Genomic DNA, 64,543 nt, shown 5'->3' on the forward strand with positions numbered 1-64,543 from the left:
CAAAATGCCTCACCGGTGAGGCCGAACTATACACACACACATTTTTGTCTATATTTCTTTTCTGTTTCTTCTTGTATAATACACTCTGGGTTGGCATTTATTCTTTGTATTTGTGGTTATTTGTTATAACCTCAGTCAAACAGTTTTAGGAGGGAAAAGAACAAACTTTATTTGTGTAGCCTGCCTTATTTAGGCAGAGTGTTACAATCTTCACTGCATGTATATTTATAACCAAACAAACTATAAAACAACAGTTCTTCCTATATTTGTTTACATTTTAAAAATATTAAACATATGTGGTTCAGGCAATATATGCATATAGTCTGCAAATATAAAACAACCCTAACTCTTTTTGTTAGATATCAGTATTAATTACCAAATAGCTATTACAAAAGTATAAGCAAAAAGTATAAGAAGATAAAATAAAAAATAAAGCAAATGATTCAGTCAAACATACAAAGTCAGCGCTCTGGTAGGCTACAACAGTGAACTATAACTCCTAAGTATATAAAGTTATGATATTTCACTTTTAGTTCAACAAATTATAGATTTATGAGACCAAAGATCACCCGTTAGATATACAAAAGATTAATTATATTATGTTCAACCACTACAGAGACATCAGAGTCAACGGCAAACATCAGAAGGAGTAGCCAAGGTAAGGATGCTCTCAGCGGGGTACGTGAGCGCTGAGCACCAGGTGATCATCTGGATCTCACAACTCCAAATAGGCTCTACTTTTATCAATAAACCACAAATATGTAAAAAACAGTACACTCTTGCCTGAAAACTCTTAAAACTACATATCATGACATAATAACAGTAGTATGTTTGAATTACTTGGGTTTTTCTCCTCTGCTACTAACACTTGCTGGTTAGTACGCAATGCATTCTGGGATACCTGGCTGTCTCAAGTCCGCACAAGTCACCTCTCTATGTATTCGTGATAAAAAGGGTGTATCAAGAACACAACCAGAGATTTGAACTGTACTTGGCTAGATGTGAATTTTGAACTGGAACAGTACTTGGACGGCGACTGATGACATTTCACAAGAACACAGACAAGAGCACATATTGAGAAATGGATAACTATGAATAAATGAATGAATGAGGCATTTATATAGCACTTTACTATGTACTACTGTACACCCTAAATGCTTCGCAATCACATCAGGGGTCTCTCCTTATCCACAACCTGGATAATTCAACAGCAGACAGTGCAACAGCGCCAACTATAGGTGGAGAGGAGAGATTTGGTGTGTGTCTTAGAAGAGACGTTGTTTCTCAGCACAAAGATGAACTACTTATGATTTCAGACTGTGGTGATGTGGTTTCTCCACTGCATGGATCTTCATGTGTATCTTCAGGTGGTTTTTAATAGTGAAACTCTTTTTACACTGATCACACGTGTGTGGCTTCTCTCCAGAGTGGATCCTCTCATGTGTTTTTAGAGATGAAGACTGACTGAATCTCTTGTCACAGTGTGAACACTTGTAAGGTTTTTCTCCAGTGTGAATTCTCATGTGTATCTTCAGGTGATTTTTAATAGTGAAACGTTTTCCACACTGATCACACGTGTGCAGCTTCTCTCCAGTGTAGATCTTCTTGTGTTGTTTCAGATTTGCTAACTGATTGAATCTCTTGTCACAGTGTGAACACTTGTAAGGTTTTTCTCCAGTGTGGATCTTCTCATGTGTTTTTAGAGATGATGACTGACTGAATCTGTTGTCACAGTGTGAACACTTGTAAGGTTTTTCTCCAGTGTGGATCTTCTCATGTGTTTTCAGAGATGATGACTGACTGAATCTGTTGTCACAGTGTGAACACTTGTAAGGTTTTTCTCCAGTGTGGATCCTCTCATGTGTTTTCAGAGATGATGACTGACTGAATCTGTTGTCACAGTGTGAACACTTGTAAGGTTTTTCTCCAGTGTGAATTCTCACGTGTATCTTCAGGTGTCTTTTAATAGTGAAACTCTTTCCACACTGATCACACGTGTGCAGCTTCTCTCCAGTGTGGACCCTCTCATGTGATTTCAGAGATGATGAACGACTGAATCTCTTGTCACAGTATGAACACTTGTAAGATGTTTCTCCAGTGTGGATCCTCTCATGTGTTTTCAGATTTGATGACTGACTGAATCTGTTGTCACAGTGTGAACACTTGTAAGGTTTCTCTCCAGTGTGAATTCTCATGTGTATCTTCAGGTTACTTTTAATAGTGAAACTCTTTCCACACTGATCACACGTGTACGGCTTCTCTCTGCTGTGGATCCTCTCGTGTTTTTTCAGAGATGATGAATCACTGAATCTCTTGTCACAGTGTGAACACTTGTATGGTTTTTCTCCAGTGTGAATTCTCTGGTGCAGTTTTAATTGGTTTGCTGTAATAAAAGTCTTCTCACACTCAAAGCACATGTACTCTCTCACACCAGTGTGTATTTTCTCATGTTCTTTTAAATATTGCAGCTGTGAAAAACTCTTTCCACACAGAGAACATGAATGTGGCTTCTCCTTTGTATGAACTGTCAGGTGTCTCTTCAGGGTTGATGACTCTAGAAATGTTTTGTCACATTGATCACATGTGTGTAGCTTCTCTCCAGTGTGGATCCTTGTGTGTTTTTTAAGGTTTGTTGATTGAATGAAACTCTCCCCACATTGATCACATGTGAACGGCTTCTCTCCAGTGTGAACTTTAATATGACTCTTAAGATGTCCTTTTTGTGTGTAACTCTTCCCACATTGATCACATGTGAACGATCTCTCTCCGGTGTGAATTTTCATGTGTTCTTTAAGGCTTGATGATCGTGAGAAACTCTTCCCACACTGATCACATGTGAACGGCTTCTCTCCTGTATGAACTCTCATGTGAACCTTAAGATGTTGTTTGGTTGAGAAACTCTTTCCACACTGATCACATGTGTGTGGTTTCTCTCCAGTGTGAACTTTCATGTGTTCTTTAAGGCTTGATGATTGACTGAAACTCTTCCTGCACTGTTCACATGTGAATGGCTTCTCTCCTGTATGAACTCTCATGTGAATCTTAAGATGTTGTTTGGTTGAGAAACTCTTTCCACACTGAGTGCAGGTGAAAGATTTCTTGGCTCTTTTCTTTAGAGATGTCTTTAGTTCTTCACTCTCATAGCTTTCTTCTATCAGGTCTGAAATGAGAGAAAAAAAAGTCATTTAACTCTCTGAGGTCTGAAAACGCGCCGGCGCGTTTTGCAGGTTTTTTTCACATTGCAGCAAAACAGACTTAAAATACTTTTTGTTTCTTTAGCGCCCTCCGGCTGCAGTATGAATTAAAAACTCCATTCATGGAATAGCCTCTTCTTCTTTTAGATGAATCTGTGGACTAAAAATGCACAGAGAGCGCCCTCCGGCTGCAGTATGAATTGCAAACACCAGCGCTCATAGTGATGACAATGAATATTAAATAAATATAACTCCTCTGTATAGAAAATTGACATAAACATATGAGAATCCAATATTTCTCCAAATGTGCATGCTTTTAAACTAAAAGCCTATATTCAGACTCGCACAGATAAACAAGGAAAAAAGTTTGGTCAAGGTGTGTCCTGTGCTCTTTCTCTTTCTATCCAAGTGGTGCTTTCTTGTTTTATTGCAAAGTGTTTGATCTCAGCTTTTGTTTTAGCAGGAAAATCAAGTCTTAGATATTTTTTATATTTAAAACATTAGAGCATTTTTGTTATTTATATTTTAAAAAATATCACGTCATCAAGTTCTACAGACTTGTCTGTAGAAAGTTCTCATGCTCAAAGTCTAGACTGACTGCATCTTTAAATGTGTTATTATCAGTGTCCTACACGATTCACTCCAACCCTGTTACTTCTGACATGATTTTCCTCCTTTCAAAACAGGGATTTCTTAAAACTATGAGACCCAGGAAGTGACATCATCTGGGCTCTTTCTAGAAAGTCTCAGTTTTTATAAAAATTAATGACAGCATTCATCAACTCTGTTACCAAAGTTACTGTAAGAAAAGATTTTGCTCAAGTTACACTCACAACCCTGTCAGGCATTCTGGAAAGTTCATTTACTTCATAAATTTTGGTGTTTACAGTTTATTCCTAAAATAACAGTGTTTAAAACTACATTGAAAATGGCTAAATTCTGGAAACACTCCTGCAAATTGAGAACCAGATATGAAACAAATGTAAAATATTTAGTTTGATCTGATGTTGACAATCAATATGAAGGTTTCTCAAACTGAGTATTAAAAGGTGCACAGCTAATGGGCACCATTACAATTTTAAATACCAATAACATTGATTAATTACCATTACAATAATCTCACTTAAAGGTGCCATAGAACTGAAAATCGAATTTACCTTGACAGTTGAATAATAGTTTAGTACATGGAAATGACATACAGTGAGTCTCAAACTCCATTGTTTCCTCCTTCTTATGTAAATCTCATTTGTTTAAAAGACCTCAGAAGAACAGGCGAATCTCAACAGCTGAATCATCAGACTAGGTAAGCAAGCAAGAACAATAGCGGAAAATGGCAGATGGAGCAATAATAACTGACATGATCCATGATATATTTTTAGTGATATTTGTGAATTGTCTTTCTAAATGTTTTGTTAGCATAGGTATTTTGAACTGAAACTTCACAGACACATTCAGGGGACACCTTAGACTTATATTACATCTTGTAAAAAAACGTTCAATGGTACCTTTAAAAATTAACATTATGTATCATTTCATAGTTTAACTGTTTCTCTAAATGTGAAGAAGAATTTTGTTTTAAATTACTTTTTGGAAAACAAAAAGTTTTAATGTAACATCAACATTTAGTGTAACAGATTCTTTTTCAATTAATTATTTTTTTATGCTATATTATCCACTTTTTGTATTTCACCCATAAACTAAGCACATTAAGAATTAAATTGGTCTATCGTAAATTAACTGATGCTAATTCAGAACTTCATTCTGTTTCTCCATTACTACGTTTCTGGATATCTGTCAACATTTTAAAGAACTGTAAGAAAACAGTTGAAAGTACAAAAACAAAAATAATTGTTTATGTTAGAGGTCCACAAATCCCCTCAGTCTGTTGAAAATGAAATGAGCTTTAAGTGTCAATTTACAGCAGATCTGAAGACATCAGCATAATAAATGAGGTGAAAACAGGAACTATTGACATGAAATAAAGAGTGTTTTCAGCAGTTTCTCTGTTAATATTGATGATCCTCAGACTATCAACACTCATTCAACAAGACATTCAGACCATTAGCAGATCATCTCACTTTATTCTGAGTGTTTGATGATAGAAACACATTGACAGTGTACAAATTGTGAATAAAAAAGGAATGCAATAATTTACAAATCTCAAACTTATATTTTATTCACAATAGAATATAGATAACATATCAAATGTTGAAGGTGAGACATTTTGAAATGACATGCCAAATATTGGCTCATTTTGGATTTATTTAAAGCTACACATTCCAAAAAATTTGGGACAGGTAGCAGTAAGAGGCCGGAAAAGTTAAATGTATACATATAAGGAACATCTGGAGGACCAATTTGCAACTTATTAGGTCAATTGGCAACATGATTGGGTATAAAAAGAGCCTCTCAGAGTGGCAGTGTCTCTCAGAAGTCAAAATGGGCAGAGGATCACCAATCAGAGAAAAATAGCAGAGTTTGAAGTTATAATAGGGCATAATATCATCCAAAGATTCAGGAACAATCTCTGTGCGTAAGGGTCAAGGCCAGAAAACCATATCCCGTGATCTTCGGGCCCTTAGACGGCACTGCATCACATACAGGAATGCTACTGTAATGGAAATCACAACATGGGCTCAGTAATACTTCCAGAAAACATTGTCGTGAACACAATCCACCGTACCATTCGCCTGTGCCGGCTAAAACTCTATAGGTCAAAAAAGAAGCCATATCTAAACATGATCCAGAAGCGCAGGCGTTTTTTTCTGGGCCAAGGCTCATTTAAAATGGACTGTGGCAAAGTGGAAAACTGTTCTGTGGTCAGACGAATCAAAATTTGAAGTTCTTTTTTGGAAAACTGGGACGCCATGTCATCCGGACTAAAGAGGACAAGGACAACCCAAGTTGTTATCAGCGCTCAGTTCAGAAGCCTGCATCTCTGATGGTATGGGGTTGCATGAGTGCGTGTGGCATGGGCAGCTTACACATCTGGAAAGGCACCATCAATGCTGAAAGGTATATCCAAGTTCTAGAACAACATATGCTCCCATCTAGATGTAGTCTCTTTCAGGGAAGACCTTGCATTTTCCAACATGACAATGCCAGACCACATACTGCATCAATTACAACATCATGGCTGCGTAGGAGGAGGATCCGGGTACTGAAATGGCCAGCCTGCTGTCCAGATCTTTCACCCATAGAAAACATTTGGTGCATCATAAAGAGGAAGATGCGACAAATAAGACCTAAGACAGTTGAGCAACTAGAAGCCTGTATTAGACAAGAATGGGACAACATTCCTATTCCTAAACTTGAGTAACTTGTCTCCTCAGTCCTCAGACGTTTGCAGACTGTTATAAAAAGAAGAGGGGATGCCACACAGTGGTAAATATGGCCTTGTCCCAACTTTTTTGAGATGTGATGCCGCCATGAAATTTAAAATCAACTAATTTTTCCCTTAAAATGATACATTTTCTCAGTTTAAACATTTGATGTCATCTATGTTGTATTCTGAATAAAATGTTGAAATTTGAAACTTCCACATCATTGCATTCTGTTTTTATTCACAATTTGTTCAGTGTCCCAGCTTTTTTGGAATTGGGTTTGTATATTTTATAGTTTTAAAATATTTCGAAGGACAAAAAAATTATCTTTATTGGCTTTATTTCAAGTCAACTGTTACTTTGCACAAGCCCCTATGCGCTCACACACTTGGCACAGCCCTTGTCATTAATTAATATGAATTAATATGATTAGCCTTTTGCTTGACTACCTTATCAAACGCTAATAATGTGATGCTAGTGTTACACATACCATTCCTGTTCTTCAACTCAGACAGAATCAGACAGCTGCCTTCTAACAATCAGTATCCAAACGCTCACCCTTATGAAACTCAACCATGATTTTTGTAGTAACCATGATTTTATAGTAAAACTATGGTTTTACTACAATAACCATAGTTTAAATATAGTTCCCTTTCAAGGGCACTTGTGCTGCATAAATTGCTATAGGAACGCCTCTGGGTGATGTCGTCATGAAGCACATATGCAATCTGTCCAATCAGGAGACAGAACGTCATAGGCACGTGACGTCACTGACCAGGAACCATAAAGCCAGCCCGAAAACACTGTCATTCAGCTTCTGTGTCTTCAGCAAGCACTCCGTCTGATCTGTCTGTCTTATTTACCTTTGTCTGTCTACTTTGAAAAGTATTACCATGGCGAGCGAGCAGCTATACAGGAAGTGCGTGCACCCTTGTCCGCGTTTTATCCCGGATGGGGACTCGCTTGAAATGTGTGTTGTTTGCATGGGAGTGCACCATGCCCACGCAGCTCTCAAAGGGGGCTGCTTGTGTGCATTGTGATCAGCTGCCGCTGAGAATGCTGCGCTCCCGCCAAGCTCTCTTCAAGGAGAGTGGCTCGGTTCGTGTTCCCCAGGGCTCGGGTCCTGCTTCTGTCGAGGCAGGGCGGCGCCTTATGTCTTGGGGTTCGCAGATGGATGTATCAGAGGGGTTAGAGATGGGCCATGCCTTATCTCTGCCTTCAACTGGTGCATCTGGCAGTGTATCCATCCGGAGGCCGGAAGCACGCTTTGCGGTTTCTTCCGCTCCGGGGGATATGGTCACGTTAATGGCGTCTAGTTCTGAGGAGCTGGATGTTGTTAGCATGGCCACGGGAGAGTCTGAGGATTCGTCACTTCAGTCTCCCGCGAGCGAGGAGCTCATGGAGGTGCTTTCTCGTGCTGTGGCCAAGTTGAGCATCGATTGGCCGGCCGAAAAGCAAGAGCAGACGGTGAGAAGCAAGCTTGACGAACGCTTCTTGCCATCCAGGTCTGCTCAGCCTCCACGTCGGGCGCTACCATTTTTCCCGACCTCCACACTGAGGTGTCGAGGTCGTGGAAGAAGCCGGTATCTACCCGTGTCTACACACCTCAGACCTCCATTTACAGCAATGTGGCTGGAATGAGGAGACACAGGTATGGGGCGATGCCAAGAGCGGAAGAGACACTTGCGGGCCATCTCTCTCCGCACGCGGCCAAATCCCTTTGGCTGCCGGGCAAAGCTGCAGAAGCCGAGTACGAGCTCCCCGCAATACAGACAACACCTGAAGCAGAGTGTTGCTACCCGTGCTCCCCCTCCGAGGAGTTGGGATCTGAGGGCCGTCATTGCTGCCAAGAGGGCTTCGTCTAAGAGATCCTGACGTCAGAGGGGCGGTCAGGATCCTGAGGGTGGTCCCCTCCGGAGACAAACAGTGTTCACCTCATCATACGGTGCCCTTAGTAGATTTTTTGTCAGAGTGGAAAAATCTGTCAAAAGTATCTCAGTGGGTCCTGCGAACTATAGAAAAGGGGTATGCGATTCAGTTCAGAACATGCCCACCCCGATTCAACGGGGTTCTAGCCACAGTGGTAGACCCCGAGCAGGCTCTGGTGCTGGCACAAGAGGTTCAGACGCTCTTGCGAAAGGAGGCTATAGAGAGGGTCCCTCCTCCCAGCAGGGAGTCAGGCTTTTACAGCCGTTACTTCATTGTGCCAAAGAAAGATGGAGGATTACATCCGATTTTAGATCTACGACAATTGAATCGAACAGTAGCAAGTAGGGCTGGACGATTAATCGAAAAGTAATCGAAACCGAAATTCAGAACCTCTAACCGACGTAATTTTCCTGTGACGGTTATTTCGTTTTTTTAATCCTGTTAATACTTCCCCCTTAAAAACATAACTGCGTGTGTAGCCACGTGACTCCGCCCAGTCCAGTCAGTGGCATAAAAGCAAAACACGGAGGTGAACGCCGGTTCAACACATAGTGATGGCGCGCAAGCGGTGAGCCTTGCGTCTTGACTAAACTTTGTCAGATGTATTTGTTTTATGGTTTGGACATTCAAGCGATTAGACGATCGGATGTGTATTATTATATCGAGCTACCGCGCTTGCATAGATATATACATATATCTATGCCGCGCTCGCGCAGCTGCATGTGGCACGAACACTCACACAAACAGCTGCGCAAAAAGTGAAGATCGCGCACACACAGAGGAACGCAAAAACTTGTCAGCGCTGTCCTGTGATTTATCACTAAAATAGCTTAGAAACTCAAAAGTTATAGCATCTATTTTTTTCTACTTTTGAAGGAACGATTTACAACCCACAGCTTCACAATTAATAGAGAGACGGTATGACTAATTCACACACGCAATCACTACTGGTACTGTGGTAATTTATCTTTATCTGATTTACAATGAGCAGAAACCTGTAAGAAATGTTACAAACCATAGATAAAATAACTGCTGATAGTGAGCTATGATGTCAGATCACTCTTTCAACAGGAAAAAAAAAATCCCACCTTAATAGTCAATCATAGGCTATTTACAGTACAAACCTTGTCAGTGAACTATGAGGGAAAAAAAAAATAAAAAAAAATCGTTCATTAATCGTAATCGAGGTAAAATGTTCTCCCCCGGTTCTCCCCTTCGGCCTAGCCTTGTCACCCCAAACTTTTACCAAGTGTGTAGATGCGGCGCTGACGCCCTTGCGCATTCAGGGCATCCACATTCTCAACTACATAGACGATTGGTTGATTCTCGCTCAATCAGAGCAGATGGCGGTTCAACATCGAGGTGTTGTTCTAACTCATATGGAAAAGTTGGGGTTGAGACTAAACGCAAAGTAAAGTGTGCTTTCTCCTGCACAGAGAACCACTTATCTTGGCGTGGTATGGGATTCGGTTTATTCGGTGAAAGTCAGTTTATCTCCGGCTCGAATATCATCAATCCTCAATACTGTCTCGGACATAAGGCAAGGCCAGTCACTCAGTGTAAAACAGTTCCAGAGACTGTTAGGTCTGATGTCAGCAGCGTCCAACGTTATACCTTGCGGCCTGCTGTACATGAGACCACTGCAGTGGTGGCTCAAAACCAAGGGGTTCTCACCGAGGGGGAATCCGTTTAGTACGATCAGAGTCACGCGGCGATGCTTACGTGCACTAGACATATGGAAGCAACCTTGGTTTCTATCCCAGGGACCTGTGCTGGGGGCTGTCAGTCGCCGCGTCACGCTAACGACAGATGCATCCCTCATGGGTTGGGGGGTGATCATGAGTGGTCGCTCGACACGGGGTCTGTGGCAGGACCATCATCTCACTTGGCACATAAATTGTCTAGAAATGATGGTGGTATTTCTAACTTTGTCTCTGAGGTCTGGGAGGAAGTATCTCAAACATGTGTTAGTCAGAACAGACAACACATCAGTAGTCTCGTATATAAATCACCAGGAGGGTCTGAGATCACGCCCGCTTTACAAACTGGCGAATCAGATTCTTCTGTGGTCCCAAGGGAAACTGCTATCCCTCACAGCAGTTTACATCCCGGGGTACCTGAATGTGGGAGCAGACATCCTGAATAGGGAACGAGACACTGTGTAACCTTGCCATACTCCCTGCATGCCCAAGAGCGACTTGCTTCAGACTTGAGAAGCTGAATGACAGTGTTTTTGGGCTGGCTTTATGGTTCCTGGTCAGTGACGTCACCCGCCTATGACGTTCCGTCTCCTGATTGGACAGATTGCATACGTGCTTCACGACGACATCACGCAGAGGCGTTCCCATAGCGATTTACGCAGCGTCTCGTTCCCTATTTAGGGAACTAAGGTTATATACATAACTGAGATGTTTTTGTAGTAAAACCATAGTAACTACAAAATAACCATTGTTTTACTATGGTTTTTGAAGTAAAACCAGAGTAACTACATAATGAAAGTACTAGGTTACTAATGTAACCTCGGTTCCCTTAGATATGGAATGAGAACTGCATTATTTGTCTTTCTAAAACAAGATGCTACAGGGGGAAACTTCTTTTTCTCTGATTACTGAAGCCTTTTTCAAACTGCATGGCCATCAGGGCCTGATTTTAATATCTGAGGTCGAGGATGGGTTTGAGAGGTCTCCTGGGAGGATGAAAAATGTGAGGGCGTGAGGGACAGAGTCGCATTCTGAAAAGAACGCTGTCCGCGAGCACAAGGAGGCTACACTCATGCTCTTGCAATAAGAGCAGGTCATTTCAATGAGCGTGGCTTCTGTGTGGGACTTGCCCAGACATTGAATGCACTCACTGTGTCCGTCGTCCATGTGCAAAGGGACGTTGATACAACGGCGCGAGAGATCTGCTCGAGTTTCCGGTTACTGGTTGTAGCCTGTCTGCCTGTCCTGTCAGCTTCCGGTTACTGGTTGTAGCAAGCGTGAGTAACTAGCGCGAGAGGAATGTTGGATTAAAAACTAGAATGCTGGATGACTACTGTGAAGACGCAGCAGAATCGGCTTGTTGAGTTATTGGAGGAGGTTAGCAGCTGCTCCTTCAAAACATTGAAAAGGATAAACGGATGGCGGAGCATGAACGGAGGGTGGACGATCTGGAGCAGTACTCCCGGGTGAATGATTTGCTCATCACCGATATTCCCATCAAACCACGCTCGTACGCACGCGCGGTATCTGCGGTCAACGTTAATGACCCAGGGGAGGAGGAGGTACGCTCAGTGGAGCAACAAGTGGCAGCCTTTCTGCAGAGCAAAGGAGTAGAGCTGGACCTGGATTGCATTGAAGCATGCCACCCTTTACCCAAAAGGATCAATAACGACAGATCAGCAGTTATTCTGAGATTTGTTAACAGGGAAAACAAGACGGCATTGCTAAAACAAGGCCGCAAACTCAAAGGGACGAATATATATATATATATAAATGAACATTTAATAAAAAAGAATGCTGAAATAGCAAGGAAAGCAAGATACCTCAAGAAACAACGAAAAATCCAACATACATGGGTAACAAATTGCAAAATCTTCATCAAGTTAAATGGGTCTCCTGAGGAGGCGAAAATTCTCACAGTAAGGAATATAGGAGTTGGACAAGTATCAGTAATCATAATGTACATCAGCCATCTGGAAACAAATAAGGTAACATCTGACTTATACTATTAGAATTAACACTGAGCTACATACAGTTAGCCAAAAGGAAAATTATACAGAGACAGATCTATTGCAGAGAATTGAAGAACTCCAACAACTGGACTTAGATGCAATTGAACACGAGTACAATATGCATGATGTAGAGACTGATATTGATCCCGACAACAATTTTCTTTCGTACATAAATAATAAGTGCAATTACTATACAAATGAACAGTATAGCAATAATTGCATTACCAAGGACAAATTGTCTATTACCCATTTTAACAGCAGAAGTATGTATAAGAATTTCAATGCAAAAAATTTCGTTTATCCTTTCAGTGTTATAGCTATATCTGAAACCTGGTTCAATCAAGAGAAAGGAATCGACTTTGAAATAGATGATTATGATCTCCATTACGTAAACAGACAAAATAAAATAGGAGGCAGGGTTGCGCTCTATGTGCACAAAACTATAAAACATTCTGTTCTGATCAATATGTCAACAGCATTTGATAATGTAATGGAATGCTTAACAATAGAGATCAATAATGGAAAGAAAAAAACATTATTATGAGTTGTGTTTATAGATCACCTGGATCAAGTGTTGATATTTTCAATGAAGAGTTGGAGAAACTGTTTTCAGCTGTTAACAATAAACCTATATTCATCTGTGGGGACTTTAATATTGACCTTTTAAATCCAAACAAACATAAATTGACTGATGAATTCATTGAAAGAATGTACTCTATATCTTTATTCCCAACAATTACAAAACCTAGTAGAATCACATCACACAGTGCAACCTTAATTAATAAAATTTTTACAAATAATTTGACAAATAACATAAACGGGCTGCTTCTTTGTGATATTACAGACCACTTACCTGTTTTTTCCATATATGACTGTAATGTTTCTAAAACTAGTGAAATCTGTAATGTGACTTGCAAAAGATTACAAACTCAAGAAGCAATTAATGCATTTAATGATGACCTGGGAGTGCAAAACTGGAGCTCCATTTATGGAGCAATCGATACAGACAGAGCTTACAATAACTTTTTAGAAATATTCACATCATTATATGATAAGCACTGCCCCATTTCAGTTTATAGCAAACAGAAGAAATATTCAAAATGTCCCTGGATGACTAAAGGTGTACAAAATTCATGTAAAAAGAAAAATAATCTTTATAAATCGTTCATTAAATTGAAAACTAAAGAAGCTGAGATTAGATATAAATTGTACATTAACAAATTAACTGATGTAATAAGATTAGCCAAAATATTATATTATAAGAAATTATTAACTGAGAATAAAACCAATATAAAAGGAACATGGGATTTATTAAATGGCATTCTCAAAAAAGGTTTAAAACAAAAAACATACCCAGAATATTTTGTTGATTCAAATGATGAGTATCAAAATATGGATAAAGTAGTTAATAGCTTCAATACATTTTTATAAATATTGGTCCTGATTTGGCAGAAAGAATCCCAGATGAACATATAGAGCATAATATTGGAAAAACTGAAAAAAAAATCCTAATTCTATCTTTCTTTCACCAGTTAGTGAGAAAGAAGTAATGGATATTGTTCAAAAGTCTGAAAATAAATATTCTATGGACTGTCACTCCATCAATATGGCACTATTAAAAAAAGTTATAAATAATATTAAAGCACCTCTAACGCACATCTGTAATCTGTCACTTCAAAATGGCTGTGTTACCAAGAAAATGAAAATTGCAAAAGTTATACCAATATTTAAAAATGGAAATAAACATAACTTTACTAATTACAGACCGATTTCACAGCTTCCTCAATTTTCAAAAATTCTTGAAAAAAATTTTAATGTTCGATTAGAAACATTTGTTGAAAATTATAAACTGATTAACGAAAGTCAATATGGATTCAGAAGCAAACGATCTTCATCAATGGCTATAATTGATGCAATAGAGGAAATATCAAATGCACTGGATAATAAAAAAAATTACTATTGGAATATTCATTGTTCTGAAAAACGCCTTTGACACTATTAATCACACTATACTACTCAAGAAGTTAGAAAGGTATGGGATACGTGGGGTGGCTGGAAAATGGGTAAAAAGCCATTTAAGTGACAGAATACAGTATGTGCAGATGGGTGAGTTCTCATCTAACTGTTGTGCAATTTCTTGTGGTGTTCCTCAGGGGTCGGTATTGGGCCCAAAATTATTCAACTTGTACATCAATGATATATTTAATGTTTCACAATTACTTAAGTGTGTTTTGTTTGCAGATGATACTAATATTTTCTATTGTGATGACTGTTATGATAAGCTTGTTAATGTTGTAAATACTGAACTAAGGAATATTAAAAAATTGTAATTATAAAATGGTAATGGTAATTATAAAAATAACTCGAAAAAGCCCATTGAGATAGATGGGATACAAATTGAACATGTCTGAAATAAAATTTTTAGGTGTCACAATAGAAAACTCACATCAGACACATAAAAAACAAAGTCTCCAAATGCCTTGCAATAATAAATAAAGCTAAATATGTTCTTGATTATACTGCACTCCATACCCTGTATTGTTCCCTGATCTTACCATACTTAAGCTACTGTGTTGAAATATGTGGGAACAATTATAATAATTCAATACAGTCACTCTTTATTTTACAAAAAAGGGCTATACGTACAGTGCACAAAGCTGAATATATTGAACACACAAATCCACTTTTTCTCAAAACAAAGTTATTAAAAATACAGGATCTTGGGAAATTTAACACCGCACAATTTTTATTTAAAGCATTTCATAATCTATTACCTGTTAACATACAAAAGTTATTCACGCATAGACAGCGGCTGTACAGTACGAGGGGCTATGGGAACTTTTTAATACCAATGGTCAGAACTACCAGGAGGAGTTTTTGTGTGTCTGTATGTGGGGTTAAATTATGGAATGGTCTGGGGCTCGAATACAAACAATGTCAAAGCATTCGTCAGTTTAAAACTCTATATAAACAGAAGGTTTTTTCACAGTACAAGGACGGCGGGGCTTAATTGTCTGTTAATGTATTTATTGGCTGTGTGTCTTACCTTGTTGGTATTGTGGTTACCATTGTTGGTATTACTATAATTGTTACCTGTGGTAATATATGAGTGTATTGAGATATGTTTTTTTTGTTTTTGTTTTTCTTCTCCATATGTGTATAAATACATGAGAGTAGGGCTGTGCGATATATCGAATGCTTTTGTCACGCGCATTTCGTCAGTAAAGCCGGTTCCCTGATTGCCGCTAAATCGCCATCACCTGCTTTCAAATGAAGTGCCATTTAATAGACAGAGCCGTAGTTCACTGATAAGTCACGCAATATCGCGTTCAATATCGACGGTGATTCATATCGATATTGAACGCGATATTGCGTGGCTTATCAGTGAACTACGGCTCTGTCTATTAAATGCCGCTTCATTTGAAAGCAGGTGATGGCGATTTAGCGGCAATCAGGGAACCGGCTTTACAGACGAAATGCGCGTGACAATCTCATGCGATATATCGCCCAGCCCTACATGAGAGATATGATAACATTAATAATTAAGGAAGCATCTACTTTTGTTTTTGTATTTCTATTAATTTGTAACAGACCGGGGTGGGTTTAAATAAGTTTGACTTCTTCCCACTCTGTTTCGAGCAATTGATTATGTTGTTTATGTAAGGTGAACTTACCTTGTATAATCAAATGCTTCTATTGCTTTGTTATGTTACTATTGCTCGAAATAAACAATAATCATCATCATAATCATCATGCTCATTAGAGATTATGCTCTTTTATTTTCCAACTGCAGCTGCAGAAGGAAAAGGCATGTAGAACAGAGCTGCTTGAGAGCAGCGAACTGATCCAGTTCTTCTGATTGGTCCACTGTTTTGGAACTGACATTGATGAGTGGCGCTGCATGTAAAAGTTGAAATTCTTTTAACTTGACACGCCATCTTAAAAACGCGGCACTCATGTAGGGCTGGACGATTTACCGTAAAAAGTAATCAAAACCAAAATTCTGAATGTAATTTTCCCATGTTGGTTATTTCATTTTTTAAATCCTGTTAATACTTTCCACAGGGAGGAACTTTTGAGCATGAACAGAAAAATGGTAAAAAATGATATAAATACTGTTCGGTTTCTCTCACAAACTGATCGTTTCGTGTCTTAGGACATTAATGTGTCGTCACGAGCCGCAGGGTTTAATTTGGATTTGTCTAAGCAAGTTTTATTTACTGTTACAGTAGAAGTTCCCATCCACTGCTATTATTTGACTGACAGACTGCAGCGGTTGCAGTTAAAAACCATAATTTGTGTTCGACTGAAGAAACAAATTCACATACATCTTGGATGCACTGGGGGTAAGCAGATAAACATCAAATTTTCATTTTTGGGTGAACTATCCCTTTAACGTCATGTGGGAGTTTTTGCCGCACTTTGCTACAGGACACATAATACACACAAGGCAGTGGTCAACCAGAGAGCAAGCTTCAAGCAAGAAGCCACAAATCAAATTCCTCTCACCTCATCTCTCATCTAGTACCTCAGAGTTTGTAAAGGTGGCATACAGCACAGGCATGAATGAAATGTTGCCAAATTAAAGTGCATAGGAGGCCTGTTCCTGGAGAATTTGTATCCACCATCGTCTATTTACAGAGCCCCACACATGAGAGGGAAAATAAATTGTAGGCTAAATCGTGCGAAAGATTCACTAATTCATTCCCTCCATTTACTAAATTGTGCTTATGGTTTACTAATTTGTTCCCTCGATTTATAAATCATGCACATGATCAAGTGAATGAATTAGTAAATTATGTGTACAATTTATTTATTTTTTCTTGCATTCATATGCGGGGCTCTGTATCCATTTTCGTAAAATTAAAAATGAAACACCCAAAACTGTATATGGTCCCATAGTGAAGATGAACCGTGCGGTGATATGTGAAATTCTGTAGAGAACATGTGATGTTAATCGATCTATGTTCTATAACATGTAAACCGGGAACATGAAAGGAATATTCTAAAAGCAACTCATGTAAACACCTTAATCATAATATTGTCTTATTCAGAATAAGGTCAATAATTGTATTCGTCTGAAAGAAGAATGTCATATACACCTAAGAAGGCTTGAGGATGAGTTAATCATGGGATAATTTTCATTTTTGGGTGAACTTTTACTTAATTGTTTAATTACTGCTATGTCAAAGTATGTTAAAATTATAGTACAGCACTTTTGAGCATGAACAGAAAAATGGTAAAAAATGATATAAATACTGTTCGGTTTCTCTCACAAATCGATCATTTCGTGTCTTAGGACATTAATGTGTCGTCACGAGCCGCAGGGTTTAATTTGGATTTGTCTAAGCAAGTTTTATTTACTGTTACAGTAGAAGTTCCCATCCACTGCTATTATTTGACTGACAGACTGCAGCGGTTGCAGTTAAAAATCATAATTTGCATTCGACTGAAGAAACAAATTCACATCTATCCCTTTAACGTCATGTGGGAGTTTTTGCCGCACTTTGCTACAGGACACATAATACACACACGGCAGTGGTCAACCAGAGAGCAAGCTTCAAGCAAGAAGCCACAAATCAAATTCCTCGTATTGTATTCGTCTGAAATAAGAATATCATACACCTAAGAAGGCTTGAGGGTGAGTTAATCATGGGATAATTTTCATTTTTGGGTGAACTTTTACTTTAATGTTCAATTACTGCTATGTTAAAGTATGTTAAAATGATAGTACAGCACTTTTGAGCATGAACAGAGAAACTTCTTTACTTTTCCATTGTTCTCTATTCAGAAGATATTGAGTTTAAAGTGCATATTGTAGGTTTAACATTTTTTTCGAGATGAATATATAACCTTGTACAAAACACCATATAAGGTACTGCAGGGTTTAAAAATGTTCGATGAAGACTTACGGTGCACATTTTAAGTTTTGTGTTTGATTATTACATTTGCTAACTACCAAATCAGTCGTGATGAGAAACGGCTATATCACGTAACGTTAGTGTGGACGGATATTAACGCGCGTGACATACGCTTGATCAAAGTTTATTCGTTTCTGTTATTAGTAATCAATTAGGCCTACTCCTAGATGACCAATAGCTTTGCTATTGCCTGATTCATGATAATAATCTGTACAATATTGTGATCTGAGCACATGTCGTTACCTAACGTTATATCGATAAGCTAACACCGGTCTCTGTCCTGTTCTCCACTGCTTCTCCTCACACAACAGCTCAATTTGTCTCTTTTGACCGTTATTCTGTCTAATTCTGGCCTGTCCCTGCTCTCTTGACCCCATAGCAGGCTAATTGTATGGCTGTGATTAGTTATACGAGTATAAATAAGCATTTACAATTTCCTCAGCGTCCGAACTGTTATTGCGATCCATTGTTTTCCTATAGTTTATATTAATCTTGTTCCCTTCAGTGACGTCACGTCTGATTGCGCATTTTTCAGATGCGGATAAAACCAACCTGTTTGTTCCTCAATATCTTCATGTTTCACACTGAATGTTTCTTCAATCTTCATGTCTTCGGTCTCATCTTTAATAAACTCCATCTTTATGTCTTCACTCTCTTCCTCTTTAATGAACGCCATCTTTAAGAAGAGAATTAACAGAGTTAATGGTTTAAACAAAAACACTGAAAGCTAACACTATGATAAACAACACTTTATATGTAGGCATGTATGATCTACACTTGGTATTTTAATGAATTATAGATAATATTTAAATGATTACTCTTTGAAGAAAACATGATTAGTTTGTTAGTGTTTGTTCTCGTTTATGTTCACTGTTTGAGTAGCACGCGTCGTGATTCACTGAATCATTTCTCAAAGTGTTTGATTCAATTGACTCGGAGTTGAAAAGTTCGGTTTCTCCATCATTACTCGCTAGAGACTGAACTCGTGTAGTGTTCAGGATAAACTGATTTATGATATATATAGAGAGAAATAAGACGCAAGGTTTAACTTACTGTTTCTCATCAGTGGATGAGTTTTACTCACACAAATATCCTCCATTACAGTTAGATAAATACATTAAATAGTAAATTAACTCATTTCACATCGCTTGTTAAAAAAACAAATATATAATTCATTGAACTGTTTCTATAGATTTAGACAGATCAAATTCTTAAAACAAACCTTTATTCAGCAGAATCACAGCAAATGTAGGAGTTCGGCGCAGTCTTATGACGTCATGTCGTCACTCCAAAATAAAAGTCCTGTTCCCACAGCAATGTCTAAAATCACAAAAGTGCATAGAAATCTAACTGTTTTACCAGATAATCTTTGTATTAAAATAAAAAGGTACAAATAAGATACAAACAAACATGTTAAAAAGGTTGTACAAGTTCATTCATGTGTCCATCTAAAATGAAACACAATTTTCTTTTTGAATTGTACATTAAGTATACATATAGAAAAAATGCAATAAAATAGGGGGCATACGGACATCACAAAAGAGTATAATAATTAAATCAGCACAGTATTACATTTCGTGAATGTAAATTAAATTATAAATTTAAAGGTTCTTTACAACAAATTCAAGGATGTTAAACATTTCCGACACCTTTGATTTTAAATGTTTTGACATTTTCTTAAATTAAGTAAAAACTAAAATTGGGTTTACAGTGGATAATTCTGGCTTTGTAAAGATGAAATTTACTCAGAAGACAAAGCAGTAAAACAGTGCAATCAAGTATAACATCATTAGAATCAAAATCAGACAAGAAAATGATAGATTCAGTCATTTGTACTAGTTTGTTACAGCAGAAAAAAATGGTAACACTTTACTTGAAGGGGTGTGCATAAGACTGACATGACACCTTCATAATCATGACATGACACGACACGTGTCATGAATATGAAGGAGGGTTTATGAATGTTTATGACAACTGTCATTAAATGTCATTCGCTCAATTATGTCATTTTTAATGCAAAGAGGACATTGTTTGAGATGTCCGAGTTATGACAACTTGACATAAATCAATACATAACCTGTCAGTGTCTTTGTCATGACAATTTGACATCATTTAGCTTTATGGGTTTACATTACATTAAACTGTCATGTGTTTGGTTTTGACATTGGCTGTCATGAGCTCAAGTACAGTGGTACAAATTGAACTTGTCATTAAAATGTCATTAAGTGACAATACTCTGACAAATAATTTTATAACAGCGTCATGGGTTGCTCTTTCCTGCTCGCCTTCTCGTGACTCACAACTCAACTAAACATGTTTTTGACTCAGCCGAGAAAGCTCAAGCCTTTGCTGACTCTATCACAGTCAAGGACAACTCTGCACAGTCTGCATAAATGTTTTTAGCAGTCAGACTGTTTGGCAAGTCTTTTGACTTTTATGTGTTTGGTCATATCGTCTGCGGGGCCTTCATGAGTACTATATCATAGCTGGTGCAGATCAGTTTGATCTGTATATTTTTCTTTCATCTAACGTTATGTTAAGAGCACAATACGTGACAGGGCATTCTTAGTGTTTATTGATTTGATGACTAACTTGTATTTTTCTTCATATGTAACAGGGATTTGAGGTGCAGTTCATTCTCAGGTATTTTCCTATTTTTTGCTTTGTTTTATTGGTTTTGTAATTTTGTAGTACTGCTACACTTTGTTACTTTTCAGCTCCACAGTATAATATGGGTTTTTTACGCCGCTTGGTTCGGGGAAGCGGCTTGGATGGGGTGGGAGGACGTAGTTTGTGTTTATTGTTTATTATTGTTCATCCTTCATTTTATCTGTGCGATTCTGCAGCTAAATTGATATAGTTTGTAAAATGGCACATACAATAACTTCACCACAAGGAGGCGATATTACTTTAGCTAGCTGGAATGCGCGCGGCTTGAATAGTCAGGTGAAGCGAGCTAAAGTGTTCTCGTATTTACTCTCCATTTCAGCTGACATAATTTTCCTACAGGAGACGCACATTAAGCATGGTGAACAGAAGCGCCTAAGGCTACGTCTACACTAATCCGGATATATTTGAAAACTGAGTTTTCGTCTAAAAACGCTCCGCGTCCACACTATCATTTTCAAACATTTTCCAAAAGTTGCTCATCCACACTGAAACATATGAAAACGCTTACATCCCCCTACTGCGCATGAGTAAAGCTTTGACCTGCGTCATTCCCGCTATGCGTTTATTTACTTTCCGGCTCTGTGAAACTTTGAGGCAATGTCGAGGAAAGGCACTAAGTTTTTTAAATGGACCGACAGTGTGGTGGAGTTGTTGCTGTGAGTAACACAGGAGTATAAAGAGGCCAAAGCAAGCGAGAATGTAGACTGGGAGACGTGTCTTGGCTGAATTGGTCATATGACTGCATCACATGACTAAAAATGCGTCACCGTATTCAAAAGCCTCCGTTTTCACAGTCCACACTACGACGCGAAGACGGTGTTTTCAAATGTATCCGCTTTGGAGAGCGTTTTCCAAAAGCTATGTTTTCGTTGTCTTAAAACGCAGTCTCAGTGTGGACGGAAGGCCAAAACGGAGAGAAAAATATAAGTTTTTAAACGAAAACGTATTAGTGTGGACATGGCCTAAAATGTAATTGGATTTCCCATGTATTTCAATCTACTTTTTCATGTAGGGCCAGAAGGGGTTGCAATATTACTGCGTAATTTTGTTCTGTTCAAACATATTTCTACGTTAACAGATCCTAACGGTCGTTATATTCTTGTCACCTTAATCGCCTCTAAACATTTTACTTTTTTTAAATCTTTATGGCCCTAACTACGACGATCCTGCTTTTTTTCGTAAGGTATTTAATCTTCTACCTTCTCTTACCGATACTCACTTTATAGTTGGTGGCGACTTCAATTGCATGTTGGACCCCGTCTTGGGCAAATTTCCTGTTCGCTCAGATCCATCTTTTAACGCTATGTCAGTCATTAAACATCTTGCTGAGTCACTGGACATTGTTGATATATGGAGGCTACACCATCCCACCGCTAAGTTTATTGAGATCAATGACAAAGGTGATGTTTCCGACTCAGAGTTATGGGAAACTTTTAAAGTAGTGATGAGGGGACATATAATTTCCTATGAGTCAGCTGCAAAGAAACTCAGACATAAACGTTTAGCGGAAATACCAAATTGGAAAAATTATACAGGGATACTGCAGACTCAGATGTTTTAAATGATATTATGTCGCTTAAATATGAATATAATAAGATTACTTCAGATCAGGTGAATGAGATGTTGCTAAAAATTAAGCAGTAACATTTCGAGATAGGGGATAAACCAGATAAACTATTAGCGCGGCAATTGAGAGGTTCCTATGCTAGTAGATCAATTCATAGTATGGCTGACAAAGATGGTACAATATTGTGTAATCCAAAGGACATTAATAATCGCTTTATGGAATTCTATGCAGATTTGTATGAATCCAAGACTTCTGTATCATCAGAGACAATTGAAGACTTCCTTCATTCACTTCCCCTTCCAAACTTAAGTGAAGCTGATCTGGAAATGCTAAATGCCGACATTATTATTCAAGAGATACTGGATACATTTCATGCTTTCCCTAACTGGAAGGCTCCTGGCCCTGATGGCTTTTGTATTGAATTTTATAAGAGGTATGCAGGTAGAATAGCACCCCTTATGTTACGGATATTCAATCATTCTTTTTGTGAGCAGAAATTACCTCCTTCTCTTTACTTTGCCAATATTTCTTTACTTCTTAAGAAAGGCAAGGATGAGACCAATGTGTCTTCTTTTCGTCCAATTGCTCTTCTCAATACTGATTTAAAAGTGTTCACCCAAATTTTGGCAACTAGATTAAACAAATGTATTTCAACTATCATTCCCGCTGACCAAGTCGGCTTTGTCCCTAATAGATTTTCTTTTTTCAATGTCAGACGTTTTTTAAATATAATTTACTCTAAGCAAAAAAACTCACTTTAAATTGGCTATTATTGCATTAGATGCTGAGAAAGCTTTTGATCAAGTTGAATGGAATTACATTTTAACCACTATTAGAGAATTTAATTTAGGAGATAAGTTTTCTTCTTGGGTCAGTATGTTGTACCACCATCCATGCGCATCTGTTTTAACAAATATTGACAGATCGCCACAATTTGAATTGCACAGGGGCACACGACAGGGGTGTCCACTTTCACCCCTGTTGTTTGCCATCGCCATAGAACCTTTGGCAATTGCTATTAGACACCATCCGCAGATTCCACCTTTAAGCATAGGCCAGGTAGATCATGTTATATCTCTTTATGCCGATGACGTTCTTTTGTACGCTCTGTTCCCCCTCTGTTGGATTTATTAAATTCATTTAGCACCTTTTCAGGTTATTCTGTTAACTGGCAAAAAAAAAGCGAGTTCATGCCCATCAGCAATAAAATAGATCCAGTTTTCATGCAGAGTCTGCCTTTTAAACTGGCTTTGGACATGATAAAATACCTCGGTGTGGTCGTCCCCAAGAATCCAAAGGATTTAGTTAAATTTAATTTTTTTGTGATACTAGATAACTTGAAACAGGACATAGAAAGATGGACCAAAGTTTCGTCATGGCGACGTAACTAGTTACGTTGTGGCAACCGGAAAAGTGAAAGGTGCCTATACGTCGCCACAACGTAACTTTGTGACGTTGCCAGTAAGTAACTGCGACATCGTGGCAATGTCATGGCGACCTCGTAGATCTACAGTTGTGTGTTGGTAACCAGTCAACGCTGTGGCAACCGGAAAAGTGAAAGGTGCCTATACGTAGCCAAAACGTAACTTTGTGACGTTGCCAGTAAGTAACTGCGACATCATGGCAACCTTGTGGATCTATAGTCGTGTGTTATGGAAGGCCAAAAGGGCCAAAACGTGTGAAACTGATGTGTAAACACGTAATTATGCCTTAACGCGTCATTTACGTGTTAACACGTCATTTACTTGTTAATGCGAAATTAACAATTTCAATGACCGACACATCGGACACCATATTGGACCATGGAGCTTTAGCACCACCTACTGCTGAGGCACTCTAGCTCAAATGCACAAAACCAGCATAAAGGTTTGTAAATTGCAGTTTTAATGTGAAATATATTGTGAAGTGTTTTTTAACACTAGAACCGCCGGGGGTCGCTGTATACCTAAAACCGCCATGCGGGTAAATTTTACCCACATACATTAGACCCGTTTTTATATAGCTAAATAACATATTATTTCACTGTATTATGTCACTGTCTTCACAAAGAAGTGTCTAGAGTCATGAAATGATTATGTTTTGTCATCAACTATATTTTTGTCCTGTTGTTTTATGTTCAAGGCTTTTTTTATGCAGGCTACATTAATCACTTTTCATAACGGTCAAGTTAAACAAGTCTGCACTGACAACGAGAATTAGAAGGAAGTAAATACATATTTGGGTGGTGTAATATTATAATTAATCATATATTAAGATAACCCATGTTATTTAAATTGCTAAAATAGCCTATAGACAATAATGAACAATAATAATTCACCACACTGCATAGGATGTATGATGCGATGACAAATTCAAGCGCGCAGCTTCACCTTAATTATTTATATCCAAAGTTTATTGATTCTGTCTCTCTTTAACTATTAGCAATCCTGTCCTGAAGAACAGACTCAGTCTAATTTTTCTCAGGTCTCTGGATCGCTGTCAGATGCTGAGCCGACCCAGGACTCGTCACTGATTTCATCAGACTCTCATTCATTCACGGCATTTAGGGCTTCTACCCCTTCGGCATCCATAAATTGCCGACTTTTACTCCATTGTGACTTTATTTATGAAACCGATGACCGCTAATTCAGTGAGTGAAGAAGTTGCCTAGCAATGTACAATGTTTAAACATAAGGGGACGCGAAAATGACAGCGCGGAAATACAGGCGTTATATAGCGGGTAAATTTGACCCGCGCGGCACTTATAGGTATAAATGCTTCGTTTTTTGATCTGGTTTTATCTAAGCAATTTTTAACACCAAGGGATTGTAAATTACACAATTTCAGTAAAAGTCAATGAGTGGAAGACTTGAATGTTTTATTGAAAACCTGTTATGTACATTTGAAAAACAGCCGCGGGTAAAATTTACCCCGTGGCGGTTCTAGTGTTAAAGGTACAATATGTAAAATTTTTGCAGTAAAATATCCAAAAACCACTAGGCTAGTGTTATATATTTTGTCCAGCTGATTACTAACAATATCTCTAATGTTTTCAACTACTTGTAAATCATGAGAAAATTCCCATTCTAAACCGGACACGGGGCAGTGCAGTCGCCTGTCAATGACGTGAGTTACCTTTGTTACCGCCTTTACTGACGTAGAAACCACATGACAACAGTGCCGTGGACAAATGCGGAAGTAGCGTCTAGCGTCCAGCAAACCACTAGCTTGCTTCAAGCAGTTCCTTATTTACTTCTTGCACGTTTTATGGTGGATTGTGTTACTTATATATGGAACATAATTACTGTTTACCATCTGCCGCTGGTTCTGTCGACAAGGACAGCTCCTGTAAACTCATGACCGGAAAAGCGGAAGCGGCGACTGTGTCATAATAAAAGTTCCGCTGCTCATGAGGCGTGTGTTGATCAATCGCTACATAAATACAGTATAACTACAAATCAAGTATTTTTTTAATGGGCCTATTTATTTAGAGGTTAACTATAATTGTGAAAATGGCCATGGCTTTCAGGGGTTGAACAATCACAATAGAAATTGTGTAAGGATAATTAATTGTGTGAAATAATTAAATAAAACAGTATTTACATGTACACTTACACTTACACTGCAGCATATTTCTAAAGCCTAAACTGTTTACTGACATTAAAAAGTAAATCAATATTCTGTTTTTATAACTCAACCCCTATGCACTAATATTTGTTATCACCCTTATATCACCCTTAAGCACTATGAATCTGAGATAGCTTTGTGCATTATTCTGCAGTGTATTTCAAAGTTCAGTGCATTCATTTGGCTATGCCTTATAATCAGACACACTCAAGACATATGACACTTTTTTTTCAAGGGCTGTAACTGCTTTCAGTTGCTGAGGTGTGTGGGTGCATATATATATATATATATATATATATATATATATATATATATATATGGGCCGACTGATTCAAGCTGATAGAAGAGCAACTTTGACTGAAATAACCACTCGTTACAACCGAGGTATGCAGCAAAGCATTTGTGAAGCCACAACACGCACAACCTTGAGGCGGATGGGCTACAACAGCAGAAGACCCCACGGGGTACCCTCATCTCCACTAAAAATAGGAAAAAGAGGCTACAATTTGCACGAGCTCACCAAAATTGGACAGTTGAAGACATTCAGATGGTAGAGTCAGAATTTGGCGTAAACAGAATGAGAACATGGATCCATCATGCCTTGTTATCACTGTGCAGGCTGGTGGTGGTGGTGTAATGGTGTGGGGGATGTTTTCTTGGTACACTTTAGGCCCCTTAGTGCCAATTGGGCATCGTTTAAATTAGGGCTGCACGATTAATTGCATGCGATTGTCATGCGTGTCTCATCAGTAAAGCCGGTTCTGTGATTAGCGGTAAATGTTCATCACCTGCTTTCAAATGGAGCAGCACTTAATATACAGAGCCGTAGTTCGCGGACAAGCTACGCAATATCGTGTTCATAATCGCAGATGAATCGCCTTCGATTATGAACACGATATTGCGTCCAGCGAGTCGAGCAGCATTGCCACACAGATTCTGATAGATGGTCAGTAATAATAAAACAGGCAGTGAGCCAAAGCTGTTGGCTATTAGGTAGTTGTGAGTGCAGGTGCAAAGTAAATTATTATATCTGAGATAAACTAGTATAAGGATAATATTTCTGAGATAAACACACGTAAGTTGCCAAATTCATGGACACAGAGTCGTTCCCTGAATGAAAAATCTAGTTGAATTCTTGTTTTTTCATGTTTTTGAAAAAAAACACATTTTTCTGCTTTCAATTACTTTTTTGAGTGTCATCTCACTTTGTTTATCCCTTCTGAGTTCCTCTATCTCAGCAAGTCTGATTTCCAGATCTTGTAGTTTCTTCAGTACATCTGTGCATGTTTTCAAAGGACAAGTTGGTTCTGAAGCAGCAGGTTCTTTCACGAAAACAAGACATTTGAACACGGTGTAGCACAGCGTAGCACGGTTCAACTCTGCTCAACGCTGCTGCCTGTCTGCTGTCTGACCTACGCTCGGAGCTTCATGGAGTTTATCCTAAATCCTTCTCTTTATTCCTATTCACATAATATAACTTTCTTATTTTCACTAGATTACTTAACCTATTGCATAGTATTACTAAACGGAACGATTTATTACTAGCAATCCACCAGCGTAATCACCTAGTGTTAGCCATAGCCCGCTAGCCTGCTAGCTACCGTCTACTTTCTTTTTTCCTTTAAACCAACCTTCCTTGTCGATTGAATGGCGGATTTATCCGATGTATGTTATTCTGATCTGTCCTCGCCAGATCGGGAAGCTGTGGAGACGTTGCTGCCCGGCATTCATCGATCCACTGCGAGTCCACCATAGTCACATGTTTGCCGGGGGCCAGAGCACCTGACATCAAAGCAAATTTAAAAGTGCTGGCTAATGCTAAACGTAAATATTCTAAAAGCATTATCCACGTCGGCACAAATGATGTTCGACTTCGCCAGTCGGAGATCACTAAAATTAACATTAAAGAGGTGTGTGAACTCGCAAATTCAATGTCAGCAAAAGTAATTTGTTCTGGCCCTCTTCCTGTTCGTCGGAGTGATGAGATAGTTAGCAGGTTATCATCACTCAATGGCTGGCTGTCTAAGAGGTGTGCGCAGAATAATATAGGTTTCATAGACAATTGGAAAAGCTTTTGGGGCAGACCTGATCTGTTGAAAAGAGATGGTATTCATCCCTCCCGGGATGGTGCTGCTCTTCTATCTAGAAATTCGCGTCCTGCGATCAGGACGCAGACAAACTGGCTAAACCGACCGTCTGCTAGCCGCCTCATGTCACAGAACTCAGATAATTATCAGCACATAGAAACTCTTTCACCTAGATATTATCACAGAGACTGTGTCTGTACCTCGAACTAGTAAATACAAAAAACTTCCAAAACCTTTTAAGGGTAAAAATTTAATTGATGCTCAAAAAATGAAAATCACAGATAAATCAGATAAACAAATGATAAAGCTTGGGTTACTGAATATTAGATCTATTTCTTCAAAAGCACTTACTGTAAATGAAATTATCACAGACAATAAACTAGACTTGCTGTGTTTGACAGAAACCTGGCTAAAACCAGACGATTACATTACTTTAAATGAATCTAGTCCTCAAGGTTATGATTATCGACACAATCCTCGACAGAAAGGCAAAGGGGGAGGTGTTGCTGTAATTTATAGTAATATATTCAGAATCACTCAAAAGAATTTCAAATATAATTCCTTTGAAGTGATGGTGCTTTATGTAACATTATGTAAGTTGACATTTGTGCTGGCTACTGTATACAGGCCACCAGGGCACCATACTGACTTTATCAAAGAATTTGCTGATTTTCTATCAGAGTTAGTACTGGCTGCGGATAAAGTCCTTGTTGTTGGTGATTTTAATATCCATGTAGATAATAATAAAGACGCATTTGGATTGGCATTTAGACAACACGTGTCAGGACCCACTCATTGTCGTAATCATACCCTAGATCTAATACTGTCGCATGGAATTGATATTGATGCTGTTAAAATTCTACAGCAGAGCGATGATATATCAGATCATTATCTAGTCTTGTGTATAATACAATTAGCCAAGGCTGCAAAACCACCACCCAGCCATAAATATTGTAGAACCATCACGTCTACCACTAAAGATTGCTTTATAAATAATCTCCCCGAACAGTTTCATCGCCTTAGTATACCTGACAACTTAGAAGAACTCGATGCTGCAACAGAAACTATTGGCTCTCTCTTTTCCAGCACATTAGATGCAGTCGCTCCTTTACGTCTAAAGAAGATTAAGGAAACTAATCCAACGCCGTGGTATGATGAGCACACTCGGGCTCTAAAACGAGCTGTTAGAAAAGCTGAACGTAGTTGGAAGAAAACAAAACTAGAAGTCTTTCGCCTTTCGTGGAAAGAAAAAATGATTGAGTACAGAACAGCTATAAGAAATGCTAGATCTACTTATTTTTCAAATCTCTTAATAGAAAACAAACATAATCCTAGGTATTTATTTGACACAGTGGCTAAATTAACTAGAAACAGAGATTCAACTGCTGACGTTTCCATAGAGCACAGCAGTAATGACTTTATGAACTTCTTTACTTGCAAGATTGATAATATTAGAGAGAAAATTAAAAACATGCAACCGTCTACAGTTTCGCTTCAGACAGTGCACTGTAGTGTCCCTGAGGTAAAACTAGAAGCATTTGCCACTATAGGAGAGGAAGAATTATCTAAACTTATCAAATCATCAAAATCAACAACATGTATGTTAGACCCAATGCCGACTAAACTACTGAAAGAAATGCTTCCAGAGGTCGTAGGTCCACTTCTTGATATAATTAATTCATCTTTAACACTAGGATATGTGCCAAAAACCTTTAAGCAGGCTATTATTAAACCTCTTGTTAAAAAACCTCAACTAGATCCGAGAGATTTAGTAAATTACAGGCCAATCTCGAATCTACCTTTTCTGTCAAAGATACTAGAAAAGGCAGTTTCAACACAACTGTGTTCCTTTTTAGAAAGAAATGGAATCTGTGAGGATTTCCAGTCAGGATTTAGACCATACCATAGTACTGAGACTGCTCTCGTTAGAGTTACAAACGATCTACTCTTATCATCCGATCGTGGCTGTATTTCTCTATTAATGTTATTAGATCTCAGTGCTGCTTTTGACACTATCGATCATAACATTCTTTTAAAAAGACTTGTAAACTATATTGGCATTAGTGGAATTGCTTTGGCATGGTTCAAATCGTACTTATCTGACCATTATTAGTCTGTAGTAGTTAATGAAGAGATGTTGTATCGATCACAGGTTAAATATGGAGTACCACAAGGCTCAGTACTAGGACCATTGCTTTTCACTCTGTACATGCTGCCCTTAGGAGAGATAATTAGGAAGCATGGTGTTAGTTTTCACTGCTACGCTGACGATACTCAGCTCTATATTTCCTCACGCCCTGACAAAACCTACAAATTCACAAAACTAACAGAATGCATAGCTGACATTAAAAACTGGATGACAAGAAATTTCTTATTATTAAATTCAGAAAAAACTGATATCCTAATCTTTGGACGAAAAACTTCCTCACGAAAAAACCTTGAATACTCTCTATCACTTGACGGGTGCTCCATTAAATCTTCGTCCTCAGTTAGGAACCTGGGTGTGCTCTTTGATACCAATCTTTCATTTGAAAGTCATGTTTCTAGTATCTGTAAAACCGCCTTCTTCCATCTAAAAAATATATCTAAATTACGACATATGCTCTCAATGACAAATGCGGAACAGTTGGTTCATGCATTCATGACCTCAAGGCTAGATTATTGTAACGCTCTACTGGGTGGTTGTTCTGCTCGGCTTTTAAACAAACTACAGTTGGTCCAAAATGCGGCAGCTAGAGTTCTTACTAGAACCAGAAAGTATGACCATATTAGCCCAGTTCTGTCAACATTACATTGGCTCCCTATTAAACATCGTATAGATTTTAAAATCTTGCTACTTACTTATAAAGCTCTAAATGGTTTAGCTCCCCAGTACCTAAGTGAGCTCTTAATGCATTATAGTCCTTCACGTTTATTGCGATCTCAGAATTCAGGCCAGTTGATAATACCCAGAATATCAAAATCAACTGAAGGCGGCAGATCCTTTTCCTATTTAGCACCTAAACTCTGGAACAATCTTCCTGGCTTTATTCGGGAAGCAGACACACTCTGTCAGTTTAAATCTAGACTAAAAACACATCTCTTTGCTCTTGCATGCACATAACACATTATCAATACATTAACATTTTTCAAATCCGTTAAAGGATTGTTACGCTGCAATAATTAGGTCGGCCGGAACCGAGAACATTTCCTATAACACTAGATATACCTGTACATCAGAATAAGAATGGCATCTACGCTAATATCTGTCCCTCTGCTTATCCTGAGGTTTGCCGGGTGCTGGATTCAGGCCGTATCCAGATCAGATGGAGAACATGTGTCTGGACCTGACTACAACGTAGCCCAGGAGACAATGGGCCCACAGATCCAGTTCTGGCTGCATCTATAATTCAGATTTTTAATCCCTGTATCCGCTTACATATATTTATATATAATCCATTTTTAATCTCTATAATAAAAATGTATAATTCAGATTTTGATCTCCATATCCATTTACATATATTATATATATCTTCCAAGGGGTTTTTTCCCTCCTAGGACTTTTTTTGGGTTTTTCTCCTAGGGGTTTTTTTCCTCCCCTGGGAGTCAGCCGACATTGGCTTAATGTAGCACCATCTTGTATATGTTACATATTACCACGCTTGTTTGTACAGCTTATTTTTAATCACTTCCCTTTTTTCTGTGCTTCTAATATGTAAAGCTGCTTTGAACAATTACCAATTGTAAAAGCGCTATATAAATAAATTTGACTTGACTTGACTTGACATTTGTACAGAAGCAGAAAAACTGCTACTCTGAACTTCATTCTTAATGCTTTAGCTAAAGCGTGTTGGAGATGTGTGTGCTGTATCTGTATGTTCAGAACGTTACAAATCGAATGCTTTAATGCCATAATCTTCAGTAATGCTCACATGATTAACAATTTAGCCAATGACAGACAAAACAGCCTACAGCATATGACTGTTTCTCAAAAAATATTGTTGTGCTGGCTTAATGTTTTACAAATGTATGCAATGTTGACAGATTAAAGTTGTGTTTTCTTTGGCAGCTTTAATCTTACAAAACACTGAACTTTGGGCTTAATAACAGCACAAACTATCCAGTACTAGTCATGCATTCCTCTATGTTTGCAACATGTTTTTTTCTGCATTCACTGTAGTTTGGATTCTGAGAGCCACACAGTGACGAAACGCGGCTGTTTGAGATCCTGCTGTGCTTATTCCATTAATTCATGTATCATATCATACAAGGTATAAATAATTTAAATAAACATATCAAATACTAGAACATGTGTATGATGTAGTATTTTAGTTGATTTACTCTTGCCAAGCTCTGATTTCTGAGACACACACACAGAGGAAACAGCAACGCAGCTATTTGATTTGTGCTCAATTCATTCAAAGATCTCATTCATTATTGCAGTGACCCTACAGGTTTGTGTATAATACTGTGTTTTCCCCTGGCTCTCCTGAAATCCAGCGAACACGAGGAGTGACAGTGTCAATGTAACCGGCTTGTCACCGACTGCTGTTGCATTTCTCTCTGCATTGTGTCTGATAAATGCAATTTCTACTTCTGAAGTGCTTCTTTTTATACAGAACACTGATTTCTCACATAATGCAGTGAAGCAGCCCATGTATAGAGTGAATTATCAACCATCGATATCAACCAATTCAGCAATAAATGATTAATAAGAGTAATGTTATGAAAATATAATTTCTGATGGAATTCCATTCATGAACACTTGTTAAGTCAAATGAATTACATTTTATCATGAACTGAGACAGTTTTATCTTTAACATCTTTATTGTTTTTGTCTTAAGAAAAGAACAATAGATAAAAATAAGATAATATTGAAATCTTATGGAATTCCTTTTAAAATTGTTTATTTGAATATGCATGTCATTTGACATAAGTGTTAAGCTGGGCTAGAGTTTAAAGTTAGATGAATGAAATTATGTTAAAGTCTATGAAAATGCATAAGCCCTGAATGCCTAAGAGTCTGTCTGTCTCATTCAAAGTCAGCTAAATGCTGCTATCTAAACTTATGAGGTAAAAAGCTATTTATAGTAGAGCACAATGCTCCAAAAGAAAATCATATAGGGATGTTAAAAGAAATGAGTGCCATTTGAGGGCAATTTGTTGTTAAATTTGACAAAGTAAAACTCAATGAATTTAAAGAGGTCTTTAAATACAGACCTTGACTGATAGAAGTGACATTTTTGACTAGTAATGACCAGTAACTTTTTTTCCAATCATTAGTCTCCACCATGATACAGGGCCGATGGCTCCGGTCACAGATGTAGCAGAACATCACACTGAATGGACGATTGTGAGAACTAAATTCACTAAGTATAATCTCAGCACTGATATGTTGCTGCTTTGAAGATGTCTAATGGATTTTAGTGATTAAATATTGCTGTTATTATCCTGTCTCCCTGTTTGAACATTATCATCATGAATACACCTTTCCTAAGTTCCAGAAAACACCTGATACTGTTGAAGAAAACTGTCAGAGATTTCATGATGGGAAAGAGCGGTAACCAGTGTGCATGAGGTGATTTCTCAATGACGGGTAAGATCCTCTTTGGCCAGACAGGGGACAACCTAAGGCAGGGGGTTACCGCCACCACTGGGCATCTACCCTGATTAGGGTGACCACCCGTCCCGCTTTGCATTGTACCGCACAGCAATTTAACTCTTTGTTCCGCACGTCGCATATTGAGAAAATGTCCCGCATTTTCTTCAGTCTGTTCCGACGAGCATACAGCAGCCTGCTGGAGCAATTGTGTAGTGATCATGTTCTCCAACAGAGGGGGCTATGCAGCTACACTTGGTCGCGCGTGTACGCGCCGCTACTTCATGAGGAACGTAATCTGGATCTGGACCTGAGCAAAGCGCCATTATCGTCAATTATCAAAATAAACATCGTTATCAGTTTCAAGGTTAGCAACATACTAACTATTCAAACTGTTTGTATGTTTTATAACAGGGCCTCAACAGGGTGCGAGATTGTTTTGCACAATTTTAAACGTCCAAAAAAGTTCTGCAGTCAATTTCCTCTTAACTACATGGTGAAGGTACACTCAGATATGAATAAATAAAAAATAAAATAAAATAATACACATACTTTGTGCTTAAAATAATTCTAAAATGCAAAATAATAGTTAAAATTAGTTAAAAGTTAAAACAGTTGTAGCCTAATTTCTGTACAGTAGCTAAAAACAGCATGTGAAAATTAAAATATTAAATTCAATAATGTTAAAACATATTTGTTAAATATTTATCTTCTTATAGGCCTATTTATGTTTTATTTTTGAAATGTAATATGTTTTTGTAAAGTCACACGAATGTTAGGCTATAACAGTATTGTTTAGAACTGCTTTCACAGTGGTTACTATTAATCGTGTAAAAGTTTTTTTGGTTGTATTTAAACCAGAGCAAAAATTCCTAATAATAAAACTAAATCATAATTATTCATGTAATAATAGCCTATAAGGAACCCACAACAATTAAAAACAAAAACATTAAAAAATGTATTGTCCCTGTTTTTTAAATAGATAGTAACAAATGAGATTTTTGTTCACCTAAAATAGGAAATGTCCCCAGTTTTCATTTCAGAAATCTGGTCACCTAATTCAAAAATAGTTATCTGCATGATGCCAATGATATTTAATTTAAATGACATGTAAAATAAAGACATGTTATGTTACATTGTGATGTAATGGTGTTTTCTGGAAGGGACTAAAAAACAAAGTATTTTTATCAGCTGAAAGGCAGAATACAAATGTTGTTATTAAGTCCATGGCCGCCGTCAACCCCTGACCCGCCATGGCCGCCCACGACCCCTGACCCTGACCCTGACCCTGGCCCCTGACACCGGACCCGGTCTGGGCTCAGAGACTTGTCCTGGAGACCTCCGGTGATGTCCGTCCCTCTCCCTGCACTGGCGTGAGGTCTCCAGGACGCCCAACCCCCCTCTCAGTTGATACATCTATGGCGCGAGGTCGCACCTACCGGGAGGGGGAGGTACTGTCATATATCCCGTGTGTCCCGGACTCCATTTCCCACAATCCTCCTGTTCTCCACACCTGCACTCACTTCCCTCACCATCTCCCCATCATCACAGATCATCTTCACCTGGACCTCCTCGTCAGCACTAATGTCTTTTCTAATGTTAATGTTACCTATGTTTGGATGTTGTCTCTTTCGTTGTACCAATAAAACCTGTTTGCTGGTGGAAGTCCGTGAATCCTTCGTCTCTACAACAGCTAAACATAACAATGTCTTTATATTACACACCATATGCGCTGCTTTCATTGACGCTCTCTCTTTCTCGGAGATCGCGCTGCCCCCTTTGTTACAGAACACATGCAACTTTCATCCCTCAAAATAGCCATATTTGAGAACTCAAACCATTTGTATCTCTAGATATAGATGTAGGTCATTTAACATTTCTATCATAAAACAATTGGCTGATATTAAATAATTAGCAACCTCATCTCACCTCGCTCTCTTCAATGCTAAACTGGTGGAATACATGCTCTACGGAATACATGCTCTATGGAATACATGCTCTACGGTAAGCCCGCCTGCTTTGATTTGATTGGCCATCTCAGTCATTTTGACACTGATGAGCGCTGTTAGACCACTGAGGCAGACCAGCAAAAAAACAAAAATACCTTGTAAACCGTTTGTCATCCTAACATCAAACAGAGACGTACGTAACTTATGTGGTATAGGCTATTATTTACTTTTACGGTGCTGGCCAGATGACATTTTTCAAAAAATGCCTTTGAACTAAGTGCCTAAGCCAAATATTGTGTCCAAGACAGATGATAAGGGGCAGCCAGTGAATTTGGGTCTTTAAACTGCTCCTTCAACTACACATTCAAAAACACTCAGTCGAGCTCTCTTACATTCACTGTCTGTTTAGGCTTGCTTAGTACCAATCTACAGAACCTCTGTACAAATCACCATGGTACACATTATGCTATCATTAACTTATTTAATATTTAGTACATATGCATGAGGTGTGAAACAAGAAGGACATAACCTTTCAAAAATTAAAAAACATGCAAATATCACGGTTGCTGCAGTTTTTGCAGTACTCTGTGGCTGGCTTGTCAATAGTGCGGTATTGCAATATTGCAGTTATTGTGAGAGCCGTAATCTTTTGAGTTAAATAGAAACTGTTCCATAATTCCTGGGGGGTGGGATGGTGGAGTGGTTAACCACCAAACCGTGTAATTTGTTGCTTCTTCACCACAGTAAGAAACAATCCCATACCATCACACCCAAACTCTCCCATCATCTGAGTTTAAAAATGAATCACTAGTATTCGCTGGGTCACATGACCACAAATGATAAGATTACTTCCTCTCAGTGACCATTGCATGTACCCTTCACTAATAGGCCCTTAGTAAAGGGATTCAGTTTTTCACTTTTGTTTGAAACACTAATGGCGTCCTTTTCTCAAAGTGCCCTTCAAGGGCTCAAATATGCCATTTGGAATTTGCCCTTGAATATGCGCCTAATAGCGAACCTTTATCGAGGTTAATGTCAGAGAGAGCGGCTATGTCAGACAGATAATCCTCTTCATGTTAAATTATTGCGATGCGTCTGCACATAGGTAATTCTTCAGGTTTTAAGCTTTGGATATTATTTTTGTCAAAATGAAACGTTGGTTAACAACGCAGGAAGGCCAGCGGAGGGGAGCTGAGACGCACCATCATCATGCCTTTGCAGTATGATGCAGGAGCAGCACGTGCTATTGTGCTTTCACAGATGCCAGGTTTGCAGTGCGCAACTGATCTGAGGCTGTTTAACACAAACACAACATTTACTTATTTTTATTTTAAATCCAAATGTTGTTACTGAACATGGCTTGTCAGCATTGTGATTCTCTTTGTATACTCTATATTTCATAGATGTCACGTTTAAATGTTTTATTAAATTCATTACTTTATATTTATGTAAACAGGGTTCCCACTCTAAGCCAAATGTCAAATTCCCTGACTTTTCCTTGACTTTCACAAACTAAAAAGCTGTATTTCCATGACCTATAATGAATGGACTGAGCAGATGAAAAACAGCCACAAACAGTATTTTTCAAACTTTATTTACTTATTCACAGTTGTTTTATTACAAATCTAACTTAAACACATACACACTACTTTTTTTTCTTTTATTTGTTAAATGGACTGATACTATTCTACAGAAATTAATTGTTTTCAGAGGTTAAACACAAGGCTTTTGTTTGTGATCAAGTTCATTCTTCACATTTAGTTTTTGCAGACCGTGTTAGACTGTTTGACTGAGCAATCAATGTAAGATTGCCTACACTTTGTGCCTTTAATGCAAGGTCATCAGCAGATTGCTCCATAGCTGAGGCATCCTCCTGGAGGTCTGTTCTCCTTTTCTTCAGCTCATCAATCTCATCAGAGTTTTCCTTTTCACGTTTAGTTTTTCTGCTCCTTGAGTTATCAATTCCCCCTACTGACCTAAAATGACCCACACTTTCCCTCATGTTTTCAACCTTGACTGAAAAACTTCGCTCTACGGAATTTCCATGCAAGAGCATTAGGAGGAGTGCCACAACATTCCACAGTGTTTCGTACACCTTTTCTCTTGCTTTTTTATAGAATAGGGTATCTACCTGACCTGTGACAGGATTGAAGTCAGTGAAATCTGCCCTTCTCTTCAGCAATCTTATTGATGAACTTCCTGTACTGTTTGAGAATATCAATCGCACTCATTTTCTTCTACTTGTTTGGTCTCAGTGAGCAGTTTGAGGATGTTTTTCAACTTGTTGATGCATGATGAATCTTTATTGCTTGCCATCCTCCCTGGATCATGCTGCACACAAGTGGAAATTTTTCTTGTGATTTCCCTGCAAGTGTCAGTAAGCACTTTCTGCAAACCATCCTGAACTCCAGCACTCTCTTCTCACTAATCTTCTGTGATGACACCAGTTCCTTCAGCATTTTGTCTGCAGAAAACCCTCACATGAATTTTAGTTGCATGAATGAGATTGTTTTTGTCTGTGCCATCTATTGACATCAGTTTTTATACTGTGTTTGCATTAGCAATCATATCAGGCTTGATAAAATGATCCATAATTGACCTGTTTGATTAGGTTCCAGGATTTCCAGGATTAGGGAATTTGCCTGCCTCTATTGCATTCACATATTTAAGTTCGTCAATATATTGATCATTCCCTCTGTAATTGGGACATTCTCTACCCATCTTGTTTTAAAGAATTTGAGTGGCATAAGAGGAGATGTTTGTCCGACAGCTTTAGCATAAATTTAGCAACAAACTAAAATCCCTTATATTCCATGACTTGGACAAAAAATATAAAATTTCCTGACTTTCAATGTGTGGAATAGAAATTTTAAAATTCCACGACCCATGGGAACCCTGTATGAACTAATACTTTTAAATATATATATTATGTTGCTCACGCAAGTGGAAAAATATTAAAACATAAGCTTTATGTTTAAAGCCATGATTGGTAATGTGTTTGTAACGGCCCCTAATTTATTTATTTATTTGCCAAACAACGGTAATTTTCAATTTTCTTGTCTGTGGAACTACTTCCCAGTGGTGTAAAGTATTTGAGTAAATGCAGTTAGTAACTGTACTTAAGTATCTTTTTGGCTACTTTGTATCAAGATATTAGCAACTTTTACTCTTTACCTGACACAAGTAAACAAGTAAATGTATGTTTTACTCCAATACTTACATTTTGCATGGCACCTAATATTTCTGCAGCAGTTTCTGCTATAAAAAAGGCATTGTAGGTATTATATCTTCTATGTTTGCCTTTACGCACACAAACTTGCCAACAAGGCTACTTTACATGAATGCAAGTGCATTAGCAGTTAGTTGTGAATCTCAGGTGTTTGATTTAGGAGATGAGGCAGATAAGGTATCTGTGCTTTTATTCAAGTATGATTTTCAGGTACTCTTTACACCTCTGCTCTTTCCAGAGTGACAATGTCTAAAACAGCTCTCTTTTGAGTGAATCCTCATGTGCTCCTTCAGGTTACCCATTAATCTGAAACTCTTACCACACTGATCACACATGAATGGCTTTTCTCCAGTGTGAATTTTCATGTGACAATAAAGTGACGATTTATGTGCGAAACTCTTTCCACACTGATCACATGTGTATGGCTTCTCTCCAGTGTGAATTCTCATGTGAAAATAAAGTGACAATTTATATGCAAAACTCTTTCCACACTGATCACATGTAAAAGGCTTCTCTCCAGTGTGAATATTCATGTGTTCCCTAAGGATCTGTTCCCGTGTAAAGCCATTCCCGCACAGAGTGCAGGTGTAAGGCTTTTCTCCAGTGTGAGTTCTCATGTGGTCTTTAAGGCCTCCTTTTTGACTGAAACTCTGTCCACATTGCTGGCAGGTGTAAGGCTTTTCTCCAGTGTGAATTCTCATGTGTCTTTCAAGGCTTCCTTTTACATTGAAACTCTTTCCACACTGTTGGCAGGCGAATGGGCTTTCTCCAGTGTGAATTCTCATGTGGACTACAAGGTGTCCTTTATGACTGAAACTCTTTCCACACTCTTGACAGGTGTAAGGCTTTTCTCCAGTGTGAATTCTCATGTGTCTTTCAAGGCTTCCTTTTACATTGAAACTCTTTCCACACTGTTGGCAGGCGAATGGGCTTTCTCCAGTGTGAATTCTCATGTGGACTACAAGGTGTCCTTTATGACTGAAACTCTTTCCACACTCTTGACAGGTATGACGCTTTTCTCCAGTGTGAATTCTCATGTGTGCTGTAAGGTTACCTTTCTCACTGAAACTCTTTCCACATTGTTGGCAGATGTAAGGCTTTTCTCCAGTGTGAATTTGCATGTGGTATTTAAGGCTTCCTTTTTGTTTGAAACTCTTTCCACACTCTTGACAGGTGTAAGGCTTTTCTCCTTTGTGAATTCTCAAGTGGATTTCAAGTTTTCCTTTTTCACTGAAACTCTGTCCACACTGTACGCAGGCGAACGGACTCTCTACACTGTGAATTTTCATGTGAACTTTAAGGTTTCCTTTTTGAATGTAACCCTTTCCACACAGTTGGCAGGTGTAAGGTTTTTCTCCAGTGTGAGTTCTCATGTGGACTTTAAGGCTTCCCTTTTGACTGAAGCTCTTTCCACATTGCCGGCAAGAAAAGGGTTTCTCTCCAGTGTGAATTCTCAAGTGGACTTGAAGGTTTTTATGTCGATCAAAACTCTTTCCACACTGTTGGCAGGTGAAATATCTTTTAGTTCCTGTCTTTTGAACTCTTTTTAGTGAGGAAGTCTTTTTAGCCAGCGTTGACCTTTCCCCAGTCATAAAATCATGTTTATCATAATGTTCTTTCTCTTCTTCCCTTTCATTAAGTTCATGGCTAGCCTCTCTCAGTGCTGTTAGGTCTAGAACAAAAATAGACAAAACAATTTAGACATTTAAAGCATCAAAACTGACAACATGTATGATCTATACCAGGGGTGTCCAAACCTGTTCCTGAAGAGCTACCATCCTGCAGATTTCAGGTCCAATTCCAATCAAACACACCTGAACCAGCTAATCAGGATTTTCAGGGTTCCTTGATAATTACAGCAGGTGTGTTGGAGCAGGGTTGGGACTGAAGTCTGCAAGACGGTAACTCTCCAGGAGCAGGGTTGGACACCCCTGATCTATACCATACCCTATGGATCAGGGATGGGCAGCTTTGGTCCTGGAGGACCTGCATAGTTCGGTTTTATCTCTATTTAAATACATGTGCCTGTAATTTTCAAGCAGTCCTCAAGAATAAGGGTTAAATATTGGGGTTGGGTTAAATTTTGCAGGTGTATTTGATCAAGGATGGAGCTAAACTCTTCAGAATAGTGTCCCTCCCGAACCAGAGTTGCCCATACCGTCTATAGATCTTATACTCAATACACCAGTGGTTTTCAAACCTGGTCCACAGGGACCCACCACTGCACATTTTGTATGTCTCCTGTATTTTTCACATCTGGTTAAGATCATCAGCTTGTTAGAGGAGAGCTGACATTGATAGAGAAATTTGCAGACTACTATTCCTGTTCACCAATAAGGCGAGAACCAGAACTGTTATAAACCTAAATATACTTGAATTAATTAAGTTAATTGAAAAGTCAACTATGCTATTAGTAATAGAAGATATTTGTCATTGTAATGATGTCAGACATAGCACACACTACTGCGGCACGGTTAGCGATCTCACTACAGCCGTTCCGAGCCTAATCTCTTCAAGCGGGCCAGAGCATGGTACGGAGCAATCACACTAGCCAAACAAACTAGACTTTGAGGGTCAAAAGTGCTCACAAGTGTGAGTACACCCTTAATTTTGGTTTAAGACACATTTTGAGAATAATTTGACACAAAACTTTCCACCATTGACAGAATTTTCCTGGTATACGGTAGGGGTGCTTTTACTTATCTGAATCAGTACAAAACCTCCTGATCAAAACACAGAAGCAGCAGCAGCAGGAAGAAGCGATAAAAGCTTTGATCAAGTACATGCAAACTAATGCAATCATCTGTGTTATTTTTCTTGACATATTGCATGTTCAGCTATTCATACAACAAAATCTTCTGGGGTCATTAAAGTTTTGTAATAATCAAAAATGCTGGTGATGGCTGGAAACTTAAAAAAATAAAAAACAATTAAAAAATTAATACTTATGAGATGTGCTTTCCTTAGCACAAAACTTACATTTTACAGTTATACTGTTACTTGTAAATGTCCAATACTAGCAGAATCTGTCTAGTACTTTACATGTAACTCTCTAAGCTCTTGATTGCTTGAAATCTACTATGGAGCCGACCTGTAGTCAGTTGTCAGTTTTTTATAAAATAAACTATAAAAGGACTTTTTTAAATGCTTGAATATGTGCCACGCATCATGACCATAAACAATAATTAATCAGCTCCCATGATTACACATAAAACCTCAACATGATCTAAATCAGGGGTTTTCAGTAGGGATGTACACCAGTATTGGGCCGATACCAAGCTCATATACTTGTACACGTACTTGTAAAAATACCCCCGATACCAAAGAGCGCTAGAGAGCAGCTCATGGTGTAGGACGTGTTTTCAATTAGCTCCATCACACTTGTTGAAATGAATAATTTAAAACTTTGTTGCTCTTGCTAAATTTGATCACTCAACATGATTAACATGCTGATGATAAATAAATCTAAAAAGACTGTCAAAAAGGCTCGTCCTCGTCAGCCGACACAGTGGAGGGCACTCTAGCAAGTTTATCAAAAAAGAATGTGCCTCTGAAGTCCAAGGTAACGGATTTAGAGGCCAGATATCATTGACAAATTATCAAGATAGCTGGTTTTTCTGAGAACATCGAGAAGGGCAACCCCACACAATTTGTCTCTGGCCTATTGCCTTCACTATCGGGAGAAGATCATTTTCCGCGTGACAAAGGTTGACCGAGCTCACCGCATTGGCCCCATTGTGAACAACAGACCGCAAGTTATGATTGCCAGGATACATCATGATACAATTAAGACTAAGATACTGCGGCTCGCCCGTAACCAAAGCCCACTCTCTTTTGATGGGAGTCATATCAGTATCTTTCCGGACTTTCCAGCAGAGGTGTCTTCCCAACGCAAACTGCTTGACGGTCCACGGGAGAAACTAAAGCCCAGATTTTAGCTCGCCGACAGGTTTTGAGAAATCGCCGACAAATGCCCGAAATCACAGGCAAATCGGTGCTCGTTCACGCGAGTGACAATCACGCAGTGTGAATGAGCAAAGACGCGATCTGAGAGAATCGCAGACGAGTCGCCGACACCCGTGAGATATTTGGCATGCTAAATATCTGGACCTGTCGGCGATTCAAAATCCTGCTGTGTGAAAAGTGTTCTGACTGAAAACTACATCGGCGATGACCGACAGCCAATGAGAGAGCAAGATACAGAGCAGCGGAGAGTTCGGGGAGGGAATTCTATCAAACGGAAACAAAACACAAACATTTGCTTGACCATCCGCAACAGCAGCACATTGAAAAGTTATTTATTTAGTTCCAACTGTCTTTGCAGAACACACAATCCACAGTCTCTCCAAACATGTCCTCCTCCATATTCTTCTTTTATTTATGTTGTTTTCGCTGCAAATCAGCACACAGGCAATTCATATTTCAAGCTTCTTGCGGGCTACTATTTTTAATAATAATCCCACCGTGTGTCTCAATCAGCTCCCTAGTTCAGTAGTCAGGGCACTGATGAGGGTATCAGCCACATTCACTTTCATTATATACTGAATTCACTACCTAGGGAGCTAGGGAGCTGATTGAAACGCAGGGCCAGTCTCACATGAGAACTCCGGTCTTGAACGCGTGATATCGCATTGTTTCCTTGTCACGTCTCACGTGTGTTTGGTTGTGATACGTAGTTTGCGTGCCAGACAGAGTTGTCGGCGATTCTTCCTATTGTAAAGTCACACAGTGTGAAACCTTCTGTCTCCGATCCATCGTGCAGTTTGAACACAGCAACGACTGAATGCTGGCCAAGATAGTCATGCAGTGTGAAAAGAACAGTGACCCGACTACTTTGAAAATCGTGCAGTCTGAACTCGGCTTAAGGGCTAAAGGAATAAAATATGGCCTGTTGTACCCTGTACATCATGGTAGGACTTAATTCCTAGCTGCTGACGGCCTGCATAATCCATACATTATATATATATATATATATATATATATATATATATATATATATATATATATATATATATATATATATATACATACACACACACACACACACACACACACATATATATATATATATATATATATATATATATACACACATATATATAAATACATATATATACATATATATACATACATATATATACATACATATACATACATATATATACATACATATATATACATACATATACATACATATATATACATACATATATATACATACATATACATACATATACATACATACATATACATACATATACATACATACATATACATACATATACATACATACATATACATACATATACATACATATACATACATACATATATATACATACATATACATACATACATATATATACATACATACATATACATACATATATATATATATATATATATATATACATACATACATACATACATATATATATATACATACATACATACAAACATACATATATATATATATAAAAACATATACAAACATTATATATATATATATGTGACTTATATTTAATAATAGCGCCTATTTTACAATTAATTTAGATGTTTTTGAGAGATGCGAGCTCCAGGGCATCAGCGGCCATTCAGGGGTCATGTAAGCGCAGAGAACAGCTTCATCTCGGGCAGTGCTTCGGGGATTTACCACTGACACTTATAGTGGTTAAACATGAGACATAATTCAATTTGAGTACATAAAACGGCAATCTTTGGTCTTATTAATCTATTATTTGTTCCACAGCAAGTCAAATTGTGCTATTGTGCTTATAAACCCAACCGCCAGATGTCAGCGTTATCTCAGAACGTAAACTGACACATAGCCGGAGAAGCGCTAGGTGCATCAATAGCGTTAAGCCCCAGGTATACTCCGTGCGGACGATGCTCGTGCAACAGCGCAAGCAGGAAAGAAGAGTCCACTAAGTGACAATACGCACAGTACTGAGCACAATGTGCAGTCGAAGAAGAATGAGTAAAGAGCGATTCAAAAACAAGAAGAGTAAACTCAAGAGGCATGCCTTCTCCATCATTTTTGATTCCTGTTATCTTGGTGTATCTTCTGAACTATGTTACAATGGTGGATGCACTATTTTTCTTCTCCGATCCTGCCCAACGAATGTCCCATTGATGAAACAAGTCTGGTAAAGAGTATAGAAAAAATTTGTATTGCGCATGTGTCGAACTCGGTCATCTGCACGCATCCGCATCCGCATCCATTTAGTATACTTTGAAGGATGTGCGGACACGACAGGGCGCGGAAAGTGAAGTATACCCGGGGCTTTAGCATCAGATTGACAAGAGTCAGTTGTTTGCAAAATAGACCATGTTATATAATCCAAAACTCGGGAAACTCACTGAATCTGCCAATGCCATCCGCACTCCTGAGAGGTGTTTGATAGAATGTGATAAGTACTGCACGTTTTTCTCTCAATAACAAAATAAACAGACAACAAAAAATGAAAGTGGTGGTAGCATAAAGAAAGCATCTGATCATAGCGATGTGGATATGTTCTCAACAGCTCTGTTGTGATTTGGATCATGTGTCAAACTGCCAACGGCTGAAATCACGTGACTTTGGCGCTACGAACAGCAGATTCGATACATTGATTCATTTATGCTCCGAAGCTTCCTGAAGCAGTGGTTTGAAATCGGCCATCACTAAATAATAGGGATGTCCCGATCACGTTTTTTTGCCCTCGAGAAAAAAGAATAAAGAAGAGCAAAAAAACAGATCCAGGAACAGTGCTTTTCAGGTTTTTCAGGTATTTGGTTTTCAAATAGTAATCAAATATAAAATATCACTGCATATTATCTTTACTGTATAAAATAAATAAAGATTAATCATTATTGAAGTTACAAAAACTATTCAGTCAAGAGCAGTGAGTAATTTCTTTGTTATTTGTTGTTTGATTTAACATTAAATACAGGCAGCAGGAATAGTTGTTTTCCCTTTAAGACATGCACGATCCAGTACATATAGCCTACTGTTCCACATGCGCTGTCTTTCTCGGCTAATATACGTTCACTTAAGACATAACCGACTATGTTTGCTAGGATACTCGCTAGGACGGGCATGTTGACATAATTTTTGTATGAATGTGGCCGCCGAAGCGCAAGGCATGAAAGAGAACTCAGTATTTGCGCGCTGACTGGAATAAGCGTGTGCGCGCTTCGGATGAGCGCACAGAAATCTTCTCACAGCGCGTGCGAGTTCTCTTTCGCGTCTTGTTCTTTAAGGTTTAAATCAGCAAGGCTTAAACGAGTTAGTTTAAATACAGACAGCAACGTGTGCAACGTGTGTCAACACCCGGGTGATGACGGCGTAAATGACTGGACATTAGAGCAGACGGCACTCGCAGTTAACAGTTTACAAAGAGTGACTGTTTTGTCCACGCTTTCTGATTATCGTTGTTGTAACGTTTTGCGCATCCATCGACTGAAACATACATTATCTGAACTCTGTCTGTATTCCACGTTGCTATTTTAAACAAACCATATTAACCAATAGATGCGTCGTCATGCGGACATTACCTCCCTGATCGGGAGGTAATGTCCGATTCCGATCGAGTCTGAAGCCACATTTTTTTGGCGCTACAAATATATTCTCGTCGCTTTATAATATTAATATTGAACCACTGTACTCACATGGACCAATTTAAATATGATTGTAGTACCTTTATGGATCTTGAGAGAGGAAGTGTCATTGCTCCCTATGCAGGCCTCACTGAGCCATCAGATTTCAACTAAAATATCTTCATTTGTGTTCTGAAGATTAATGAAGGTCTTGCGGGTGTGGGACGGCATGAGGGTGAGTAATTAATGACACAATTTTCATTTTTGGGTGAAATAACCGTTTAATCTCAGTTTTTATAAATCTGATATTCTTGATTTTACAAGCCACCAATCCATTTGTTTTGAGATGTTTTTGCTCAAATTCAGTTGCGCCAAACCTGCTGTAACCATAGCCATTGATTAGCTGGGAGAATAGTGAAATTGCACCCTCTAGTGGATGACTAATGATTTGATAGTAAAATCGGGTGCTCGCACCCCCTAGGGGCCCCACAGGTAGAAAACCCCTGATCTAAGGGTGCTTTCACACCTGCGCTTGAGATGTGAAAGCAATCGACCCAGTTAACGGACCAACCAACCAAATGATATCATTTTCATAACGGAAAATATTATATAAAAATCAGTAATGTCTGATTCTGTGAGTGAGCACATTATTTACATTATCTGAAAGCCAACGATCGCCTCTGGTGTGTAATTACACTTCTCCGTGCGAGAATGCTGTCCCGACGAAGTCTCAATTCCCGCTCTGCTTTATTATAAAATTCAAATAGTCTCTCTCGACAGACACACGGACAACAGGTCGCCTACTAGACAGCGCTGGGAAATCCAGAGATGGAGAGAGAGAAAGAGCGCGGGTTTGAATTTGCCGCAGCAAATATGAATTAACTGCGGGAGAGAGCTACATTTATAAAGTGTTTGTGTGTGTCTCGACAGTTACAAATAAAGCCACAATAAACTCATGGAGCGAACTTGTCAATCATTATTTTGATGGATGACGCAGAGAAAATTCTGACCAATAAGAGGACAGTTTTACTCCCATGTGACTTACCTTAACGCATTTTGGTACGCTTTGAAATTTTGCCATGTGAAAGCGAACCGAACCAAGAAAAAAAAGCAACATTGTAACAAATTTAGTCCCTGTTTCGGAACAAAACAAGCGATCCATAGGTGTGAAAACACCCTAAATTTCAAATAAATCCGGTGCCATGGTAACAGCGATCGAGATATCAAAAATCTGTTCGTAATTTTACATCAACAAAGTCTTGGGCTACATTCACACCATCAGTCCAAATCTGATTTTTGTGCATATCTGATTGAAATCAGATTTAGCAAGTGTGAACTGCAAAATAAATAAATAAATCACATGAAATGCAATTCATACAAATCCATTTCAAGCTACAATCATGTGTGGTTTGAAATCCTATTCAAATCACATTTAAAGCGATGTAGTTACACACTATAGTAATGAGTTAATAATGCTTAATTATGAAATTAAACCAAACCTTAACCCTACCTCTGTAGTAAATAAATGTAGTTAAAATTATCAGGAAAATTTAATTCTGAAGTGAACTAATCCTTTAAAATTATTCAGTTCTTCTTTGAGTGATTACAATGTAATCGTCATCTTAAAATAAAATAACAAAATAAATTGCCGTTTGTGTTTGACCAGTAGGTGGCACTGTTAGTTAATCGATGTGGTCAGTTTGGCATAACAATGACACACAGTTTGGTGTCAATATGCAAAACCATTGCAGAGTTACGGCTTTAGATCATTTTTGGTCATTTTGCAGTTACGTTTTTTGTTTCTCAAGGTACAATGGTACTGTAGAAAAAGCAAATTTCAGGTTTTGTTTAATTATAGCACAACCATTTTTTTTATGTGTCCTCACAGTGAGCCCATACATACAGTGTGTCAAGCTTGGTAAAAATATCTCATTGCATTTAGGAGTTACACATAAATTTATATTTATGAGCACATAACAATGACCCATGTCCGACAATGACCCATGTCCCTCATATGGGTTTGGGATGACAGCAGAATTTTCATTTTTGGGTCAACTTTCCCTTTAATGTTTATTCACACAAATCCAGTGCTGCTGATTTAATTTGTTAGTTTAACTGAACTTATTTCAGTTTGTATCAGAACTTTTACAGAACATTAAAATGACAACCATGATCATTTTGTCTCAACATGTAATTTTCACACCATTTCATCTATCAGCGCTTATTGATTTCCTGTACCACAAATGACAAGGTGAATATTTTCACTGGTTTCATCAAATATTATCAGTTCACTCTGTTCAAAATGTTTTACACACTTGTCCTGCTGACTTTCCTCCATATGACACACACACGTACACACATTAAATTATTATTTATAAAAAAAATTTTTTTGCTTGATTTAATGTTCAATTACTGCTGTTTATGTTCAGGTATGTTAAAATGTAAATAAAGCATGTTTGAGCATTAAGATGCTCAAAGTTTTTTGTTTTTCATTGTTCTCTATTCAGAAGTAGATGTTGGGTTTAAAGTTGCACAAAATATTCTTTATTTCTGTAGAGCTGGACATTTTAGGATCAATAAAACGATGAGAATAAAACCAACCTGTTTGTTCCTCAATATCTTCAGTCTTCATGTCTTCAGTCTCATCTTTAATAATTATCTTCATATCGTCAGTCTCCTCTTTAATAAACTCCATCTGTAAGAAAAGAATAACAAGAGTTAATAGTCTTAAATAACCTGTTAAAAACACTCAAAACTAACACTGTAAATTAAACACTTCATATTTAGAAGTTTATGATCTACATTTGGTATTTAAAGAATTATATATTATATTTAAATGATTACTTTTTGATGAAAACATGATAAGTTAGTTTGTTAGTGTTTGTTGATCTCGTTCATGTTTGAGCAGCACGAGTCGTGATTCACTGAATCATTTCTCTAAATATTTGATTCAATTGACTCGGAGTTGAAAAGTTCATCATAACTCTCCAGAGACTGAATTCGTGTTCATGATAAACTGATTTATGATATATATAGAGAGAGAAATGAGACGCAGGTTTACTGTTTCTCATCAGTGGATGAGTTTTACTCACACAAATATCCTTTATTACAGTTAGATAAAAAAAATCACAATGTTACATTAAATAGTAAATAAACTCATTTCACATCACTTGTTTAAAACAAAACACACTATAACTATAAATCACTGAACTGTTTCTATCGATTAAAACAGCTTAAATTCTTAAAAACAAACCTTTCTTCAGCAGAATCACAGCAGATGCAGGAGCTCGGCTTAGTCTTATGACGTCACGTCGTCACTCCAAAATAAAAGTCCTGTTCAGACGCCGCATTGTCTACAATCACATAAGTGAACTGAAATCTAACCATATTTATCAGATAATCTTTGTATTAAAATCAAAACAGTGACAAAAATGATACAAAGAAGCATGTTAAAAAAGGTTGTACGAGTTTATTCATGTGTCAGTGCAAACTGAAACCCAGCAAACAAGGGACGTCCCCCGGACGTTGTGAACGTCCGCTAGGTCCGCGTTTGGTCCGCTTTGTAACCTTCGCTGGCGGACGTTCGGAGGACATTCAAGTCCTTGCCAGTTTGCGAAAGTCTTACTGACGTCCCTCATCTGGTATTTCCATAACAACACTTGTAACAAAAAAACAGCGCTGCCTTTTATCAACAGACCTGACACCTTGAAACTCAGACAAAGGGCAAATCAATTTATCTTTCAAGAATCAGTAATCAAGTAAAATAAGCAAAATTTCAAGTATAAATGTAGTTTATTCAATACCAGAAATATTGCTAAAAGGTTCAGTCAAGTTAAAAATGAAATGTTTCACATATTTGTAATTAAATCAGTAAGTAAAGTCTTCAATGTCAGGGGTCATTAGTGTGAGTTGCTGCCTATTTAGCAAATTAAATTGTGATGTGGACACTCTTAATAGAAACTTTCTGGTTCTCTGATGTCGAGTCTAGAGCAATCACACACACAGTTGTAAACGTCAAACTTCACAGCATGCAGACTCTTGAAGGTCTGCCCCATTTGCCGCACGCACACACACACACACACACACACACACACACATACTAGATACACATGACTATTAACTGCTCATTTCAAGGTTTGCTTTTTTGGTGTTAACTCTAAAAACATTTAAATGTTGCATTTTTCAGGTTTTACCTAGTTCTTTACATGGTCTCTTAACCATTTTTAAAGCATGTCTGATCATTATAAATTAGTTTTAAAAGAGTCAGCTGGGATTGTCTTGGTTGTGATATTACTTTGTTTTGTTTAAGATAACATCCCTGCTTCCATTAAGACTCTCTCTCTCTCTCTCTCTCTCTCTCTCTTACAGCACAAATAATCTTTTCAATGGCCTCCTGACTGTAACTTAGACAGAATGTAATATTAAATTCATTACAATATAGAACCTTTAATGTTAAAATGTAAATGTTTAACTACCAAATAAAAACCACGTCTTGGAGTGATTCCATGTCATGTCTAATGACCTGCAGGATTGAAAACTATAATAAAGACATATTTGTTTAATATCAACATCTCACAGGTTCAGGAACTGGCCATAATGCTGAATCCTAAACTTCTATAGTTCTTGCCCATACGGTAACCAACATCATGGCTGCATTGCAAAACGGTTTTTAAATGGAAACGGAGGTGTGTTGAACACCCTCTTCTGATGATGCAGGAGTTGCAACTATGGCAGCTGAGAAGGCCATTCTTTGTGTTCTTTTTGAAGAATTTTCGGAGCCTGATGAAATCGGTATAAATATGTGTTTAATACTACAAAATACGCTCAATGTTACAGTCACTGCCCTTGCCGTCCAGAATAAAAGAGAACATCCCAATCCAGTGAAGGGATTTGTGGAAACTTCTAATTATTGTCATACAACACTTGCCTTGCATTTCAGGTGAAGGATAATCCACTTCTTACCTCCAAGAGTGTGTTATGATCTATATTTTTATATTTTTATTGTGAGTTTTAGGCTTATCATTATTGCTGATCACTGTTGTTGTGCTTTGATATTGTAATATTTACCATTATATAATCAGAGGAGTATAGAAAAGTTTATGAAAGTGTCACTTCACAATACAACAGCAATATATATATATATATATATATATATATATATATATATATATATATAACTCTCTGTCAGTGACAGCATTCCCTAAGGCCATCTAGCCCAAGCTAGGCCTATAAGAGGTCTTCCTCAAAGAGAGAAGACCTGATAAGGCCGCTAAGAGCTTCTGAGATCCACACTTCCGTAGACAGAGTGGTCTCTTCTAGGGAATGAGGGTAGGGAGCCAAGAAAGGGACCCCGCCCAGCCACTAGAGGGGACAGTGTCACCCTCAATGCCACCAGGGAAGCTAACCTGGTCTTAACATAAGACATGCTAGGTTTGAAGCCATCCCTGTCTGAACACAGAATCTCCAAGACGCAACCTCCACTAAAGGGAGCGGGTAAGAGTGACTGCAGAAAGGCAGGAGCACCCCAACTCGTGCGTAGAGATGGGCATCCTGGAGAGCAGAACTCAGCTTGAGTGCTATGAACCCTCAGATCGAGGGGAGTGTATTCCGCTCATCTAGGATCTACTTAGTGCCTGATTAACGCACTAAGGAGGCTGTGCGCTAAAGCCTGATCATTCAGGGAAGCACAAACCAGCCTATAGGCTGAAACCCAGTGGGAGTCCTGGACAGAGCCAACCACCATAATCAGCTTTGGGAGCTAAGCACTATTATGTACGCAACCCAAAGGGAAGTACAAAGCTCGCCTAACAGGTAGACCATGTAATGGGCAAACACTCATGGAGGCCAAAGAGGGGCCTACAGCATGACAAATGGATATGAACCATCAGAATATTCAGAAGGTGGCCCAGAGAAGCCACCCCGAACATTTGCTCTGTTCTGAAGCAGAGATAACACTTTGCCTGTTTGCACATGCTATCCAACACGAGCCAACAAGCAGTGTACTCGGTAAAAGCACCTTTTACTCTATCAACTAGAGGAGTACCACATACGCCAATACTTTGTCAAAGAAGGCCTAGAGAGGCCTGTCACCTCGACAAATGCATGGCATCAGCTCATGGCAGTGTTCTTAGGTACCAGAAAGGATACTAACCAACACAAAGGAGGTTAAGTACCATCCGGACCCGTGGCCAACGGCGTGTGAAGAGATCCTCGGATCAACAAACAAATCAACATATGCCATATGTTAAAGGTTCCTAGGCCTTATAGGCCACCTTTTCTCAACATATGGTGTAAGTCCATTGGCCTTTACTAGGAGCATACAAAATCCACCTTAAACATCTAGGTGGCTGGAGCTCAACTAGTATCTCTTCTTAGGCTCAGTGAGACAATATAGTAAGAAACCAAACCTCAGTAAGGTTTACTACAGTCCACTGAGGGGCTAGCCACTCTGAGTATTTAGCAAACACACTATATCCTCAGCGAGAAGAGTACTCTAGCTGAACTCCAAATGTTACATCAGAGGCCGAGAAGGAGGCCTACCTTAGTATACATCTGGCATCAGCAAGTGGCTGCCACAATCGGACCACCAAAGAGCAGTGCATAAATCCTCGCAGAAGGAAATATACAACTCCCTGCTACAAAACAGACCTGAAGTGGACTGTTTGCTCAGGTCATAAGTGCTCTAAAGTGGTCGCAACTACCAGCCGGCTAGAAAGGAAGGCCTCAGAAGGGCCAACGATCTTAGCAACAGATGGCTTTACGGCTTTCTGTAGTCAATACCAGAGTGTACCAACCAGTCAACTGAAAGGGAAGGCCCCTCGGAGCCAACCAAATCAGGAACAAGAGGCCGAAGCCAGACTGGCAGTTATCTAAACCACTGAAGAGCAGTGTATCAAGACTTCCTCAGAAGGGATACACAAATACTGTTCTCTGACGCAAAACAGGCCACGTGGCTCCTGAAGTGGTTAGATACAAGGCAATCCCGCACAACAAGTCAGCCAAGAAGGAGGCCCTTAAGGCCTACCATCCTAATGACAAGTGGCGTTCGCCATTGTGAATATACACTCGCAGGCTGAACCAACCAGTTAACTAAAAAGGAAGGCCTAAAGAGGGCCAACGATTATAGTATATTGGCAAATCTAGACCACCAAAGAGCAGTGTATCAAAACTTCCTCAGAAGAGATATACAAAAGCTGCTTCCTGACGCAAACGGGCCTGAAGTGGCCTGTTCGCTCAGGTCAAGCATGCTCCTGAAGTGTTCAGATTCTAAGCACCCCGTACAGCAGGTCAGTCGAGAAAGAGGCCCTAGGGCCTACTATCCTAGTGACAAGTGGCGTTCGGTCATTGTAAATATACACTTGCAGACTGAGCCACCCAGTAAACTAAAAAGGAAGGCCTAAGGAGGGCCAATGATCTTAGTAACAGGTTGCTTACAGCAACTGTAAGGTATACCAGACTGTGCCATCAAGTGAACTGAGAAGGAAGCTCCTCAGAGCCTACCAAATCAGAGACAAGAAGCGGCAGCCCAATTGGAACACTAAGAGACGCACACTAGAAAGGAGGCCGAAGAGGGCCTACCCATTCACGCCGCATGTAGCAACAGCTCGTGATCTAATAGGGAACCAAGTAATACACATTCCAACAGGCAATGATGTACAATTGGCTAAAGGGAACCAACACAGCCAACATGGTCTAAAGGAGGCCAATAGGGCCTACACTTCAAACAACACGTGGCACAACACGTGGCAGTGCAAGTGATGTGACCATAAAATGATCAAACCAAAACATGGTAACTTAACCAATGCTACCTAGAGAGAGGCTATGTAACAAACAGGCCTACATTCTAAGCTAGAAAGATTAACCGAAGGGATGACCAAAAACAGAAAGCTAAAAAAAAAAAATCACCATCTTTCCTCAATGTCTACAATAGTGGTTAAAAACAAGCCAGCTATCATGTGACAGGTGCCAACCTGTGGCAGCATACTAAGCTCACATACAAATATGTAGGGCAAGGATCTAGAACTTAAAGCAAGCACAGAGCAGCTTTAATATATGTCATTTCAAAAAAGGAAATTGTTCTTCCATACAGATTCTCAAATCTTTACTAAGCCATAGAGGACAAAAACTACATGATAGTAATGTCCACTCAACTTGATTGTAGCATACAACAAGTGGCCTATAAAAGAAAACATTTCCTTATTGACATAGCGTTCTAGAACGTGGGGCCTAACAAAAACCTGCATAACTTATCTGCCTCAACAAGATAAGGGCCTAATCCACCTGAGATAACAGAACAGGAAGTACCACAATAGTTTACAACCTAACTGTCAACTCAACCCATGCACCTACATAAATAGGGGATAGTGGGCATGCGGCCTAACAACCCCCTCGGGAGGAGGCCAAAACTAGGAATATGTATCCAAAGAGGATAATATACATAAAGTTATTCGCAAATAACCCTCCTAGCTCTAGCCTAGCCGCTAAGCTTGTGGGCAAAGAAAAACAGCAAACAAAGCCTGTTTTACATATTGCTTCTAATCCCTATAAAAGAAAGGAAAGCAACATACCCAAGCAAAAAATGTCAGGCGGCCGATCAAAGCCGCCGACATTGTATAAATTGAAGTGACGAGTGCCAACTCAAACTACTCTAGAAACAGCAGATGAGACGCTACTAAGCAGGTGGCTAAGAGGCGGCCATTTTGTGGCCTGCACAACATATACTAGCCACCTAACAACTTCAGTTTTGCCCAGAAAACCCCCCTAATCTTTTGCTACATGCAAAGAAAACTATACAGGAAAACAAAGTCTTATTTAAAACATAAAATAAAGACCCCTCCCTGCGGCTCAATGACCAAAGACTCCTAACACTCCTTCTCTCATGAAAGGGTGGAATCTGCTGTTCTTTTAAGCCTAAAAGATCCTCTTACTATCAAACAAAACAGTGGGCCGATAAAAACTATGGGCTCAGCTATTAGTCTGACCATAAGCAGCATCTGAGCATGATATACGTATATACAGGAAGGTGGAAGAAGAGGGAGAGAGGGTAGATAAAAATCACCCTATTTTTGTAGCTGGAGAATCGATTACAAACGCAGCGCTATTTATAATCGATCACCCATCTCACTCTCATTCTTCCTCCTCCCGTCTGTCTGGGTTCAGATCTAATCTGAAATGACCCCAGTCTTTGCAGTAAGAGTCAATTTCTGCCTGAATTCCACCTGTGACTTGATTACTGCTAAAAGAAGAGCTAAGGAGGTCCTTAAGGGCATGCTTCTTAAGAGGAGGCACAAAGCTCGCGCTGCTGTCGTCCAGATCTGCTGGATGTGGGCTCCTGGGCAGCACATCTTGGTCCTGGTTCATAAATGATAAAAAGACATTATATCAGCATTTTGTTACATTTTATTGTATTTCTCTCAATTTTCTCTATGGCACAGCGTTAACATTTTTTACCTGTTGTTGCATCTGTGATGCTATTCTTTCAAAGACGTCCTCTCTCTCTCCACTGCCTAGATGTTGCAAGGTCCGAAAGCGTGGATCCCAAAGTGTCAATTTCACGTGATTTGTGTCTCAGTTCATCACTCAGTAGGGCTGCAGCAACAGCTTGTTGCTGTTCAAGGTAGTGCTCCACCATGTCCAGAGAGCTATTCCATCTTGTCACTACATCAATAATGAGTTTATGTACAGGGAGATTGAGTAGTTTTGATTGGTGGTCAGCACGGCTGTGGCTGTAGAACTGCGGTGAAAAAAACTAGCTACACGTCTGACTCTACCGAGGTGGCGGCTCACTGCGTTGACCTTTAAACCTGCTTGGGAGGCCAGGTTTAGTGTGTGCGCAATGTGAGGGGACAGTTCGGCTTCCTTTAATGCTACTCGCATGTTGCTTGCGTTGTCAGTAACAACAGCGATCCTTGTTCCAATCTTGTCCAGCCCCCACTCTTTGACTGCAGATTTAAGGACTTCAGCTATGTTTACGCCAGTGTGTGATTTCGCTAAGCTGTCTAGTTTGTAAAACGTAACTCTGCATTTCCCATTCACTCGTCAAGTCCACCCATCAGTGGTAATAGCAATGCACTCAGACTGTTTAAGGTTCAACATGACACGTTCTTTTGTCTCACGGTAAAGAGCAGGGAACACAGTTTGACTAAAATGAGCCCGCGACGGCATTTGATACTTCAGCTCAAGCTTGGCCACTAACCTTTTAAATCCTTTGCCATTTACTGCAGAAAAGGGACGTAAATCACACGCTATGTATTCCGCGATGTACCTCGTGATTTCTTGAGCCCTTGCGCTGTTGTGTGGCATAGTTGTTGAAAATGCCTCCTTCAGGGTTTTTTTGACCGGACAGGACTTTCTTTGTGAGAGAATCTGCAAACTTTTCAGGATGATGGGTCGTCAGATGACTTCGCATGTTGCTTGTGTTTCCTGTGTTGTATCGCAGTTTACTGTGGCAGTGCTTGCATACAGGGAGTGCAGAATTATTAGGCAAGTTGATTTTCTGATCATATTTTTTTCCAAGCACATTTTACCAATTCCAATCCACATCAATCTTAATAACTACTATTAATATTGTTTTTAATCATTTATAAGTGATATATAATTGTTCATGAAGGCTGGAAATGAAAAATGCCCTATATTCAGGTGTGCAGAATAATTAGGCAGGGTTTCTTTTACAGATAAAATGAGCCAAAAAAGAGATTTAACTCAGACATAAAAGTCAAAAATTATTAAATACTCATGAGAAGGACGCAATACTAATGTAATACTAGAAATTGCAAAGTTAAAGCATGACCATTGGACAGTGAAATGCTCATTGGGTCAGCTGGGTCATACAAAAACAGCTGGAGAAGAAAAGACACGTTAACTGCAAAATTATTAAGAATTAAGGTGAAGAATTAAGTGTGAAACCATCAGGAACCCTTTAGTCTCCAGCGCCACCATTTCCCAGTACTGAAACGTACCTGGAGTCTTCAGAAGTGTGAGGTGTCAGGATCTCAGAGACTTAGGTTAGGTGAAGAATCCTAAAAAATGACCTGCTCTTAATAAGAATCACAAGCTGAAGTGTTATAAAGTACATGAAGACTGGGTTTTTATAGGCCTTATAGACAGACAGCTTGAGAGTGACTCCTGAAGGACCAGCACCACATCCTCTTGTACCACTGTTTGAAGAATTTATCTTCCAGAATATGGCAGTAAGTTTTGGAAGATCATTTAGTCCATCTCTGCAAGATGGACATTTCAGGATAAGAGATGGACTAAAAGTGAACTCCCACACCTTACTGCCAGATTCTGGAAGATAAATTCTATTCTTAAGTCATGCAAGATTCTTTACTTATGTCAGGATGAATTCTGGCTTGAAATAGAACTTTTGTAGCTCTGATGTTAATCTTCTTTGTAGGACAATAGAAAAGGATTGATGGTAAGGTTGGTAGGTTGTTTGTTTATTACATTTATTCAATGCAACAGATTTAAAACTGACATAAACTATAGTAGAGAGAAACATGAAGCAAAGTTTGGAAGATTTCTTTATGTAATGTAGACGTTTCCTCAGTATTGGCTCTGTAGTCAGGCATAAAAAATATTTTTGACAAAATATAAGGATATAGTGTTGGAAGAAAAAACACTGAACTTCTGAAAGTGATTAAAGGTAGTGAGAAAATTCAGACGGATAACAATACTTTGTGTTATGTGTATCTGCAACAATTTTATCTTATACATTTTTATTTCTACATGTTCTTATTGTTAGTATGTCATCGCTGGACATTAATGATGACATCGATGAAAGTGACTTCAGTCACATTTAAAACTCTGTGTAAGTAGTAGTTTTTATACATATTTGATCTGAGATTTGACGTGTTGAGTGTCATTGATTAATATTTTAAGCACTCTACATAGTATTGACTGGGCTGAGGACAGGACATGGGCTCCACATGAGGACACAAGAGATGTTTCAACATCAGAGGAAGAGGAAACCATAGAGGAGGCCAGAGACTATGATGACAGTGATGATGTTATGATCACCGTATGTTCCTGTCAGTTCCCGGACTACATTACCCAGAATCCTCTCTGCCAATCACCTGCACTCACTCCATCAATCACTATCACTAATCACCACACCCAGCTGCAGTACATTAACAGGACTATAAAGGACACTCACACCACCAGTTTTTGAAGTCTTGATTACCCTGTGTGTCAATTACAAGTGTTATCCTGTCTGTTCCTGTCTGTTCCTGTCTGTTCCTGTCTGTTCCTGTCTGTTCCTGTCTGTCTGTTCCTGTCTGTCTGTTCCTGTCTGTCTGTTCCTGTCTGTCTGTTCCTGTCTGTCTGTTCCTGTCTGTCTGTTCCTGTCTGTCTGTTCCTGTCTGTCTGTTCCTGTCTGTCTGTTCCTGTCTGTCTGTTCCTGTCTGTCTGTTCCTGTCTGTCTGTTCCTGTCTGTCTGTTCCTGTCTGTCTGTTCCTGTCTGTCTGTTCCTGTCTGTCTGTTCCTGTCTGTCTGTTCCTGTCTGTCTGTTCCTGTCTGTCTGTTCCTGTCTGTTCCTGTCTTTGACCCTTGCCTTGTTATCCTGTTCTGTGATTGATATCTGCCTGCCTTTGACTACTGCCTGTTTTGTGACCATGATTCTGCCTATCTCTGCCATACCTGTCTGTCCCTGGTTTGACCCTGCCTGTACGACCAATCTACTTTAATAAAATGCTGCATTTGGATCTCTGCCTCAGTCCCGCTTCGTTACAGATGATGAGGATTACATCCCACCTTCATGTGTTTGGTAAGTTCCTAAATAAAAGTTGTCTTTAATGAAAATTATTTTCTTTTCCCAATGCTTTTTTTTTTTATTCCATCAGCATTGGTGGTGCCATTCAACACAAATTATGTCTGGATGCTCTTCAGGCCATCAGCTTGGAGGACACTGTTCACGACACTCTAGACCCAGAAGTAATAGAATCCCAACCAGTGCCAGAAATAAGTAAAGTCCAGAGTGAGGATGACATCATTGATCATCCTGCAGCCATCACTTATCATGTTTGCTTGAAACAACTCGCAGAGTATTTGTTGCTGCCAATCTCAATCTGTACAGTGAAAGACCCACTGACATTGGTGGAACGCTGGGCCCCTGGACCATTCCAGATTGAGACCAAGTCCAGAGGAACAGCTGTCATCATGCAATGGGTATGTTAATTTGTGTGTTTTATCCGTTGTAACTTAATTATTGTAAGAGTTACAATGTAATGTTAAATGTGTTTATAAATATATTTTCCAGATCTGTCCAAAATCATTGTGTGTGGCAATGGAACTCCCAGCCTACATTCAAGTATGGGATGCAAGCTGGGGACTTCCTTTTGGCATCAAATATATTCCTGTCTGGCAACAATTGTCAAAGTTGCATTGCTCTTCAAGTTTATGAATATGGGAATAGTGGAGCGGTCAACCTTCTTCAAAATACAGGACACCTACTGTGATACCAAAGACTTTTGGAACAACAGAGCAGAAGTAGTTTCCAGGCTGCAGTCAAAGGACAATGTTGTAGTACTTGGTAAGTATAATTATAGCACCTCAGGCAATGTTCACATGTATCTCTGCTGACACTGTTGTCCCCAGGTTTGACAAGGTTTTTTTTGTTTCTTGTGCATATGTTATTTTTTTTTTATAGGTGATGGGCGTATGGACAGTCCTGGCTTTTGTGCTCAGTACTGCACCTACACCATCATGGAGAATGACACCAAAGAAATCCTATCACTAGTCAACATTGACAAGCAAGAGACGCAGAGGAATTCTGTGATTATGGAGAGGGAAGGTTTTATCAGGAGTTTTGACCTGCTCCACCAGGAGGTTAAACTTACTGAATTGAGCAGATTTCTGTGAATGTGCATCTGTGCAGACTTCAGCAAGTCCAATACAGTCAAACTAATACTAATAGTAAGTGTTTGCTTGACCTCTAAGGATTTAATCTGACAATGAAACAGTATATCTAATTATATTTCTGTTGCCCTCTTATTCCAAAGACCCAGTCAAAGGAAAATACAAGGATAGCGGAGTGCTGCATACTCTAGACATGTGGCATGGTTCCAAAAACTTGGGCAAGAAGATACATGCTGTAAGTTTTTATGATTAAAAAATGTACTTCACTATTGTCAAACTTGTATATTTTACTCCTATATTTGTATTTGTTTTTTTGTTGTTTTTATTTTATGTACACTTAGGCAGGGCAGCAAAGGGGTTGTTCCATTCTTCTGCAGTGGAACAAGGATGTCTGCAATCATTTCTGGTTCTGCTGCAAGATGGCTGAAAACTATGATGACTTTTGTGAGTAATACTATTACTCACCCAAACATACTAGATGAAAGTTTCTTTGATAATACTTCAGCACCCAGGTGTTGTTGACATGTGGGGTAAAAACAGCAGGTTTTTGTAGAACTTGGTATTGTTCATTACTGCATGGGAAATGTATTACAGTTATCAAGGCATCAGTGAAGCATTACGGAAAAAAATACAACTACTATACAAATTGTATGTTTAATTATTCTAAAAGTAATTTTAAACTGTTAGAACATGTGGATTGGCCTTCTTCACCATGTCACGGGAGAGCACGAGTGGTCACTGGATGCCTGTCAGCATGGTCCTTTGGAGGAGCACAGAGACAAGGGGTGGATAGAGAAGGGGTCTGTGGCCCATCAGGCTTTATCAGAAATCATTCTCAATGAACGCTAGCTGAAGGACGTACACAAGTACTTGCACTTTAGGTAAGATTATCCTTATTAATTTTCCTGTCATGTCGCCTGCAAAACACTGTTCATTGTTTATACATATATTACTGTTATGAAAAAATGTATATAATATTACAGTTCTCACTGAATTTGTAGGTCAACCGCTGAGCTGGAGTCTTTTCATAATATCTTGATGTATGCCAGCAAGCGCTTCAGTTTCAGCCCTACTGTATATGAAGCCCGAATCTTACTGGATGGCCTGGATTACAACAACCATGTTCACAGACCACCCAAGAGAAGGCCTGATGGGTCGATAGAGTATGTACTATGCATAATGTCTTATCAGGAGTGTTAGGTAGTAAATGTGATTATTTGCCCATTGAAAAGTGCATTGTATTACAGACCTCTGCATTGCAATCTCTGTGTAATGTCAGAACATAATCTGCAGTTACTAGCCTAAACAGAAATATAGCCTATTTCTATTGATTAGCATTTGTATTTTGGAATACTAATAGACTCCCATCACTACAGCAAAGTGAGGCGTGGGATGTCAAGTTAATATTTATTGTGCTTATTACTTTAACATATATATATAAAAAAAAAAAAAGACATAGAATATAAATATTTTCATTTGTTTTCATTGTCTGTCAAATATCTAATTTCAGATATCGCAAACTCTATAATAAGAAGTCCAGAAAGTGGAGTTTGTATGCCATAAAAGAGGAAAAGGACTACCATTACATCCCAGAAATTCAGAGGAAAATTGTAAGGAAACGGGTGTCATCAGGACGTGGACTCCCTCGACTTTCAACCATGAGACCAAATGACCCACGTCAGCATGGTGTGCTGTCCGGTGTACCAGCTCCTACCACACAGGAGCTATTGGAAACCCAAGTCAGCAGGGGCCAGGGTAAGAAGTACCTTTCTTTTTTTTATTATGATTATTTTTAAACATGCATGTGTTTTCTTCCGCCTCTGGATGTATTAATTTGTGAATCAAAATGTCTGACACATCAAATTCTTTATGCTCCTTCAACAGGTCAGACATTGCCCCAGAAATAGAGGCACGTGAAGAAATCATCTTTCAGCACAAATCAAACTGTTCACGTATTTTCTTGTGCAGGAGTACTTTGCAAAAAAGCCTATTTATTTTACCAATATGCAAAATAAAAGATAATATTTCGAAGATGTTGTTATTCCTTGGCTTAGTAATTCAGTAAGGTACTATGGTAAAGTGGTGCTTTTGTTATCACAAATGAGCAATTACATAATTCAATTTTAAACCCTTTATTGAAAAATATTTACAAACTTTTAATAGAAATATTATTTTAAATAAGCAAAATTTTTAAACACAACAAGAAAGCATTCAAATTTTTAAAAGAACACTGCACAGCAGCTATACCCTCCTCGGAATAAATCCCCTGTATTGTCCATGAGGATCTGGAAAGCAGTCCCGGATTGCCCAGACACAGCAGCTTGGGATAACCACTCTGTGACCAGGACCCAGAGTCCCACACTGCCAAGCCACAAACTGTCTATATGCAGCATGTCGAAATTGCCTGTTGTCGTCACCTTCATCTGGAAGGTCAACTACAGCACGCAGGTCATTCCAGATCCTCCTGGCCAGACGCAAGACTCCCGCCTGCAGAATGTATGCATCCATGTGTGGTAGAGTTGAAATGCAAAGAGGTGGCTGTTGGAGGCAGCACTTCCTCTCCACCACAGTGGGCATTTCTCTGCAGCTCTGGCAGATGCACCATGATAGTTGCCCAGGGACAAGAGGTAATGGAGGAGCAGAAGGTCCCAAATGGCTGAGGACATCAAAGATTAGGCTTGGATCCCGTGCCAAACATTGTTCCAACACTTGTTGTGTCTGTTGTAAATTCAATTGTTGAATTTGCTCCTAGTGATGACAGAAAAATATCACATTATCCACAGATAAACGGCTAACATTACACTACATATGCCTACATTATATAAACAAAATTTAAATTTACAATATTATTCATTATGATGTGCAAAGGGAAAACATTTATAACTGAGCTAACTTACACGTTCATAAGCAATCCTCTCTAATCGCAAATTCTCCACACGCGCCATGTCCTCTCTGCTGAGGTGCTCGGGAGTTGGACCCACTCGGCGACCTCTGCCCCGTCTCCCACGTCCCCTGCCTGATGCTCCGCGCACACCACGGCTTCCTCTTCTCGCCGCCCGTTGACTCCTCGAAGTCGCTGTGGGTGTGAATTCCTCGTCGGAACTCATTGACTCGGTGTCAAAACTCTAGCCGCATAACATACAGATAAAATGTCACGCGCGGTGCAAAGCAACTATTGAAACCAACAAATTCACTGTCTTGTCATGTTGCTGAAATAATGTACTAGCAAACCTTATTTAGCATTACATATCGATAGAATAATTGCTTGCATATTATCGTTATATTATCATACTAGCTATTTATTACTTATAGAAATAGTGCATATACGTCATATAGTTACATTACATGTACTGCAAAATACGTAATGTTTTGAGGACCAAGTTTGAAGTCAAAGTATGGGCAAGCCATAGTCGATGTAAATCATATTGTTGATGTTTCGTCCGTACCAGTGAATGTGCCATAACTGTTTATCCGCCATCATCGGTGGTCCTGCTTGCTTACCAGCCCGCGCGTTCACGGCAGGCTCCGTTGTGATGGGGGAGGAGCTGTGGAGGGAGGGCTGTAGCGCAGCAGAGAGCAAGGGGGAGTGACCTGTGAGTTGTGCTTGTTCAAATTTTCAGGCTAAGTCATCGTTTTCTAAAAACTCCCTACTGCAGCTTTAAGAGTGTAAAAGCATCAAGAAGGTACTTTCAACAGGTCATGAAAAAGCGTGATTCCTCCACAGCAATAACGGACGGGTTACACATAACTGTAGTGATATATATATATATATATGTGCATTATGTATTGTATGTTCCATAATAAAATGTTCATGAACTTCAGCATAAAGTGATACTATTTGATTTCCATTTTTACAGATTATAAATATTTATCTGTGAAAACAAACCCGCGCAACCCATAAGTATTATTTAACCGCTGTGGGCGTTTCGAATAAATGACGTCCAATTCGTATTCTCTGTAATGTCAGAAACTGAGAATATATACTGCATGGAGACAGAACAGGTATAGTTTTGAATTTTGCATAATCAGCCCCTTTAAAGACTTGAAAGATAACTTTTTACACATTTTATACCCATTTTTAGACTAAAATTAACTAATTAACGTTCATATAATATATATATATATATATATATATATATATATATATATATATATATATATATATATATATATATATATATTTTGAAATTTAATGTGTTTCAATTCGGACACATGAATAAACTCATACAACGTGTTTGTTTGTATCATATTTCTCACTGTTTTAATTTTAATACAAATATTATCTGGTAAAACAGTCTATGCACTTCTGTGATTGTTGACGATTCCATTTGAAACATTTGGATGTGA

At 38.7% G+C, this 64,543-nt stretch overlaps 1 protein-coding gene across 2 annotated transcripts; it reads right to left on the bottom strand.

Annotated features, from left to right (window-relative positions):
- Positions 1–907: 907 nt before the first annotated feature.
- On the bottom strand, positions 908–49,625 carry LOC137006177 (zinc finger protein 845-like). 2 transcript variants are annotated; one of them, XM_067366741.1, is made up of 5 exons: positions 49,596–49,625; positions 48,944–49,037; positions 39,064–40,437; positions 12,210–12,213; positions 908–2,964 (listed from the first exon to the last, which is right to left on the bottom strand). In XM_067366741.1, the coding sequence occupies exons 2-5, from the start codon at positions 49,035–49,037 to the stop codon at positions 1,305–1,307; spliced, it is 3,132 nt and encodes a 1,043-aa protein (XP_067222842.1). In that variant the 5' UTR covers positions 49,596–49,625; the 3' UTR covers positions 908–1,304. The 2 variants fall into 2 exon arrangements, with proteins under 2 accessions (XP_067222842.1, XP_067222851.1); XM_067366750.1 differs by lacking the exons at positions 12,210–12,213; positions 39,064–40,437; positions 48,944–49,037; positions 49,596–49,625 and adding exons at positions 18,632–18,755; positions 19,302–19,344 and having other exon boundaries at positions 908–3,160.
- Between the last annotated feature and the right edge of the window lie 14,918 nt (positions 49,626–64,543).

This window comes from Chanodichthys erythropterus, chromosome 3 (genome assembly GCF_024489055.1).
Source record: "Chanodichthys erythropterus isolate Z2021 chromosome 3, ASM2448905v1, whole genome shotgun sequence".
NCBI classification, from domain to species: Eukaryota; Metazoa; Chordata; class Actinopteri; order Cypriniformes; family Xenocyprididae; genus Chanodichthys; species Chanodichthys erythropterus.

Bases quoted from the DNA above. Each gene is read 5' to 3' on its own strand.
- LOC137006177 (XM_067366741.1), bottom strand. From the start codon at position 49,037: ATGGAGTTTATTAAAGAGGAGACTGACGATATGAAGATAATTATTAAA. The intron at 40,438-48,943 runs GTTGGTTTTATT...TTTTTGTTCTAG, and splicing joins AGATATTGAGGAACAAACAG to ACCTAACAGCACTGAGAGAG.